This window comes from Megachile rotundata, chromosome 2 (genome assembly GCF_050947335.1).
Source record: "Megachile rotundata isolate GNS110a chromosome 2, iyMegRotu1, whole genome shotgun sequence".
In the NCBI taxonomy this organism is placed as follows: domain Eukaryota; kingdom Metazoa; phylum Arthropoda; class Insecta; order Hymenoptera; family Megachilidae; genus Megachile; species Megachile rotundata.
Window position 1 is genome coordinate 4,013,828 of NC_134984.1, and position 72,089 is coordinate 4,085,916.

Below are 72,089 nucleotides of genomic sequence, written 5' to 3' on the forward strand. Positions count from 1 at the left end.
CATCGTTTCTCCTTCCTTTTGTTTTAGCTGACGAAACACGTGCCTTTCATACGCCATATTTAATTTCGGCTTGAAATGCGCTGTTAGCGCGTCCCTTGCTTTTTCATACGCGTTTTCTTCTTCTGCGACTGTATCCGCGTCCGGTAATGTATAGAAAACGTCTTGCAATTCAAGTCCCCCATGGTGCAATAACATTGCTTTCTTTCTGTTCACGTCCACCACATTTTTACTTATCGCGAATAACTCAAAGGCTCGAAGCCACCGTTTCCACGCCGCGAATACGTTTCCGTCACTCTCGTTCGGGTTAAATGTAGGCAAAGTTTCTCCACTCATTTTGCACTTTCCAGTTCTAATCCTCGTCGCCAATGTAATAGGTTTGGGGTTATTAATAAAGACCAGCTTAATGCCAAAACAAGAACTTTATGTCCGCTCTAGGCAGCTATGCAGCGGCAACTGCCGTTCCGACGTTCACACCTCCCACTCCTTTGTTTCTCACATACGTGCCCCACTCTTATGCATATTACATACACTACAATATTCAAAATAATCTTTTAATTTTGCGCCGCCTCCAAAAAGGTTGAAATGTATTTAATATACTACCTAACGAGTAAATAGGTTTCATTCATATCTGTTACGTAATTGTATGATTGAATGAAATAGAAATTACTTCATTAGGAAATAGAAATTATTTTATACTTTTTAGTGCATTTCGAAGTCGGTGTATTTTTTTTCTAAAAATTATTTTATCATTTAGGTGATCGATTATAGGCCGCAATTTATGAAGCCTATCATGATTAGGATTTTCACGTGGCAGGTGTTTACTATTATCGTTGAAATGCAGGAACTGCTTTATTTTTTCAAATCTGTTCAGTGTCATTAAATTTCGCAGAAAATCAATGCCAATGTCATGTGCCCAATACATTCGCGTATTTGGCAGACGAACAATTGACATTTAAATAAGAATACTGACATACTTTTTTAGTTCATTGGTACTCAAACCTAAAGGTTTATTTATGTCAGTTTGTTGTGCATATAAATTCGATTCGTATACAATATTTTCTAGAAATTCTTTAGTAAAAAAGAATTGGAAACATTCGTACGGTGTAGTTTTTTCCAAAATTTGAACAGGAAGCTTGTCGTTTCCATGGAAAGACATTTGTGTTTCATTTAGCTCCAAATTCTCTTTTTTTTCCAAGTCACAATCAATTTTTTTTTACGTTTTATCTGCTTTGTATAATTTTTCTTCCTTCTATTTTCTGTTCTTCATCTTGTTCTTCCATGTATTCCTCTTCTACCAATGGTTCTTCTATTTCTAGTTCTTCAGTATGTGGCTGGTACTCTTCTACACTGTCATCATCAGAAAATTCAGGAACATCGCTTATTTCGCTTAAATGCTCCACGAAATATTCCAATTCCTCTTGTGTTAATCTTTTCTTAGCCATGTCTTACAAATATATATAGATTAAAAAATATTCGAAAATATAAAAGTAAACCAAAAATTAATAAATGCATGATGTTGCAGAAATACACAGTTAAAAAAAAGAATCACCACATTATGTAGCATTTCTGCAACATTTGTATTTTAGGGCATAATTTCAAAAAATACACTTGCACTTTCTAACCAATATAAAAATTGTGTTCTACATATTTACTTTATTCTCCCAGAAACTAATTTATAACGGCAGTCGAAATACTCAAACACTATTATAAAAATTTGCAAACTTCAACGACATGAGTATGTCTGTGGAGTGAAGTTATCAACTAACAAAATACCTTGAAAGCGGTTGATTTATGTTAAAACGAACAGATGACGCTATTGTGTATTTGATTGGTACGTGGCATATCTGCAACACTACTCATTGCAGGTTTCCTACATTTTGTATATAATCTATAAGATTAAAACTGGTATGTTGCATTTATACAACTATATGCATTTAAGGGTTAATATAATCAATAGAAAACAGTTTTTTAAAACTGTAATAAAATTGCACTGGTGTAGGATTAAATGAATTTCCACTTTGTTTACGTATGGTTCCAAAAAAGATTTCCAAACTGTCTTGATTTAGTCGCCTAGTTAATGAATACTGAATAGGAACTAATAATTGTTGTAAATAATTGCATAATTCTAGTATGGAATCAATTGTAATAATCCAACATTTTATTGATTTAAGGGGGGCAATACCTTTAGAATCTTAAAAAATTACAAAACTTTTTTTTTCTTTAAAATGTTAGTGTAACATCTTAAGAATATTGTCTCAAAATTTTAAAGTGAAATACAAAGCCCTTTTAAAGTTATGGCCGATTAGCGCCGCGGGTATACACGTGTTCAGTGCGGAGGACTGAAACTTTAAACGCGTTTTTCTCAAAACTACGTTCTTAAAATTGGTGTGGCTGATAACTCAAAAACTAGTTTATCAATCGCGCTCAAATTTTTTGCACATATCCATGACAATACTATCTAACATATGAATCTAAATGTATGAAATAAATTGAACATTAAAGTCCTTTTTATTCCAAAACATTGCAAAAATTTTCAATAAAATTCAAAGTTTTTCTTTAAAAGCGCGCCATTTCTTCAATTTTACATATTTTGCACATTTCTGAGGTTCATCTACTAACTGTGAATGTTAGTTTTCTAAACATTGTCTGCAAACTTGCTTCAGACTAACATATCTAAAGCTAGAACCCACACCGATTCGAGAGACACGCCAAAGCACTTCCAGAAAGAATTGTCATAATTCCGGCATTTTGAAATATTTTGCAAAACAGAAAATATTCTGTAATAGGCAATGGTTATAATAAATTATACTTGAAATTTCGAAAATGCAATACAAAGGTGTCCTATACAAAAAAAATTCACAAATATCAGCTTATTTTCATCTGTCTAAAGGTATTGCCCCCCTTAATAGAATTTGTTGTATCTTTTCCAAATTACTAATTACTTTTATGCTTTGCAAAAACTTTATTGTTTTATTTAGATAAGTAACTTGCTGCTGTAAATTTTAAATTTTTCTATAAAATCTGCTGTAAAAGTAGCTGCTGCAGGTATAGAATCTAAACTAACATATATATTTATACCAGCTGAAACAGAATGGCTTAATACCTGTGTTGCGTACTTCACTTTCATGTTTTCAAAATTATTTGGGTTGATATGGCTATCTGTCAATCTAGGAGCCGCTCTAAATTGTGCCTTTTTATCTATGGTATAAAAGTCTTTTATATGTTTCCAAGAAGCAATTTTATCACCATATATGTAATTGTGTTGAAGTAAGTTATTCCTAGTTGCTCTTAACAGATGAGGTGTATCAAAAATTTAATATATTTTCTCCCCATCTATTGTAAAATATGATTTTCTATCGTGCTTTCTTATACTATGGCACTGTGGTGAGTAAGCCATCTGGTAAATATCTCGAGCGAAGTTCGACACTGTGGGGTGATAAGGGGACTTCACGCGTCACCGAAGCTCAAGCACCGCAGGACAGGGAGGAAGTCTCACGCTCAGAACATTCCTGCGTTATCTTCAAGTGCTGGTGACGCCAGACAGGAGGGCGGCCAGCCCCATACCGGAGCGCGCCGGCTCTCACGCTCGCGCTACCCCCACTGCGCGCCACACATCACGCGCTTTGCTCAGCGGCAGCGACCACTCATTTCGTCGCGTTCCTTGACACAGTTCGGACATTTCCGCGTTAGCTTCAGTGTAGTACTCTTGACGGAATAGGTGCTTCGACTCGGCGAGTGGTTAGGAGCGCTTAAGCAAGCGAACCCGACTAATCGTTTTGACGAGTATTAATCGTTTCGTACGAATTAATAATTTTTATAACGGTGACAGTTTTCTCGATCTTTCTGTCGCTGCCTGGCTGACGGAACCTGTAAAGTTACGCGAATTAGCGCTATAATTGCTGGTATTGGCGTGATATTTGCAGGAATGGCAGTAGGACGTTAAAACCGGTTGCATTTATTTTACTTTTGCGAATAAATTTTTCTAAATTATTTTCTTTTTAAATAAAGACCAAACGGAAGCGTGGCTGTCGCGCGGGGAAGCGTGTGAAGGCAAAACGAGTTCGTGTGTAAAAGAAATCATACCTGCAACGAGTGCTCGCGCCGGAAATAATAAATATCGACTGTGATTCGGACAAAGAAAATAGTGAACCGTGAGTGGACTTAAGTTACGATATTGTGGACAGGAATAGTGGGACCAAAGTATCCGTCCATCGCGCGTTACCGGACAAATTGCTAAGCGATTTCGAAAGTGCGAAAACGTATAGAATGTTTGTCCGTTGTTGCTGAACTATTAAGTTACACTCTAAACGAAGCGGACAAAATAGTGCCTGCGTTCGACGGGACTTCGCGGGCATGTAGCAGTCTCCATCGAAGACGAACAAATCGACAGCACGACGGAGCTCTGCAATCGACTCAAAGACAATACGTATATGAAATATGGTGAGCACATTCTTGATTTCATAAGCCGCATTAACACTATTTCTATCATGATTTTGTGTATACCTATTTCGACCAAAAGGTGTCTTCTGACACCTTTAATAATTTCCGAAACTGTTGGGATTTCAAATTATCAGTTAAATGTGGATAATTTGAGTCTAAATGTCGGTTACAAATTTTAAGGCGAAAAAATGATGAATAAATATTCTTGGGTGTTTGTAGAAAAGATTTCGTGAAAACAAAATTTTATTTGCTTCAGGATTAACAAAAATATATAATCAGAACATTTGAATGTAAGAAATCGTCGCATAGAAAGTATTTGTACAGTTATGAATAATGAAAAATAAACTATTAAAGAACAATATATTTTTTATATTTTAATAATTTGTAGGATTGTCTTTGGATTTTACAATAGTATCGAGTCTTCTTGACATGGAATTTACTAAGTTGGATGCTGCAGCCGGTTCTATCTTGTTCCACTCCTCTAACAAAGCGATTTTTAAACTTTCTTTTGATGAAATGTTATGGTTACATATTTTTTTCTCGAGATAATCCCATAGATGTTCTGTGGGATTGATATCTGGTGATTGAGGAGGCGTTTGTAAATATTTTGGTGTGTTGTATAATACCCATTGTCTTGTATTATATGCAGAATGCTTTGGATCATTATTGTGGATGAATATAAAATTGTTTTTAAGACCCATTTTATTTGCACTAGCATGAAGATGATCTTTTAAAATATCAATGTAAACTGTATGGTTCATAATATCGTCAATAAAATGTAGGGTTCTCACTCCATTTGCACTCATACAACCCCAGATTAATACAGATTCTCCTCCATGTTTTACTGTCGGTTGCAAATTTTCTTTTCTGAATTGTGTATTTTTCTTCCTCCACACTGTAAATCTTTTTTTAGAGCTAAATATTTTGAATTTGCTTTCGTCAGTAAAAATTACTTTATTCCAATATTCGATTGGTGTATTAATGTGTTGCTTCGCGAACTCTAATTTTTTCTTACGGTTATTTCGTTTACAAAATACTTTTTTTGATCTATTCAACCATAATATTCGTTACTTCTTGAATAGTCACGCACAGTACTAGCTGACACATCTGTGCCAGTGTTGTTTTTAAGTTCCGTTGCAATTTGTTGGGCAGTTATACGTGAATTTTGTTTCACTTTATGAATAATTAGTCGTCGATCATATTGTTTATCTTACGTGGACGTTCACTTCTTCCTTTATTTGAAACAGTTTTTCGTTCTCCGAATCTATCAATTATACTCTGAATGGTAGATCTTTCTCTATTCACTATGGAAGAAATTTCACTAAGTGATAAATTGATTGTGAAATCGAATAATAATTGTTCGCTCTTCTTCCGTCGTTTCGCAACTTTTACGACCCATATTGAAGTATATTATAAATTTCTAACTCATTTCTATTAGCACTCTGTACAAACTAATAACTTCTGTTTTTATTCGCCACATTCCCGAAGGTCATATTATGTTTACATCTCAAGTAAGCGAAGAAGTGGATGTGTACGAATACTTTCTGTGCGTCTATTTCTTACATTCAACTGTTCTTATTGTATATTTTTGCTAATTCTGAAGAAAATAAAATTTAGTTTTTACGAAATCTTTTCTACAAACACCCAAAAATATTTATTCATCATTTTTCCTCTTCAAATTTGTAAAATTGACATTTATGCACGACCTTTTATTTAAAATTGGTTGCTGTACGAATACACTGCTGGACAAAATTATAAGACACTCTGAAATTTATAGGTTTAGGCATTTAATATTATAGTTATGTAAAAATACATTTCATCAAATGAAAACTGTTTATTTTTTAATCACATCTTCAAAAATATTGAAAAGAATAATAACAAATTCCTAATTTATTCAAGGATATTACAATTTCGTTTGGACATAATTATAAGACACTGCATAAGAAAGAAACAAATTTTTTAAATTTCAGACAATATAAAATGTTAATAATGGATAGTGCCTTCCTTGTTTTGAACAACTTCGATCATTCGTTTCGGAAGACTTTTATATAATTTTTTTATATACTTTTGATCTATGTCAGCCCAACTTTTCAGAATTGCTGCCTTTAAATCAGAAAGGTTATTGTATTGTTTGCCACTTTCGTATATTGTTCTACTGACAAAGTTGACCCCACACATTTTCTATAATATTGAGATCCGGAGACCGTGCTGGCCAATCTAAAATTGGAATATTTTCTGTTTGAAAATAATTCTGTACGACTTTGGCTGTATGAACAGGTGCATTGTCCTGCTGAAATATAAAATTTTCCCCAGCAACTCTGCGAGCATGATTTCTAATTTGCTGTTTTATCAGTTTTATGTAACCACTATTTTTGAGTCTAGTATTAATGAACTTAAGGGGGAACACCACTGTGACCTACCACTTTCAAGTGCTTAGTTTGGTATGTTTTTTTGAGGAATGGGTTGGGTTTAGACATAAAAAAACTTTTAGACTATATTTGGCATATATTGCAGTAAACAAAAAAATTTTTTTGTGTAATAAAAGATACAAAATGGCGGCGCAAGAGTAGCTTGAGTACTAGTGATTTTCACCCGAGTCGCTCCACTGCACGCAGTAGAAGTGTCCTGAATTTGATCCTGGAACAAAAAATAAAAGTTTTTCATAAAATTGTAAGACGTGTGGAAATTTCCTGCGACGAAACCGACAGGACTACAGGCAGGGTATGGACAGCGTCAGTTGTCACCCCCACCCACGTCTGTAGGACTAAGACGTACGCTGCAGGGCTAGCGGAACAGGACGGGCCCTCAGAGTCATTAGAACGTCCCAAACGGTCACACGCGTCAATAAATTGCATTTTCCATTGGAAATATATTGTATACAGTTTATTCAAACCTTAGTGTAATAATTCCTTAGCGCATCCTTTTCGATACGTATTTTTCCCTGTTTCTAACATATCAGAAGTGGGATTACCACGTGTTCGGTGTTGCGTGTGTGGGTAACACGTGTGACAGGAATATACCTGGCGAACAAAGTGCGAGACTGTGAAAGCCGTACGTGCTGTTATATATATATATATATATACAGTTCCAGATAGTGTGTGTAGTGAGCATGAGTGAGCTGAGGGAACATAGAAGCCGTACGCGGTATGATTCGTGTGTAACGGAACGTGAACGTTCGAGGGAGAGATCCCAGCGTGTGCGCTCGAGGGACGATTCGCGCGATTCGGGACGTGCACGCTCAGGAGAAAACTCGGGACGAGTGCGGGGAGATTCGCGTGAATCTTCGCAAGATTCGCGTGAGTCTTCGCGAGATTCGCGGGGACGTTCGAAAAAACGGTCGCGAAAAGGAAAGGAGACGAAGAATCATGGCAGAGCGGATCGCCGTCGTTCAGAGAGGCGATCGCGGGATCGATCCTCCCGAAGGGAGAGGGGGGGACGTTCGCGAGAATCGTCGCGAGTTAGGTCGCGATCACCATCGGTGTCGCGGAGGTCTTCCACGAGGGAGAGTGCGACGGTGGAAGCACTGCTTCAGACCGTCCAAAAATTACAAGAAGAACTGTGTAATGCGCGGTATAGGCCGGCCGCGCAGGAGCATTTAGTGCCTTTATTTGATCCGGCGGACGATAAAGCAGACATAGAAGTATGGGTGCGTGACGTGGACAGGATTGCGAGGCGCGGGGGTTGGCGCGATGAAGATATAACGTGTTATATTGCACGCCAATTGCGGGGGCACGCGCGGCAGTTTTTCGATGAAGAGCAACGGCGTGATCCCACTTGGGAGATGCTGAAAACAGCGCTCGTCGCTCGCTTTAAAAAATCCCTGCCCTTCAACCGGCTGTTCAGAGATGCTGCTAATTACACAGCTCAGCCAGGGCAGAAGCTGGGGGACTATTGTTTCAACAAATTGGCCAAGCTGAGGGCGTTAAAGGTGGACATTCCGGATGAATTTCTAAGGGATGCAGTAATTGGCAGCATCGGAGACGAGACGATCGAAAGGACAATACGATCGAATAAATATATGAGTGCCGACGAATTGTATGCGGCCATGCGGGAGATGGGCACGATGCCGAAGTCGGACGGAGTGTCAGTAGCAAAGATGTCGCGGATTTCTGATCGGGCGCCGATATCTGTAGCAGGGCCGTCGGGGGTGCGGGCCGCAAACAGAAAGAAGCAGCCAGGTGATCAGTCAAAACACACGACTAAGTTCGTGTGTTACAACTGCGGAGAAGAGGGGCACGCTGCGAGGACCTGCTCGAAGCCGCGGCGGAGGTGTGCGAGATGTCAAAAAGATGGGCACCTGGAGCGGTTCTGCTACGGAGCGAAGGTAGCGGTTAATGTAGTACAGGTGAGTCCCGATAATAATAGTTGGGTGATGCACGCCCGAATTAATGGAAAAAGGGTCCAGTGTCTGTTGGACACCGGCAGTGCGAGGACTCTTATTTCCAAGGCGGTTGCATTTCGGTTGGGTATCAAGATGGTCGAGGGACCTTTGATACAATTGCGGGGTTATGGGAGTTTAGGATCCTGTAATCGTTTGAGGGCGGAAGTGACGATACAAGTCATGGAAGCGATCGCCGATGTCACTGCTATTATTGTCGAGACAGAGGCAATGATTTATCAAGTAATTGTGGGGCAAGATTTCATTGGTCAGGACCATGTAATTTTGGTCAAAATGCGGGACCGGATCATTGTCAAGGAATTATCGAGCGTTGGGGTTGCGCCACAATTGATAATAGATGCGTATGCGACGGAAGCGGTAATTGATTTGAGTGCGTTAGACTGCGGCGAGATGTCGGAAGAAGACCGAATCGGTTGTATAAAAGTCATTGAGGAATATAGCGATCGGGTGACGACATCGATGCGGTCGTTGGGTAAAACAAGTTTAGTTAAAATGGATATAAAATGCACGACAGATGTACCGGTCGTTTATCGTCCATATCGAATGGCTGAAGTAGAGCGTGTAGCAGCGCGGGAAATCGTAGAGGAGTTGTTAGAAAATGGAATAATTCAGGAGTCTACTTCACCATACGCGAGTCCTATTACGCTTGTAAAGAAGAAAACGGGCGAGTATCGACTCTGCGTGGATTATCGGCGGTTGAACGCGGTTACCATTAGGGATCAGTATCCTCTCCCGTTAATTGAAGACCAGATAGATCGATTGGGAGGGTATCGGTATTTTACAGCAATTGATTTGGCTTCGGGGTATTACCAGGTAGCGATGGGCGAAGAAGCTATACCGAAAACAGCTTTTGTTACTCCCGATGGGCATTATGAATTTCTACGAATGCCGTTTGGGTTGACGAATGCGCCAGCTGTTTTTCAGAGACTCATAAATACCGTGTTAGGGCCGTTACGAAACTCAATTGCTTACCCGTATATTGATGATATAATTATCCCGTCGAAGACTGTGAAAGAGGGCCTGGAGCGTCTTCGTTTGGTATTAGGTCGACTGCGTGAAGCGAATCTTACGATTAAACTTAGTAAGTGTTCGTTTTTGCAAACAAAAATAACATATTTGGGACGGGAAATTAGTGCGGATGGTGTAAGGCCTGGAGAATATAAAATCACTGCCGTTCTCAAGATGCCGGACCCTAAAACCGTTAAGGAGGTACGTCAGTTCTTGGGTCTAGCCGGGTACTTCCGAAAATTTATTAGGGGTTATGCAGGTCTGGTTGCTCCATTAACCGTGCTTACGAAGAAGAATACACCGTGGACTTGGGGTGAACAGCAGAAGGCGGTTGTCCGTACTGTAAAGGAAATCTTGACGACGAGACCGATTTTAGCTATCTTCGACAGCGCAAAACGGACGGAATTGCATACAGATGCGAGTTCGTTAGGACTAGGGGCAATATTGTTTCAGTATGCAGCTGATGGTAAGCGGCAGGTAGTTGCATACTTTAGCAAGCAAACGACAGTTGATCAGCAAAAATACCATTCGTACGAGTTGGAAACTATGGCTGTTGTACTTGCGTTGCGGTATTTTCGGGTGTATTTGCTTGGTATACATTTTACAGTTATCACTGACTGTAATGCATTGCGTACCACGTTTACTAAGAAGGATTTGATTCCGAGAATTGGACGGTGGTGGCTGGAAGTCCAAGATTATAAGTTTGATATTGAGTATCGGCCAGGTTCAGCGATGCAACACGTTGACGCATTGAGTAGGAACCCAGTGCAAACGGTTGATGTACATCCTGTGGATATCACCGAGGCTGATTGGATTACGGCGGCTCAGATGCAGGACGAACAACTTGGACGGATTCGGGAAATTCTAATAGACAATATTCGTGAGGGCGAAACGAGGCAGTATTTTGCGGATTATGTAATAAAGAAAGGGAAACTTTGCAGGCGGTTGAAGGACGGACGAACACCATGGGTGGTACCACGTGCGGCGCGTTTTCAAATTTGTAGACTGTGTCATGATGATGCGGGGCATTTAGGGCTTGAAAAGACGCTTCGGCGTATTCGTGAAAACTATTGGTTTGCGGGCATGAATGTTTTCGTGGAAAAGTATGTGAATGCATGTTTGAATTGCGCGTACTATAAGCGGACTGGGGCCCGGAGACAGGGAGAGTTACATCCCATAGAGAAAACGCCGGTACCTTTTCATACTTTGCACGTGGATCATGTTGGGCCGTTCGAGAGAAGCAGGAAGGGAAATCGGTATTTGCTGGTTATCGTGGACGGATTTACGAAGTTTACGGTGATAGAACCAGTGAAGGACACGAAGGCAAAACGGGCAGCAAAGATACTCTTGGACATGGTGCATCTTTTTGGAGTGCCTCATCGTATAATTAGCGATAGAGGGACAGCTTTTACGGCTCGAGCGTTTCAGGTTTTCTGCAGGGAGTATGGCATTCGACATGTGTTGAATGCTGTAGCTACGCCTCGAGCAAATGGTCAGTGCGAGAGGTATAACCGAACAATAGTTGCTTCGTTGGCTGCTACGATGGCAGGGAAAAGTCCTGAGCAATGGGACCAAGAAGTAAAAATAATTCAGTGCGTTCTGAATACGACGCATAATAAAGGTATCGGAATGACGCCAATGGAGGCGTTAATTGGATGCAAGGTGCGTTATCCGGCAGAGGGATGGATTTTGGAAGAGGTGCAGGACGGAATTGAGCGTATGGATTTGAATGCGCTTCGGGGGAAAATATCGGAACACATTACGGAAGATCAACGTAAGCAGAAAGAGCGTTATGATCGGCAACGGCGAGCGGCAAGGAAGTTCCAAAAAGGAGATGTTGTACTGATTGAAATTACCGCTGATCAGCCGACGGGAGACAGTCGGAAGCTTCATGCGCGTTTTAAGGGGCCGTTTCGGGTTGTTACGGTATTGTATAATGATCGCTATGAAGTGGAAGATCTGAGAGAAGGGGGTCGCCGAGCGAAAACGGTTGTGGCTGTCGATCGAATGAAACCGTGGGTAGCGGCTGTAGAATAATAGAATTATAGAATAGTTAGTTTTGTTGGTCAACCCCAGCGTGCGTGTATAGTCAGGTAGGAAAAGAGGATTATTTACTGAAAGATTTGGAGGGTTCCAGGGCACTACAGCAGGTAGGCGGCTAAAGGTTGGTCGAGGTCTGTTACGAAAGGGGTGTACTTGGAATAATTAGCATTGAGTTTATATGTTGTTGTGGTTGTGATGGAGGTCACAACATGACAAAGGAGTTGGTTGTTGTGTTTGTGATGGAGGTCACAACATGGCAAAAAAGTTGGTTGTTGTGTTTGTGATGGAGGTCACAACATGGCAAAGAACTGGCTGTTGTGTTATGATGGAGGTCATAACATGACAAGAAGCTGGTTGTTACAGTTGTGATGGAGGTCACAACTGGGTGGAACTCGGTCGTCGTGGTTGTGGTGGAGGTCACAACCCGATGGACAATTGGGTGTTGTGTCTGTGATGGAGGTCACGGCATAACATGATACATGCGGTCATCACTGAGAGGACAGCGGGTCAGAACAACTTCAGTGGACATCGCTGCGTCGAAAGATAATGGACTAAGGAAAACAGACAAGAGGTTGAATCCGGACTGAGAGATGAGCGGAGTTCTTGCTTGGTGGGAAGACTCAATCCATAGGCGTAGCGGGTCGTGGAGTCATAGACATCACATTCAGGCGGGAAGGCTGCGTCTTTCTGCTGTCCAACTGTGATATGACTAAATGGACATGAGTGCCATAAATTTTATTTAATTATTGTTAAGAAGGGTTTTACTACTTGAGAATTAAGTTATTTGAAAGATTTGTATGTCAATGGGGCGTGTTTCTGTTTATGTTCTAGAAACCGAAATAGATTATTTGCTCAGGGATGAGCAAGTGGGGCAGGTTGGCCGAATGTAAGACGTGTGGAAATTTCCTGCGACGAAACCGACAGGACTACAGGCAGGGTATGGACAGCGTCAGTTGTCACCCCCACCCACGTCTGTAGGACTAAGACGTACGCTGCAGGGCTAGCGGAACAGGACGGGCCCTCAGAGTCATTAGAACGTCCCAAACGGTCACACGCGTCAATAAATTGCATTTTCCATTGGAAATATATTGTATACAGTTTATTCAAACCTTAGTGTAATAATTCCTTAGCGCATCCTTTTCGATACGTATTTTTCCCTGTTTCTAACAAAATATATTAGTTTTTGGATCGAAGTACCTGGGGAAATAAAAAAAATTAAAAAAAAAAAAAATAGAGAAGTTTGAAAAAAAAGTTATATTTTTTTACCATAATTTTCGTATAAAAAGTTAAATATCTTTTTTAATTTTTAATGAATCAAAAAAAACTCAGGTACTTCGACGTTAAATCTATATAAGAAGCTACAGTTAAAATTTCAAGTCGATTGAACAAAAATTGATTGAGTTCTACTGCGTGCAGATTTCAAAAACACGGTTTCGAGAAAAACGCGTTTAAAGTTTTTGGTATCAATAACTTCTCAATAACTTTAGACATTTTTTACATACCACTAATCAGCAATGCCAGCCCCATACAGTTGCCCTTCTGTGTTGATATACGCTTTGTTTCTGGTGTCACGTCCTGGCGTGATACAGATTATGCGGAATAAATCTTGTGGGATTAGAAACGAATTTTTGCAGGCTTTTGGTCACGCGGCACTTTCGTCCGTCGTTCCGACCAGGACTCCGGGGAAGAAAATTTATTTAACGGAAAATTTTGCGCCGCTGTGAGCGTTTTCACACGATAACAATTGTATCTGGGGTCCACTGGAGGAATATTTTCTAACGGCGGATATGTCGCCTTGAAATCGATGCGATGAAGATTCCAGGAATCGACAGACTCTGTGACGACTGTCGAAGAAATTTGTTTATGTTCCGTAGCGACCACGTTGGAGAGCGTCGACGAGCGGAGCGATAACGCAGGGTTCGATTTCGCCTGACGCGGCTTGTTGTCCGGACGAATGAATCTGATATTATTTACTTCGCGCAGCTGCGTCTCGCTGATTATTTTAGGTGTATTCGAAGTACCGAGAATTTCTATCTCTCCCGCGGCTGAATTTATAATTAATTTGAATCACCGGAAAGAAAACCGTACTCGTACAAAATGTAAAATAGGATAAAATAAGTTGTAATCCACTATTGCTCAATCGACTAACAAATCCTATTACTGGGTCGACCGCGTAACCCGCGTTTATGACCCTCAGGTAGTTGAGAGGACAAGGGCAATGTGCGGCGCGTCCAGTCACCAGAGCCCTTGTTTGGGTGCAAGGATAGAAGCGTGCGGCTCGTCCAGACACCACTTCGGATATTTTAGGAAACAATGGAAAGTCGTCGGCGTGCGGCGCGTCCAGACACCACCGAGACGTTTGTCAAGGAGAGGATTGATCTATGAAAACAGAGCCGAGAGTCGCAAACACGTATTTGGTTCTCCGCGTTCCTGGTTTAACAAGCTTGACTCTATCTAATTATTCACCTTATTTTACCCTTTAAGATGAGCAATGATTCGCGAACCGAATTGCAGAAAACTCGAAATGAATGCAACTAGACAAAACCATTTGACGGAAGATTTAGAAAACCGTAATGGCTAAAACGCGAGATGAAGGATGTGAAATAAGTAGGAGAAATTCCAATTTACAATATATATATCGGAAAAATAATACAAGTACACAAAATCAACTAAATCTAAGGTCGCACGGTAACGCAATGATAGTTCTAAGTACAAAAATGAATATCGGAAAATAATTCTGAGTTCGAAGTCGGAGAACAGAAAATATTTCAAAGTGTCGCTTTATAAATTCGGAAAAATATCTAAGTTCGAATCGGAATTAATCGGAATAATTCTAAGTTCGAAATGAAATAGATCGGAATATTTCTAAGTCCGAAGTGAAATAAATCGGAATGATTCTAAGTTCGTATTGGAATAAATCGGAATAATTCTAAGTCCGTATTGGAATAAATCAGAATAATTCTAAGTTCGAATTGGAATAAAATGGATTGAGACTAAGTTCTGATCGTCGGAAAATAAAATGAGACTAAGTCCTAACTCGTCGAAAAATAAAATAGACTAAGTCCTAACTCGCCGAAAAATAAAATAGACTAAGTCCTAATCGCCGGAAAATAAAATGGACTAAGTCAGAAATGCCGGAGATGTGACCCTTTGCGCGGGTCCGGAGATGTGACCTGTCCGGAGGTCGGAATTGAAGTCCACTGACTGAGAGTGAGCTCTCTCGCGAGTCACCGTGGTTTCTCAATTGAATCGCGGTGGGAGTAGTCTCCCGAGTGGGGAGCGTTGCGCGCGGCGCGGTGACTAGATTTCCGCGGCTGGTCGCTGCCTGGTGGGGCGAATCATGCGCCGCCCATTGAAATTAGATTTTCTCTCTCTCGCGTACTTGGGATTTATCTGCAATAATAGGACTTCCTTATCCGCGGAAAGCGCGACTCTACTGGTCTTTACGCTCACGGACATTTTTGGAAGTATAACGCTCGGATTCGCATTCTTTAATTTTTCGCCGGGAATATATGTGTGACATTTTCACTCCTACCCTAAGGTGGATTATCACACGACACATCGAAATCGCAGATCCCGAGGAGAGAGACGTGAAAGAATATAATTTGATTGAATGAATGAATTTATAGAGGTTGAACAAACCACGCTGCACTTTTCTAATTTTAAACTTGACTCGAACTTTTTAGAGACTCTGGAATTTCTGACATCGCATTTCACGCATTTTATAAAGATTCCGCCGAAATACAAGATATTGAATTAAACGACTAATGACTCTATATAATAAGGAAAAATACTGTAACATAAATAAACAAAATATTATCTTAAAACTAACTCAAGACGATTCGCAGATCGTCACACTGGCCTTACAAGCTGCCAAATTGCCCCTTCGAGCCTCTTTTGCCGCATTTGTCATCGAGCACTCTGCGAGAGAAATTCTTGTGGCATCACTTTCAACGCAGAAATTGTAACAATTAGGCCCGATTTTCACACCAATTGTTTCCAAAACTTGAGCAAGGGATAGCAGACCGTCGTTAAATGTCATTTTAGCAATATCAGCTGCAATATCGACCAACATTTTACCGCCAGAACTACTTTTTGGAGCGATCGCCCACACTACACTGTTGAAGCTCTCATTTCTGTTTTGAGTATATCCACCCAAACAGCGCTCAAGCAGATCATCTCTGCTAAGATCTTGATAAATCGGCAAGACTGCTTTATAAACTTGATCACATATAGCTGGTTTGTGATTGTAATTTTTTAGGTCATTTTGAGCTTTCGAGCGTTGCCAAGAGCACCAAGATTCTTCTCCGATGCTGGGGCTTGTCATTTGTCGAAATCTTATGCTTTAATGTTGCCCAAATTTCTTTTCTCATTTTTTCTACAGAATCGACATTTCTGCGAATCGCAAGGCCATAAAAAATTGTTAACTCGTCGATTAACTTTCCAGTTAACTTGCCTTTACCTCCGAGGCCTTTCGTTTTTTTTTTTTTTCATTTATCGCAATCGTGAACCCATTCTTTTTTGAACGTGGTCGACACACTCCTTTTTTTTACTCTAAAATTTGCGTATGGTTGACTTTCCACGATTCCTTTGAAGGTTTTACTGTCGCCATCGCCCACATAATTAGAATATTTAAGGCCATAAAGCTCTTTGTTACGTGCGGGAAGCGCGCGTATAAAACCTCGAAGATATGTTTGCCCTAACAAAATTAATTGTTAACGGGACTTTATGTTTTTGTGGATCCGGAGACACGCTAGTCCCTTTCACAAGATCGCAATGTTTAGAGGAAATGACGGAGGCAATTAAAGAAATGTAAATCAAAATAATTAAAATATACAAAAGATTATATTTTGTATAATAAAATATGAAATGGTTAGAATGGTAGCGTATATGATATAATGTGAATTACAATGAATTAAACAAAAATATTGTAAATATCCGAGACGCGCAATTCGAAGATTTGAAGGAGAAGCAATTACCCAAATACAAAATAAAATTATAATCCAGTGAGGGAAATCCCAAAGTTAAATAATTAACTACTGATTTACTTGCAGAAGAATTCATAAAATAGCTGGAAGAACAAAGGAAACAACTCACCCAAAATATCTGTACTTGTATGAATTTATATTAGATATTTTTTTTTTTTTTTTTTATTTACCTCAAAAAACCAGCCAGTACAAGATTCAATATCACATAATAACGCAAATCGCTTTCGCAATAAACTAATTTTCTATCAACAAACATTTATCCACATTTCAATATTATCAGTAAATATTAAAAACCTTGTGTGAGATATCTAACACACGTATATCCATTACAGAAGAGGACTGAACTGAACTAAGCGCAAGACGACAAAAGGAAAAGAAAGAACGCAACGCAAACGCACGCCTATGTTCACACTATATAAACGCCCGCCACGTTTAATTTTACTATTTTACTAACAATTTAGAATAAATCAACCTCTTGTAAAATGTTTAATACCAACTGCGTCTGGTTTCTGGAGGAAGAACACACACACATGTAAGCGTTCCACCAATGAGAATTTTGAAAATGACCAATTGTTGAATTCAAATAAACTATAAAATAAAATTATACTTTAAAAATTAAAAAGAATAAACTTGAATATAATTGAATGGAAAAATAAAATAATAAATTGAATTAAAATTTAATGTGATTATTAACGTGATTATTTAACGCGAAAGTTTTACGTGAAGATAGAGTCTTTGTCTGAATTTTGCACTTTAACAAATTCAAGAACAAACTCGTCTCTAAACCACTTCACGGACCCTCGACACGCACCTCGCGATTATACACCGAAGAGTGTCGCAACTTGCACCTCTCGGAGAAGACCAGAGTGGGCCTAGTCTGAAATTGTTTATGTTGCATTGATATGCGCCTAACGAATTAGGCTGCGAGGCCAATGCGTAAGAGACCGTGATTCGCTAATTAGGTGGCGATGGTGGATGCATGTGTTCCTCCCTTGTCCAGCTCTTATCTTTCTCTCTTCCTATATAGTTCTTTCCTTTACTCTTGAGCTATGGATTGTTAATTAGCTATTGAATAATTTTACATACATAATCAATACAGTATAAAATGTTAATCTGTACACATTATAAAAATTTAGAATGAAACATTATCTATTTCGGTTTACAATTATTAAAGTCAAATTGCGCCCGGTACTGCGACTATTGTACGACTGATTGACGTATGCGTATTTATAATAGCGGTATAGTGAAATACTATGGGCAACTTATATAATATTGTAATGTTACAAAGATAATTTCTATTACAATTCTATATTGCGTCGCGGGCCCTTGAGAAACATTCCAGAACGCTTGGCGTTATCGGACCACACGAGTGTGACTTCCGTTTATATTTGGCAATTCGGAGAAGTAGAATGATCTAAGATTTTGGCCGTGGGACCACGTTGATTTCAAGGAAGGAATGTGGTATATTAACAATCTTAGTTTAGTCGCCAAAAAATAGTCTATCTAATAACATAAAAGACCGTTACTGCGTTCGATCAGGGTGTTCCCAGAATGCAATACGCATTATCGATACACATCCGGTCGGTCAAAACTATAAAGGAAATTTTGAAAAATATTCCTGTTCGGAACGTAACATCTTGCGAACGCGCGAACATTTCAACAGCTCCATCAACTTCCATCTTGCCAGAGGAGCCTTCGTGATTGGTTTGGCATTCGTTAGCATGACTCAATGACCACTCGTCGAATTCAGCAGTACCTTCTTTTGATGCCCATGTTTCGCAAGCTTTACAATACTTCGACTTTACTATTATATCAAGTACTTTACCAGTGTACCAGCCAATCAATGAAACGATACCGTACAAAGATGAAAATCCTCGCTTGCGCCAAGAACCGTCACCAGACACAGTGACACCTTCGGTTTCGCCCTTCTCAATCGACATATTTTTTTCTTGAATTGCAGCTTTTTTGCAAGAAATTTCACGAACAGCCGATGTAGCAACAACGAGACTTCTCAAAACTCTGTCATAAAAAGATTGAAATATGGGGCGAGGTAAGTCCATGAATACGCAAAACTTGATAATGCCATTCAAGCCGACACCAATAAGTTTAATAGCAAATATCACTCTTCAATTTATTTCGTAGGCATTGTTTATTAATGGGCACGAATTAATTGATTGCTGAGCACAATTTTCACAATTAACAACAACTTTTAATCCTAAGCCACGTGTACTTGACTCTGTGAAATGAACGTCCCCGCCACATGTTTTACACTGCACCAACGTTGAAATGGTATTTAAAACCATTGATAAACACACAATCCGATAAGAAAAAGTACTATCAACACTTACATCATAAGCATCTTTTAACAGTTTAAGTTTTTTTGCAGAGCTGCTAACAAAATTGTCATTTTTCTCAATCTCACTGGGGTTAGGAGGCTTACGATTAGTTATCTTGCTTCTTAGTCTTGATCTATAAGTACCCCGATCACCTTTTTTATTATCGTACACTTTTGGTAGAGACATGACTTAAACAAGTAAAAAATAACACTGTTATTCGTGAAAAAACAATAAATTTATACACGAACAGACGCACGCTCCGAAAATGCGAGGGAAGCAGCGGCGTCTTCTCAACGGTTTTACAGACGCTACATCTGATGGAATTTTTTTTTTTTTCAGCGCACCTATATGATAGAAAGAGAACTAATTTCAGTCGGTAACTTAATTTCAAAGAATAATAAAATTAAATGAGGAAGAAACTAAAAATAACAGAGTTGTGTTACCGACAGCGTTTTTCGGCTTTTAGGGAGCTCTTAGAAAAACGCTTAAAAACCTTCTAAAAAAAAATTTTTTAGCTGTAAACGAATTGGTATTATATTTTTGAGGGTCTAAAGGATTTTTTAAAGCCAAACAAAAATTCGATTTTTTGAAAGTGTCACAGTGGTGTTCCCCTTTAATTTCAGTCTTCCCGTTATACCCAACGCCTGGCCACAACATCACAGATCCTCCACCACACTGACGGCGACTTAAAATTCTTTTTTCCTTTCGTATATCGTGAAAATAATATTTCCAACCGTCAGGTCCATCTAAATTCATTTTCTTTTCATCAGTAAATAACACTTTTCGCCACTTTTTCTTCCACTGCAGATGATTAACAGCAAAATCCAGTCGACGCTGTTTGTGTATTACCGATAAAGGTGGTTTAACAGCAAATTTCTTCCGTTTCAAGTGCTGTGCCTTTTGTATAACTCATTGTACAGTCTTTACAGATACGTTCAAACGACATTCTGCTAAAATTTGTCTAGGTGTAAGAGCTGAATTTGATGCGCACGTTAAAATTGCTCTTTTATCTCTCGATGTAAGGGATGATCGTCTTCTAATTTTTTGGATTATTTAAAAAATTACGAATTACACATCTACTTCTTTTCATTTTTAGTGAAATTTGTTTTAAATTCTCTCCCTCTGCTCTTCTTTGAAGAATTTCTATTTTTTCCTCCTCAGATAAACGATTACCACGTGGCATTCTTTAAGTTTAAATGTTTTTACTAACGTTTCCTATGTTTTTATGTTTTATAATAAAGAAATCACTACAGCAGAGAATTTACAGTACGAAACACATGAACGCATTTAGATACAACAACTGTCTGTAGTTAACTAACCATTAGTGTCTTATAATTTTGTCCTACCCGAAAATCTTAACACTACATTTCTTGGTAGTACTTCGACGCTTTGTGATTGTTTATAAAGTTGTTAACATCTGAACAACTTGTTGAAAAATTTGTTGAAAAGGTAAGGAAATAATAGAAATAACAAATAGAATTGGGATTAATTAAATTATTTATTTACGAAAACAAAAAGTATACAATTCGTAATACAGTAACGACGACGATAATTGACGAGAATAATCGACGATATATAATACACAATAATATAATAAATATATAATAGATAATAACAATGAATACACGATATATAATAAACACAATAAGTAACGATATTGTATAATTGTTACGTGCGGGAAGCGCGCGTATAAAGCCTCGAAGGTTTGTTTGCCCTAACAAAATTAATTGTTAACGGGACTTAATGTTTTTGTGGATCCGGAGACACGCTAGTCCCATACGGGCCCTTTCACAAGATCGCAATGTTTAGAGGAAATGACGGAGGCAATTAAAGAAATGTAATTCAAACTAATTAAAATATTCAAAGATTATATTTTATAAAATATGAAACGATTAAAATGGTAGCGTATATAATATAATGTGAATTACAATGAACTGAACAGAAATATTGTAAATATCCGAGACGCGCAATTTGAAGGAGATTTGAAGGAGAAACAATTACTTAAATACAAAATAAAATTATAATCCAGTGAGGGAAATCCCAAAGTTAAATAATTAATTACTGATTTACTTGGCGAAAAATTCATAAAATAGCTGCAAGAATAAAGGAAACAACTCACCGAAATATCTGTACTTGTATGAATTTAGAATAAATCAACCTCTTGTAAAATGTGAAATGACGGCTGCGCCTGATTCCTAGGAAGAACACACACACACACACACACATATAAGCGCTCCACCAATGAGAATTTTGAAATTTACCAATTGCTGAATTCAAATAAACTATAAAATAAAATTATACTTTAAAAATTAAAAAGAATGAAGTTGAATATAATTGAATGGAAAAATAAAATAATATATTGAATTAAAAATTTAACGTGATTATTAACGTGAAAGCTTTACGTGAAGATAGATTCCTTGTCTGAATTTTGCACTTTAACCACTTGACATACAAATAAAATGCGCGTCGACGCGTCCGTAGAATACCAATTAATTTGGCCATTTAGGAACACTCATATACAAGCTCAGAAACAGGACGTTTTATTTTGAAATTTACATGCTTTATAACATTTAATAAGGTTGATAATTAATTAATACCATAAAATAATAATTTAATAGTTTTTTAACGTGTGATACTTCTCAAAGCATTGAGGAATATGTAGTGGAACGAGGCATGTTTTACACTGCCAAATCGTTTCACTCCTTATATTGTGTTTCATACACACATGGCATCTTTTTGCAGGATGTTGCTTTTTATTTGTCGCAGGTATGCGTTCAGGAAAATGTGCCCAATGTTTTGCTTGTAACCGAGTCGGGCTTTCACTTTGTGTCGGTCTGCCGCGTGTAGAATAGTTCGGAAGTGACAAATTACAGAGCATATCTTCTGCAAGATTCAATCGGAAATTTACAATCGATTGCTTTTGTGACGTAGGCAACTTGGAATATAATACATAAGCATTATAGATAGCAATATCAAACATATAAAAAAATATTTTTCTGTATCCTTTCAAACACTTTCGCATGAGAGGGAAACATGCAAGACGTTGGTCTTGCTTGTCGACACCTCCCATTCCACGATTGTACTCCAAAACACAGGTCGGTTTCAATACGGTTTCTTCTTCACCTCCCTTTTTTCTTCTTATTTTCCCCGTATCAACCATTCCTGCTCTAGAGTGTTTCGTGCTTATTACGTATATGTCATGCCAGCGTAAGGCCAGGATACCTCTACAAGACAGTGTTCTTACTTCTCCTTTTTTTAGCTTGTACGATGCCAGCTCCTTTGGCATATTTTTCCGATTTTTTCTTACAGTTCCAACAACATTCGTATTCTTTGCTTGCAAGATTTTGTATAAATTAGGAGAGGAATACCAATTGTCTAGGAACAAGGTATATCCTTTCCCTAAAATGGGTTCGGCTAGTTGAATGACAATACTCTCTGATACAGGTTCATTACTTCTTTGAAGTGCGTCTTGTCCTGTGTATATTTTAAAACGATAGCAATATCCAGAATTGGATTCGCATAATTTATAAAATTTGATTCCAAATCTCACTCGTTTGGGTGTTATGTATTGGACGTAATTTAGTCGTCCTCTGAATTTCATCAGGGATTCGTTTATGACTATATTTTCTTCCGGTGTGTATAACTCTTGGAACCTGGCATTCAAGAAATCCACCACGGGTCGAACCTTTCGTATTCTGTCTTCTGCAGAAATCGTCGTATTAGCCACGAAATGTAGGTAGTGCGATATAGCCAAAAAACGTTTACGAGGCATAACTTGCGAAAATATGGGTGTTTCTATTATTTTCCTTTTCGACCAATACATGTCTATTTTAGATTTTTTTGTTTGCGACATGATAATACATAACGCAAAATATGCAGTAAGTTCATCCTTTGTTACTGGATACCACTCTTCCTTCATTTTCGAATCCTCCTCCATTCTCGTTTGTGCTGCATATTTATTCGTTTCTCTAACTATTATTTGAAAAAAATCATCGCATAATACTTCTTTGAAAACACACAGAGTTGTTCCATTTATACCCAATCTTTGTAGAACTGAACAACTGATACCGGAAGTTGCTGTAAATTGTTTTATACTGACAATATTTTCCTCTTTTTTCCAATTCCATTCACCCTCTGCGTCAGAATCTTCACTGCTCGAAATAGGTCGTGCACGTTTACGCACTCTTTGTTGAATAGAAGTAGATTCACTTGAATTTGAAGCATCACTTGAATACCCAACAGTATGAACACTTTGATGACCATTTTCAATTTCACTATCACCAGTAGAGCAGCCTAATAGATTTTCATCGTCACTTTCATATAATGCATTCAACTCAAACATGTTGGGATAACTATTTCTGATTTTTACAAAATTCAGATACGTGCTATTACAAAATTCAGATGCGTGCGAGCTCACTGCTATACTGATTACCATTTTCATTGCGATTTTTTATATTGACCTACTTGCCGATGCGATTTTGTTATCGGTACTGATGAGAGGGGGAATGTATCTTCAACAATCTAAACAAAACAGCATCGATGCACGAACGAAACATCTAATTCAATAATATACTGTCCGGTTTTAGCCAAAAACAGTTCTTGACGTCTCGGAGACGTCAGAGTCTACAATGGCACATGAAATGGATGACGTCTCAGAGACGTCATTGTATGTCAAGTAGTTAACAAATTCAAGAACAAAGTCGTCTCTAAACCACTTCACGGACCCTCGACACGCACCTCACGATTATACACCGAAGAGTGTCGCAACTTGCACCTCTCGGAGAAGACCAGAGTGGGCCCACTCCGAAATTGTTTATGTTGCATTGATATGCGCCTAACGAATTAGGCTGCGAGGCCAATGCGTAAGAGACCGTGATTCGTTAATTAGGTGGCGATGGTGGATGCATGTGTTCCTCCCTTGTCCAGCTCTTATCTTTCTCTCTTCCTATATAGTTCTTTCCTTTACTCTTGAGCTATGGATTGTTAATTAGCTATTGAATAATTTTACATACATAATCAATACAGTATAAAATGTTAATCTGTACACATTATAAAAATTTAGAATGAAACATTATCTATTTCGGTATACAATTATTAACCCTTAACTAGGCGCATTAAAAAAATCACCAATTAGGCGCATGGGGTCTTGAGGGACCCTAAAAAAACATTGGGAAAGGAGTGTCAAAAAGAAATAAAACTTAATGTATTTTATAGTAATTAATATAGTTCTTTAATATAATAAACTTTAAGAAACGAAAACATAACTGGAACATTATATGTAATAAAAAAATATAAAATATATATCCTCTCTTTAAACTCATTTTTTTTGGCATGGCCGAGATCAACTTAAAAAAAATAATTAATCAGTCTCATCAGCGGATTCTTCTGTTCTGCACCCGACGCAGTAAACCCTCGAGTGTTGCTGACAAATAAATTTATGACATTTGAAGCATTTTGTTGGCACTTTTTTGTCGTCCTTTCTAGGACATGATGAACAGCGCTCGCGCTTAGCTGTCGATTGTTGTACCGTCTCGTCCACATCATGAACTTCGCGGAGCCGTTTCTTTGTTGTCGTTGGTACAGCACGTAGTTGTATGCGACGTTTTTGGTGATCTTCCACAAGTGCTGCTGCTAATTTTTTCAAAAAAATCCGTCTTGTATGTGTGATACTCTTATCAGTATTCGCTTTGTGTATGACAAATGCGTTGATGCCAGATAAGTTTATAAGATGAAAAAATACAGCCAGTGGCCATCTCTTTGTTCTTCTTCCAACATTATAATTGCTGCAAAGTTGGTCATTACAATCCACACCACCTTTGGTGCTATTGTAATAAGTAATTATTTCTGGCTTTTGAGCTCTGGCTGTTGTTTCGTCAATGGCGTTATCATTGTGCATGGTGGAAAGTAAAACAACAGCTTTCCTTGGCTTAGGAACATATGAGACTATAGTCATTTGATTATGAAATCCGAAAACTGAACTACATGTTGGTCTATTTTTGTTTGGCAAAAATTCAGTTGGGATATCAGGCTTCCTTTTATTCAATGTACCAACAAGAGTCAATTTATATTCAGGCGTTAGCAACTCCTTAGCCAGTTTTGTACTTGTGTACCAATTGTCAGTTGTTATGTTTCGACCGCTGCGTTTTATTGGTTCAACTAGACGTTTTACAATCTCATCTGGAGAATTGGATATCTGATATTCTCCATCTGGTTGTTTTCCAGAATAAACTTCAAACTTGCACAAGTAATATGTTTTCGAGTCCACCATTGCTTGAACTTTTATTCCGTACTTGTTTGGTTTATTAGGCATGTAAACCTTCCCTCTAAAGCGACCACGAAAACCAACCAACTGTTCATCGATAGTTACATTCTCGCCGGGGCAATAAGCAGATAAAAACTTACTCTCTATAATTTGACACAAATATCTTATCGCTGCCATATTATCAATTTTTAGTCTTTCCGCTCGATCTGACGTATTATCAAATCGCAGACATCTCAACAAAAATAGAAAACGTTTATAAGACATTGTTAGCCGAAACATTTCTACGCCTGATCCATCTTGTGCCCATAAATCAATAAAATTCAAGTGCGACCCTTTTAGGACTCCAGCCATAATCAGTAAGCCCAAAAATGCATTAATTTCCGTATCATCAGTAGAGGTTGCATCACGATCTCTTCCGAACTTTTCCTTTATTTTATCAATATATAAATTGGTATTTGTGACCAAAAGTTCAATAGCATCACTGTCAAAGAACAATTGGAAGCATTCAAGGGGAGATTTGGCGTTTCTTGCATACGCTTTGACTCCCGGTAAGTGAAGAATAATATTTTGTGCTCGGGTCCTTACTGCTTTCGATAATGGTACTTTAGACCATTTCACTTTCAGGCCATTTCTCTGAGTATGTCGAGATAAAAAATAGTTACCTTCCGATGGTTCAGGGATGTCTTGAATATTTTCGGACTCTTCAATTTCGCTTTCTGAATCATGAGCACTATCAATAGCGGTATCGTTTACCGTTTCGTCTTCCGAATCCGAACCAGCTACATCTTGCTCTTCATCGGACACTACCTCCAGCCATTGCAATATTTGTCTTTCGTTAGACATTACAAATCAGTAAAAAACTGAAAAAAGGTAAAAGGATCAAAATAAACTCAAAAATACATAAAGCAATTACGCAGTATAGAAATACACACATACAAAGAAAAATAATACACAATATCCTAATATAAACTAAAAGAAAACACAAAAGTAAAAATTAACATCCGCCAAAAAATGTAACGTAACTGGTCGCATGGGGTCAGCGCTCTAGAGAGCAGCGATACGTGCGCACGTGTTGATGTTCTGGACGCGACTAATTTGCGTACCCCGCGGGGAGTGAGGAAGCTAGAAAAAGCGTGAGCGCGCGGTAAGCACTGTAAAACATTTTTTTTTCAATTTAAAGTGGCCCTGACCCCATGCGCCTAATTAAGGGTTAAAGTCAAATTGCGCCCGGTACTGTGACTATTGTACGACTGATTGACGTGTGCGTATTTATAATAACGGTATAATGAAATACTATGGGCAATTTATATAATATTGTAATGTTACAAAGACAATTTCTATTACAATTTTATATTGCGTCGCGAGCTCTTGAGGAACATTCCAGAACGCTTGGCGTTATCGGACCACACGAGTGTGACTTCCGTTTATATTTGGCGGTTCGGAGAAATGAAATGATCTAAGATTTTGGCCGTGGGACCACGTTGATTTCAAGGAAGGAATGTGTCATATTAACAATCTTAGTTTAGTCGCCAGAAGATAGTCTATCTAATAACAGTAACAAAGACCGTTACTGCGTTCGATCAGGGTGTTCCAGAATGCAATACGCATTATCGATACACATCCGGTCGGTGAGAACTACAAAAGAAATTTTGAAAAATATTCCTGTTCGGAACGTAACATAATAAATAAACAATATATAATAAATATAACGAACGCTAACAAAACGATTTTCAATAATATAGATATTAAATAATACGAAATAACACTGTACAACAGCCAACTGATTTCGTAACGGCTACTATGAAATTGTAACGACTCTGGCACCTAGATTCAGATAATTACTAGCGCTAGTAAGGTAAAGAGCGGCTTTTACCAACTGAACGATTCGTTTTGGAAAATAACTAAATTATAAAGATTGTGGGATTCGTGTGGTGTGCGGTTAAGGAGTGAAATCCACAGGTCAATATCTTTCAACAATAAGGTTTATTCAATAAAATAACAAAGATGATGAATTTAACAAATAACAAGTAACAAATAACAACAAAATATGAAAAGTATACTGGTTTGATCAAAAGAAACTAAATAGACTTTGATATAATATTGATAATAGAAATAATAGAACTTGGTAAATTAAACAATATGTAATAGATAATTGTGAATCTAACTAAATCTGATTCTCGCTAGTTAATACTTTATTTTATTTCGTACCTAAGTCTGACTTCGCTTTTATATAATTAACTGAATTCGGTTTTCTATAAGATTTGATTCTTGGTTTCGAACGCTATCGCAATTACAAAGTTTATCTTGATTGATACGTTTGTAGTTTATATAATGAGTATTCTTTACGGAATTATTAATATTAGCGCGTGATAGTCTACCGCAGCGAGGAACACGACTTAAGTGTGATTCTCTAAGTGTACCTAAATACGCTTTCGCAAAGTTAGACAGATTAATGATTTTATCTGATATCTAACGCGGTGTAGTCGACTACTGAGATTACGCTAATGACAGAACAATATTCTTTTACTAATTCAAGTTCAAAATTTATTTGAATCTAAATGAATTAATTACTCGGAACAGTTACTCTTTCTTAATTTGTCTTGACAACTAATTGTCCATGACCCTTTTCGTCAAAACGAACACTGACAGCCAAAACCAGATCGCTTAATTGGGGAGCCTGTTGTTCACTGGCTGCTAGAACGACCCAACGATACAGGAAAAGGGTGAACAGTATAAGTTCAACAGGGTAGCAAATCAATTGATTCTAATATAAAATCGTGATTGCTGAACTGCCACCCAAAAGACACGGGTTTCAGAGACCAAGCCGCTCAAATGGGAAGCCTGCGTTAGCTGGCTACGAAACTACCCAGAGCGAACTCCGAGAATCTGACGGCGCGTTAGCAATCCGACGAAAAATCAAATTTGAGTAGCTGAGGGCTATCGTTTCGATATCTTAGCCTTTCTTGGCGCTAAGTATAGCACTCTCCTAAAGGAGTTTCAGATACGAGACTGTTTGAATGGGGAGCCTGTTGTTCACTGGCTACTAGAACGACCCACGACCAAGTATCCAAATGGCGTATACCCGCTTTACCAGTCAAGTATTAAGAATCGTTGCGGCTCTTCACAGCGAAAACTGTTCCGGTTATACTTATCCAGGAGAGTTCTAGCTGGCTCGACTTCGAAAACTGTTCTGCGATTTTAGCGAACTCCGCTCGGCCTTTTATACTCGCCAGCCTGGCGAATTCTCGGAAAACCCCCATAACGTCGAAATATATAATTATCGTATAAATTCGTAATTAGACATTAATTGTACAAACGAACGATTTAATTACATTATTAATATCACATTCTACATAATGGTTTATATTCCTGACATAAAAATAGTAATTTAATAGAGTTTTAATGAAATTGCATTTTCTATCTCTTTCTATGTACTACGCACGACTTCTATACGGATCGGAGCTAAATGTATAAGCATAGGATGCTTCTAGAACATTCCATTGAATAATATTATAATTTACAATATACTCTGATTAACTGATTTGCATTAACTGATTTGTTCAACTAATATTTTTTGATAATTAATAATATCGAAATTATAAAATGTATTTCTATCCTTCTCTAAGCTTTGCTAGGATTCCAGGAAATTCGGGGCTAGCTTCGCAGCACGTAGGCACATAGCATTGCGGAATACATTTATTACAATAGCCTATAAAATAATACATTAACTTGTTTTAAATAAATTAACTTAACATTTGATTAATTTAATGAAACATATTACTCTTGTTGGATTGTGTGGATCAATAAACAACACTGAGGTTAATATTAATAATGAATATATTTATATGTAAGTGGTATAAGCCATAGTCGGTAGTGCGTCCGCTCACCTTGGAGTCTTACAGGCAAGAAAAAGTGTAGAGTACAGTACAGCATAGTCTGACTCCACGAAGTATAGTATGTGCTTAGAGTATATACGCGAGGCATGCGGCACTATGCTCGCGTTCGCTCGAGTTTGTCTCGTTGTACGAAATCGTCGACAACCAGTAGATGGCGCGACGAGTACCATTTTGTGTATTACGACTATTGTAAATTCACATATTACAACAACTCTTTTTAAATTAGAAACATAAAATAATGATTAAAATTAAGAATATTGATATATATATATATATATCTAATGATTACCGACTGTCAAAGCTAAATACACAGGATAACTGATATATGTATAATGTACCGTCGGTAACAGTTTATTATTGTCGGTAACTAAACTATTGGTGGGTAATTGAATTGAGCACAGAACTGCCATGTTGGTGATGAAAAGTAAAAAAACTCTGCCAGGGATGTTACACCTTCCCCCTTATGAAGGTCTCTGGTCCTCCAGAGACTGTTGTTTGGCGAATTTGTCAATTATGCATTTCGTACAGCGACAGTTGTCCTTGCTGTTCCTTGGTGATACAGCTCCTCGCCCGAACAGCCATAGCGATTTCCAGTATTTTCGCCTTGGGTCCTGAGGATTGTCTATTTGTTTATATTCTTTGAACGGGGGATCGGGTATTTCAATTTCGATCAGTTTCCACTTATTAGTGGATTCTTCCTGAATTATATGAAAATTATGATCTGTTTAATTATATATGTGTATATTTTAATATATTTTGATTTACCTGGCTTAAATTCTTCTTCATTTTAGCTTTAAGATTTCTTAATAAGACTTTCTTGCCTGCTCTTCTCGACATTTCGACAATACTAATATGGCGTCGTTTTGTTCATTGAAGCATTGTTAATAAAATGTATATATTATTTATGTCCTTTCCCTTTTTTTTTTCGTGTTATTAATTTAATTATACGGGTAATAAATTTGTACACCGTTATTTATCAGAAATAATCAACAAAATGAATTTATTTATATAATACAAAAAAAATAAATTAAAATTTCTCTTCTTTCTTCTTTTTTTTTTTTATTTTTTACAAAATATAGTTAAAAATATATATATCTTCTTAATGAATATTGTAGTGAATTTGGGGCCCAATGTTCTCTATTTCCACGATCGGATATATGTCTTGTATATTTAGCTCCCGGATATTCCTGATGCACTGCATGTGGAGACCCCGCGGCATAGCTGCCCTGGCGATGAGGCACTCCTGTGCTGAATAGTTCCAGTCAGCCTTCTTCGGGAATGCTGGCTGTAGCCCGGTGTGTTTTCCCATTATTGATATTGTCACGAGTAAAGCTAGCAAGAACACTGCGATGCTGCGGGTATACTGTCTGATGCTCGAATGCCATGATTCTGCTCTGATCACGCTTATATTACCAGGGTTTGTTATGGTTATAGATGGGGGTGTTTCGACTGGGGATGTTTTAGTTACGATATGAACCGCCGCGGTGGATGTCTTTTCAAACATTCTCACACAATCCGTTCGTATCGCTCTCGTCTTTCCACTCACGCTTGTCTTAATGACATCACTCGATGACACTTCTACGACCTCGTAGGGTTCCACGTGTTTTCTCTCATGTCCTGAAGTACTTAAAACTATGACGCGATCGTCTACCTTAAAGCTCGCTACGTGTGTCTGAGTGTCTCGATACTGACGAGCCCTCGTGTTACGGCCAGGGGTGTCCAGTGAAATAATATGCTATTTCACTCGCCTCGCTGACTGTATCCTTTAATTATTTTTGCTCAGCTTTCGGGTTAGCGTAGCTCGCCGGCTTACGTCGTGGCCCTGGGTCCCGTGGAAGCAGCTGTTGTTGGAGACGTTGAAGTATTTCTATGTCCTCGTCGTAGCTGTTAGCCTCGTCTTGCGTGATTTATCACGGAAGCTCGGAGGTTGCGATAGTATAGTTCAAGTCGTGCAGGTATTAAAGATTGAAGACAACAGTATAATTATATAATTGTATATTCTCCAATAATAAACCCTCAATTGTATATAGGTAGATATGTGCATTGCTCCTTTATAATATATTCTTATGCTTACTCGCTCGACGAAATGGGTAAGTCGTTTACGACTCCCTAGGAATCAGGCTGGGCTGATGTGATACTGGATGACTGGACGGGCCTCAGGCAGGATTACCTAGCACTGAGGTTACCGGTATGCAGACTAGGGCGGACTGGCGCCAACTGACTCTGGGTGGTAAGGAATGAGCTGGGTTTTATAGTGGTTGAGGACAAAGGAAATCATTCTAGAAGGTTCTGGCTGATGTAAGAGGATGTTATGGCTAGGTGTCGATAAGGATATTCTGATTAGTCTATCTTGAAGGATGTTTGTAAGACGAGATGTAGGAGTTGTCGTGAGAGGATGTTATGGTCTGTTGTCGATAAGGGTATCATGATTAATTTGGTTAGAGGATGTTTATGAGTTGGATTATCGGGAGGATGTTTATGGGATTGAGTTCGAGGAAAGGACTTATCTTGTGGGAAAGGAATGTCGAGCGGTTCCTACGCTACTTGCTTACATATTGTTCCCTATCTCTATATGATTAACTATGGTTAAACATGGCGTGAATAATGTCTTACGGCTAAGGTTACATACATGTCTTACACTCTATGGTTACATACGTATCTTATATTCTATGTCAACGTCGGAGGCCCGACGTCACACTCGTTCGTGCTCTCGCCATGTTTTCTCGTGCGCCTACTATCGTGTGAGAAATCTTTGTATCTAAGTTTTCTAGAAATTCATTGTATGCCTCGTCCGTGGTTGTTGCTAGAGTTTCACCTGCTGCAGGGGCCCGGGCAGGTTTCCCGAAAACTAATTCGTGAGGAGCGTATTGAGTTCCCTCGTGAACATTGATATTAAACCCAAACATCGCCAAGTTCAACCACTTATCTCAGTTTTCTTTTTGTACAAATGGTTTCAGATACTCCGCCAGCGCCACGTGTGATCGTTCGATAGATCCATTCCCTTAGGGAAGGAAGATGGTAGTTTGGAAGTGGGCTATTTTGAACTTCTTCGCGATTGCTTTTACTAATGCGTTGAAATTTGCGCTTTGATCGGTCAAGATCGCCTTGGGTGCCCCGAAGCGGCAGATGAAGTGATTTACGAACGTGTCGGCTGTCTCAGCCGCCGACGCTTCTCGGAGAGGAATGGCGAGTGAATACTTTGTAAGAAGATCCTGAATGATTAAAATGTGCCTATTTCCCATGTTCGTACGAGGGAGAAGACCGATTGTGTCAAACGAAACCTTGTCAAAGGCTTTACCCGCTGTGTCAGTCAATACAAGTGATTGCCGATTTCCCATTCGTGTTAGTTTCTGTAGTTGGCAACTAGCACACGTGTTTAACAACATCCGGATGTCATTCCTCAAAGTCGGCCAATTATATTTTCCCCTAATTTTGCGATATGTTTCCTCGAATCCCTTATGTTCTCTTGAGGGCGAAACGTGAATTTCAGTGAGTAGCTCCTGTCGTCTGTCTTGTGCGGGTATACGAATTCCATTAGAACACGCGAATATTGTTGTCCCCGTTCCCTCGAACAAGTCTACGATTGCCAGTGCTGTGTAGGTCCAAGGGACCGTTGCGAAGTTTGTACGCGATATGCTGATGGATGTTAATTTCAATTCGTCCGAAACGCTATTCAATGATTGGATGCACGCCAGGATGCCATCAGGAGATGGTTCCTGGGCTGCGCTCAAGGTTACCGGCAATAGGATGAGGTTATGTGCGCCGTATTTAATGACGCGGGGAGTGATGCACCCCAAATCGCTAGGTATTCGGAGTTTGTTTTCGTTTACTAAATCTATGCTTCCTTGGTCCAACGGATGTTGATCTACCGTGACAAACACGGCTAAATTATCTTGTCTCATAATTAGTCGGTCCCGGACGTTCATTATCGTTGGGATTATTTGTCTGACGCGGTTATCGCTGTCGTCGTCGTCCAAGTCCGATGTCTCGGTGTCGATTTCGTCCATCTCGTTATTTGAGGTCGGTGCAGGTGGCCGCGATGGCGGCTGCTCAACTTGGATTAGATGGATTAGAATGAATAGGGAGGACCGGTACTGGGTTTCGCGATAGCGCGTATGCATTTACGTTATATTTCCCCGCTTTGTATATGACTGTAATCGTACTCGTCTAGTTTTAGCCGCCAGCGAAGGAGTCTCGACGTTGGATCCTTCACTGTCCTCATCCACACCAACGGTCTATGGTCTGTAACGAGGTTGAACTTCCGTCCGTATACATAGGGTCTGAAATGTCGAACGGCGTAGACGATTGCCAGGCATTCCTTTTCGATCGTGGAATAGTTTATTTCCGCCCCCTACAATAATTGTGACATATACGCTATCGGCTGATCTTGACCGATTTCTCCCTGACTTAAAATCGCACCTATCGCGTGCCTGGACGCGTCCGTTGTTATATGGAACGGTTGGCTGAAATCGGGATATCGAAGCACCGGTTAAGTGGCTAATCCTTCCTTAAGGGGTAACGCCACTCTAGAATTTTGAAAAAGTCGATTTTTCTTTTTTTTTTGCTTAAATGATGCTTTATTATGTGTAGAATATGAGAAAAAAGTTTTAAGTGGGGGGCAGGTCGGAAACACGAATTTTTTTAAGTGGACAGCAACCACTCTGTGGTTGGCTCAGCGTAACTTGTGGATACGCGCACAATAACACTGTTTAACACGAATTTTGTTTTCTAATACCCATTGGGTGATCGTTGTAGAGTTTCTCGTCCTGAACAAGAATCCGAAAACCGAATTGCTCTGTTACCCTCAGTTTTTGAAAAACACGAGCTTTTGTAAAAACACGTGTTTTGGGTAGAAAATGCGATATTGCGAGAAAACTAAAAAAGCTAGGACATTCAAATTAATTTTAAAAGATAGACGAGAGTGTCCCGAATAAATTGGAATATATAGTTGTTATATTGCATAATTCTAAATAGGTGTAAATATTGATGAAAGTCTAAAAAACGGCCGTTGTACGCATTTCCTATGTATTATTTTTGCATTTTTAGAAAAAGTTATTTATGTAGTGCGAATTCGCTATACAGTATCGAATTCTATAGATATTTCTGATGAAGAAACTATGCGGGGTAAGTGTTGTAGCTGTATGCAATTCCAGTAAATCGAAAAAATATCTGCCGGGAGCACGGACGCGGCGTTTTGCCGCCAGACGGCCATAGCTCGCTCTCCTCGCCAAGTCAGTACCGTAGTTACGCGCAATCAACATCAATGATGGGGCTTAATATACATATTATATATTTCTTTTTCTTTTTTTTTTTTTTTAACGTGGGGGAAATCTTCGAAAGATACCCCGGGCCCTGGGGGAGGGCGCGGGGTTATGCCGGATTCTTACCGGCTAAAACCCCCACGGTAGTCCTATGAAATCTGTTTATAATATAGAAAAAATAAAATGTATACGATAGAAACTTACCTGCAGCGAGTGAATTTAGGAATGTTTTCGTCTTGCCTGACGTTTGTATCCCGCATCTTTGTTGTCCTGCATTAGAGTCCAGCAATAATCCGCTAACATTGCACACGATTGTTTTCCTTGATAACGTTTTTCCATTTTGTAAATGTCTTGATGAAAACGTTCTCCATGCTCATCACTCACGTCACCGAGATTTTGCGGAAAAAAGTTCAAATGTGAATGTAAAAAATGCATCTTTAGTGACATGTTGCAGCCAAGTTTTTTGCATGATTTTAAAAGTTTATTGACTAATGAAACATAATTTTCTGCTCTGTAATTTCCGAAAAAGTTTTCTATGGTTTTTTTTAAAGGCAAGCCACACTGCCTTTTCGAAGTTATTCAGTTTTGCAGTGAAATTGTCATCATTCACGAGGTCTCTAATCTGAAGACCAATGAATATTCCCTCTTTTATTTTTCCCTCGGATATTGATGGAAACTTTTCTTTCAAATATTTAAAGCCGGGTCCTGATTTGTCCATTGCCTTGACGAAATTTTTCATTATACCTAGTTTGATGTGCAGTGGTGGTAGACAAACGTTTTCCGGATTAATGAGGTTGTTGTGTTGTATATTCTTCTTGCCAGGGATGTGTTCTTTTCGTGGTGGCTAATCTTTTTTAATATAATGTTGCTCTCTTGCTGTCCCACTCGCAAAGGAAACAACAATGTTTCGTATAGCCGAATTGCAGGCCAAGTAATAATCCTATTACTTTTAAATCTCCACAGACCTTCCAATTATATCTTACATATTTTATATGGGATATTAATTTTTTGAGAGTGTCATAACTTTCTGTCCTATGTGTGGAGTACGCGATTGGAATAGAAGGATATTTATTTCCAATATGTAATAGCACGGCTTTTAAGCTGAGCTTTGATGAATCTATAAACAATCGCCATTCATTCGGGTCATGTTCAAAACCTAATGCTCTTATTAATGCATTAATATCGGTACAAAAGTGTAATTCGTCCTCTGTTTTAAGATGTTCTACTAAGACATTATTTCTGGACCTGTAATGCGTTACTTTCGTTGTGTGTTCCAATAAATTCCACTGTTGTAATCTTGATCCTAAGAGTTCTGCCTGCTCCTTCGATAACTGCAAATCGCGTACCAAGTCGTTGAGATCACACTGCGTTATGAGATGTGGCTTTTCTGAGGGAGAGGGAGTGTTTCTGTCCGATTCTTTCGATTCTCCAATTTCTATTTCCATATCTTCATCCAAGTCTGGTATGGTTGATGGTGGAACTGGTACAGGTAAATCTTCGCAATGTGGAACAGGCCGAACAGCAGAAGGCACATTTGGATAAACGATTTTCTTTTTGCGCTTTTTATTGATGCCAGAAATCTGACATAAGCAAAAGTAGTGGATTTCCTCCATACCATTGGAATCGCGAATGGCATAGATTTTCGTTTACCCCTTACCCAAGCCAGAAGGGTCGTTGCACAACGTTGGCAACAAACGTGTGGAGCCCACTGCTTATCCTGATCACTAAGAGCACATCGAAAATAATGTTCATACGCGAACTTTATCAGAGGTGTTACACTTCTACACTGAGATCGTAGAACTACCTCCCCACAAATATAACAAAAAGAGTCTGGCGAATTTAAACACGATCGCGACATTATTACTTTACACAAAAAACATTATAAAAAACACTATAACTTACAAATATTTGTAAGATTATAATAACTATAAAAATAACTATAACTATAACTATAATGTTACGTACGGGTACGGTTGGAATGAGCGAGAAAGAAGGAACGCTCGGAAGTGTTAAAAAGTACCTTTATTCTATAGGGTTATATATCTGATACATTTGTTCGCACCATTCATATAGCTCGAGCGGTGCTGAACCGCCCCATATTTCGTCGTGGTGTTTTATAAACGTTTTTAAAATGGGGACTGGTATTTCGTTATGCTGCGCGACTTTGATAGCTGTTGCAGTGTCTAAGATCTCTGGAGGAGGAGAGGGGGTCTTCCTTTCCTCCTCGTCGCTAGAGATTATTATAATTTCGGGCTCGCGGTCCTGAATTGAAATAGTCGCGGCTATTGAATGAGGGGGACAGGGAGGTTCCGGCTCGACGGGGGGCTGTAGTTGGGGACGCGAGGTCTTCTCACGTCTTTTCCGCCTTTCACGTCGGAGTCTCTCCCTTACTCCTCCTTGACGTTGCTTCTTATTGGGTCTCTTAGTGCGAGTGCGGTTGGGGTATTTCGAGGTCTATATGGAAATGAACTTTTAGATACAATCCAGAATTAATCGTAACGACGAAGCTAAGACTGATGGTTCACCTTAATTTGTTCCATGTTGGATCAACTGCGCTGCCTTACGCTCAAGCCTCAAGCTGCTGCCTCGAATCGGTAGCCTGGAAGCACCTACCAGATGCAGGTAGCCGTCCGGGAGCCTCGGTAGCTCACCAGGACTGACGAACCTGACAATCGGGTGCTCTTGGGGCTAACCAGTATTTAAGGCAGACACTGGGGGGCGTTGGGGCGGCCCTGTATCCAAGGAAAAGATTAAGTATGGTTTACTGACGCGTACCGTATATCAATTGACGGTAGTGACTATGAGGATTGTTCGCGCTATACCACAACCGCACTTGGTAAATCCCCGTAAAGCGACTTCGATATACCGACTTCCGACGTCCGAGCGTCAATCGAGGATAAGGGGAGGCAAGTGGAAAGAAAACCGAATGGACAAAACAATTATTTAAAGACTTACGTGTAGTTATGATCTGCTGCGAACGACTGACTAACTGACTGTACTGCTGTTGATTGTAACTGATTGAATTCTTGTTGACTGTGACTGATGGCGACTGACTGACTCTTGGGCCCGTATATTAATGCGCGCTTATCGCCTCAGGATGCGCGATTGGCGCTGGCGCTGCGTGGGACCAGGTGCCCGACGCTTTTTTGTTGACACCGTATGCAACTGAATATCGTTGCGGATTAAGCATCTATGCAACCGTTGGGCGACGGATGGTAAAATATCGTATATCGGCTGGAGCGAGCTTATCGGGCACGTACAATTGGTCGTATATCTAATTGCCTAAATGCTTGAGCAGCGTCTTTAGTTCGTTGATCACGCATTACATATTGTGTTGCTCTATGTTATAAAGTGCTGATGATGTGTCAGCGTTTATAAAAGAATAAGCGCTGATGCGGCCTTATTATCCGCGTGGACTTAATGCATAACTGTCGTTCGCAGCGGACTTGGGATTTTACCCAAGTTGTAATATTAGTGTGCGTATATGCGAGAAAAAGAAAAAATATGGGTAGTGGGGAGGAGGTGGAACGTAATAATAATAACTATAATAATAACTATGATAACTATAATTACAATAACTATAATAAGACAAAAACACGCTATTCACTATAATTAATCACAATGTATGCACTAAAGTGTTTGTACGATCGAAACTCAACCAAAGACTCTTAATGTGTTCCATTCACACTGTTCGTTAAAGTTGGAAACTAAGATCGTTTTAATGTTTCGCCGCCGAAATCTCGGATACGAATGTTTTACTGTTTGACTGTTGTTACAAAAATTTTCCTGTTAGAGTTAAGAAACGTGGTACATACAAGTAAACTCGTGTGGGTGTGTTTGAAGGGGGTAGTTTTCTGTGATTCGTTTAAAAAATTCGTGGTGAGGGTTATTAAGTGACCGCCTACATGTGACGTCATGAAATTCGGGAAAAACCCTGAAATGGTCATGTCGATAGTTTGGTTTATTGTCTGAACCCTTGACCTTAGCAAGCAATAAAATTAGGATGCGCCTAGACGTTGAGAAAACATGTTTTTAGAGACAGCGAAAAGCTAAAGAACTATTACCGGTAATAAACGCAGGCAAACGGTAACTTTAAAGAAACTCGCAGGGTTCGTAAAGGCTTCATGAGTTTATTGCTGCCCTAGAGGGTTCAGAATTCGTAAAAACGACAGTTATACTGTTTAATGGTTTTTTACAAATATTAAAACATTGTATTCTTTATGGAAATTAACGGACGCGGTATCTGAGAATCGTTAAATAACTCAACGCTATTTCAAACTGTGAACAATATGGTTTATTTAGCAGGCAACTTTCTATTGTATACATTGTATTTTTTCTATATTATAAACAGATTTCAAAACTGTCCTCAATCATTTGATTTTTAAATTTTGAGTTATAATATTTTATAATTGTATCGTTGGTAGCTAAAAATAATAACGAATAATAACAAAATATGAATAATAATAATTATGAAATAATAATATTAAAAAAAATTAAACATTGTAATTGTAAAAAGTGGATGTATATTAAGCCCCATCATTGATGTTGATTGCGCGTAGCTACGGCACTGACTTGGCGAGGAGAGCGAGCTATGGCCGCCTGGCGGCAAAACGCCGCGTCCGTGCTCCCGGCAGATATTTTTTCGATTTACTGGAATTGCATACAGCTACAACGCTTACCCCGCATAGTTTCTTCATCAGAAATGTCTATAGAATTCGATACTGTATAGCGAATTTGCACTACATAAATAACTTTTTCTAAAAATGCAAAAATAATACATAGGAAATGCGTACAACGGCCGTTTTTTAGACTTTCATCAATATTTACACCTATTTAGAATTATGCAATATAACAACTATATATTCCAATTTATTCGGGACACTCTCGTCTATCTTTTAAAATTAATTTGAATGTCCTAGCTTTTTTAGTTTTCTCGCAATATCACATTTTCTACCCAAAACACGTGTTTTTACAAAAGCTCGTGTTTTTCAAAAACTGAGGGTAACAGAGCAATTCGGTTTTCGGATTCTTGTTCAGGACGAGAATCTCTACAACGATCACCCAATGGGTATTGCAAAACATAAAAAAGTTTAAATTTGTTGGACAGTGTAATCAGCGTAGAGAACGGACCTGGGTAAAGGTAAAAGGCCCGATTCAGCTAGGTTAATAAACAATGACCCCCCATTTGAAAAAATAGACAAAGTTTTTTGAAGGAAATGGAAATTTGTTAGGAAAACTCATTGATGAATTGAATATTTATTATGGTTTAGACAACACCGTTAACACCATGAATCCGTCGAAAAAATGTCTGCTTGCATATTCAAAGATGGACTATTCACTATAATGGAACTAATAAAAGCCTTGGATATGTCTGTCGGAGAAAATTGTTACAATATTTGCCTACAAGCCGACGCCCAATGCATAGAGTTTTCAGAACGATTCTTGAATGAAGCTTCAAAAATGTCGAGATTGAATCTTAGATCCTGTAAGAAGGAAAAGGACGTGGAGTATGTTAATATAGAAAGCCAAATATATGGTGCAGGCATCGCTGATTAAAGTTATATAACAAATTTCTTATGCCGAATGGCAATCAAAACTTTAAACGCGTTTTTCTCGAAATCACTTTATTTGAACTGGCCGGACAAATAACTCAAAAAGTTTTTAACTAATCGACTTGAAATTTCGTGGAGGGGTGCAAAATAGTATAACGCAGTGAACATCGTTCGGATTTTTTGATTAATTAACTACTTAACTTTTTATTAACAATTTAATGCTGAATTTTCTGCCGTTTTTCGAAACTTTTTGTTCATGTCTACACTAAATTAACAATTATTAATATTTTTTAATTTCCGTACGATGTTCCATAGATTTTGGTATATAATATGAGAAATTTTTGGATTTTTTGAAGAAATAGTGTTGTTGCTTGCTAGCACCTACAGCCGCCATTTTTAGTGCAAATTGTTTATAAAAATTTACCAACCATCTTCAAAACACATCTAATAAAGCCTTTTTTATTCTGACTTTATAACTTGTACGGTTATTACTTTAAAAATTCCCGAAAATCACATTTTTTTCTGACTTCTAGAGTGGCGTTACCCCTTAAGGGTGTCGAATGCCTATACCTGTTCGGGTCCCCACACAAACTTACTAGTTTTCTTTAATAAAACCGTAAGAGGCTTTGCAATTTGCGAGAACCTATTGATGAATCGACGGTAGTATCCCGCGAGACCCAAAAATTCCCTTACATTCTTGGCCGATGTAGGCGTCGGAAAATTTCGGACCGCTATTACCTTTTCCTGACAGGACTTAACCCCATCCTTGCCAATCACGTGTCCCAAATACGCAACCTCCTGACGCAGAAAATTACATTTCGTGGGCTCTAATTTTAAGTTTGCCTGTCGAAGTCGTTTGACTAATTTATTAAATTTGTCGCGGTGCTCTTGCAGCGAGCTGGCATAGTTTACGATATCGTCTACATACACGAACAATTCGGATCCCTAATCCCTGGAGTCCCGTGAGTACCACGTTCATAAGTCGTTGGAAGGTTACGGGTGCGTTTTTCAACCCGAAAGGCATGCGGGAGAACTCGTAATGACCGAAAGGCGTGGAGAAAGCTGTCTTGTCTGCGTCCTCTTTCGCCATTCCTACCTGATGGAACCCACTCTTAAGTTGAAAACGCTGAAGTATTTGGCACTCCCTAACTGGTCCAGAATTTCCACTATGTTTGGGATAGGGTGCACATCGGCTATGGATTTTTCGTTCAACGCCTTAAAGTCGATGACCATTCGTCAACGTTTTTTTCCCTGTGCATCAGGCTTCTTCGGGACTATCCATAATGGTGAGTTGTATGGAGACGTCGAGGGCCGTACTATATCATTGGCCAGGAGTTCGCGCATTTCCTTGTCTATTTCCTGCTTATGAACCGGGGGATAGCTATATTGCTTAACGTGCACGGGGACATTATCCGTGGTGGGAATTCGGTGCTTGAGTACGTGCGTTTTCCCTAAGTATTCTCCCGGGAGGTGAAAGATATCGTGATGTTCATGAATCAAACTCTCGACGTGTTCTATCTCTTCCGCATTCAGGTGTGATAAGTCGATTAATTCCAGGATTTTATTTACGCGCTCGCGACTCGAATTCCCTTGGGTCGTGATAGTATTGACAACCGCGTTGGGCCCTCAGTATGTCGGGATTTGCAAAATCACCTCGACGTCCTCTACCTGCAAGAGTGGTTCCTCCAGCTCAATCTCTTCATCCGAGAAGTTCGCGACCCTTACGATCGCCCTTCCCCGATTTACCTTTACCAACGCGTCACCCATTATTACGTTCGGCGCCAATTCCCGCCGAGCAGCATACCCTGTGTCGGGTATAACTCTTCCCGTATCAAATGGTACTATCACGTCTCTCCACCTGATGCATTGATCAAATCCGCTGTCTGGCCGGGAATTTCGCGGCGGAGCGGGAGATGTTGACCGCCACGAGTCTCGACGCGGTGGACTACTTAACCTGCGTTCGCGTCATTCCGGTGTTTGATCGCGTCTTTCAAAATTTACGCGGCGCGTTTCAGTACGACCCTGCCTTGATTTTTCTAATTCGAGCCGTTTGAACCCGAGATCGCTTCCGTAAACACGCATTTCAATGGCTAGGACGCGAACTGTTTCACCTCCATACGCAACGATGACATTAACACGTTAATGAAACAATTTTTTACGAAACTATTAATCTCGTCCACGTCTGGCATGCATCGGTCGCAGTCGAGAATCGCGTCGCGGAGATCTTTCACACGGTTTATGAAGTCTAATATGTGCTCACCGCTCTTCATATATGTGTTCGCTAGCTTGCCGCGATAGTGGTCGATGGTTCGCTGAGGTCCGAAAATGTCTTTAACCCATTGACTGCCAGCTACGAGATATCTCGTAGTAAGCGTGTGTATCAAAACTGCCAGCTACGAGATATCTCGTAGTGCGTGCTGCAATTTTAGATTAATTACAAATGGCCATTTCAGTTAAAAATATTTTAAAAAGGTGAATGAAAAATTCTATTTATTACTGTAAATGCTATTACAATATTATATCAGTAACTTAATATAATTATATTTTGTAAAATTTCATGTATTCTTCAAAATAAAACCTTGGCACCCAGGGCAAGACGCTCTAAATATGTCTGGCAGTCAATGGGTTAAACAGGTTACACAATTCCGCCGCGGTGTCCGCTTCCTCGTCTTCCACGGCAGCAGCTGCATGCCCACTCAGACGTCCGACGATCAACTTGACTAGCGTTCCCTCGGCGCACAGTGGCGAAAAACGGTGAAAATGTGGACAAAACTAATATCTTCGATTCTGAGATAAATTATTCAAATGTTTTTTGATAAGGTGATTATATTAGTGTTATAAATTAATTTTTTAATACATTAGAATACATTAGAATACATTAGAATACATTATAATACATTAGAAATTCATTTCAAAATAAAAGACATAATTTTGAAAATTATAAAAAGACTATAATTTCAGTGTTACTATATATCTTACAATCATAAAGCAATTCTTGATCAACAGATGTAATTCCTTTAATTGCACGTATTCTACATCATTATGAAGATATTATACTTCGCACAAGTACAATTTACGCGTTAAGATCCTCCGTGCGTCGAATACTGCCACCAGTACGCGCCCATAATGCGGATCAAATGCGATATCTGACTCAAACGGCATATTTTTATACAGGCACCTTTGGACCTTCAAATTCTTTTTTTAAATATGTTAGTGTAAAAAATGTAATATAATACAATTTCCAGAATATTACGTATAAAAATCAATTGTGCACCGAACGGAAGGTATAAAATGTACGTATAACTTCAACGACAATAATATTTTTTCCACAAGCGAAATTAAAAATTTCAATTTATCCGTATTTTGTCTTTTGACCTATAGTTTACATGTGTAAAATTTGATCAAAATAGTACAAAGTTTTATTTAAAAAATTTGCAAAATAATGTTAATTTTTAACATATTTTTTAAACAAATAAATTTTTCAAAAATCCACTTAGGCCATATTATTGGCCTTCTAAAACAGAAAAATTTGCACTTTTAATTTTTTGTCTAGGCCTAATAGTTCCTGAGATATTCGAGAAAATATGTTTTGCAACCCCAACTTTGGGGGCCATTTTCACCCCTTCAGCATGAACGATGGCCGATAAAAAAAAATACGTGTGAAATATTTTTTTGCGTTCTATATCATACTCAAAGCGCATCAAGATCGACGATTGGCCATTGGGTAATGTCCCTTATAAGGCGCGCAGTGAACAAAAATGTGAATAACTTAGAAGACCGCAAATTACCGCAAGATATCGTTACAGATTCTTATTTAGGAAGCTTCCAGCTTTCATTTAAGCCTACTTGGTAGGTGAACCGAGATGGAATTCACAACTTTTACATTACATAAACATTAAGTACGTTTATAGTTTATATCTCCATTGTCAGTTTATATCAGTGTTAAAGATAAACATTTTGATGTGGAACCTACATAATTATTAGACTAAAATATCATCAAAAATGCCAATAAACCTGGATAAATATAATAGTTAAATAATAATTAAGAAGTATTATGTTAAACTTCATCGACCGTGGAGCATCCGGAATTGCTGTTGAAGCACGCGCTAATAGGGTGCGCGTATGCACAAAAATGTAAATAACTCAGAAGACCGCAAATTACCGCAAGATATTATTACAGATCCTTGTTCGGGAAGCTTCCAGCTTTCATTTAAATCTATTTGGTAGATGAACCGAGGTGAAGATCACAACTTTTTCCTTACATAAACATTAAATATGTCTATGGTTTATATCTCTTTCTATATCAGTGTTAAAAATAAACATTTTGTTGTGTAATTTGCACTATTATAATACTAAAGTATCATATAAAAAGCCGATATTAGTGAATAAACATAATATTTGAAAAATGATGAACAGCATTAAGTTAAACTTTACCCGGAGAAAATTGATTTTAAAAAATGTTCAACTTTGGTGGCTCATATCTTCGAAACGATAATAATAAAATCATTAAAACTGTGAAAACAGTATGCACAGATTCCTGATAAACTAGTTCCACTAAATAGATTTCAAGAATTACGATTTTCATTTTTTGAGTTTTGTCCACGTTTTCGTCGTTTTTCGCCACTGTGCGGCGTGTGCAGGAATTAGCTGTCGAGCTCATTTGCACGCTCAGGTGAACGTGAGTAACGTCGGTGTTGTACCGTTGAATGCTGGCACCATCTTCACGGCCTCATTTAACGTATAATTGACAGATTCACCTCCGATATCGGCGCTCGGTACTTCCATTCTTGCGGGTGGATCCTCGGGGATGTCCGTTTTCCTTGGAATCGCGCCCCGGTCTTTCTCCGTGCCCTGGATTTTCGCCAACAGGGCCTCATTTCGTAGACGAGCCTGCTCCAATTTGCGCCTCTCGTCGTCGAGTCTCCTAGCCTCCTCCCGGAGGCGTTTCTCCTTCTCCATCTGTTGCCTCCGGACGATGACAACTTCATCCTCGCTCATCTGCTCTGTCTGCCTGGGCCGAAGCTCCATCGTGGTTGTCTTCTGGTTGCCACCCGGTTGAGAAGGCATGCTGTTCGCAAAACTCACTTACTTGTGGCGGACACAACTACTGGTCCTCGCGAAATGCTCGGTAAAAGTCACACAGCACCTCGTCGGGAATTTCTCGGTGGTTAAACACTTTAATGGCACTATCTGTGTCCAGCACGTCGTATTTCAGTAACGGCACTGCGCGCGATATCGTCTCTGTGTCCGTTTTACTGTCTTTGTCACCACTTCCGGCCCGAACACTTGCTCGAGGAATTTTTCTTCCAGGAGTTGCAGCTTTTTCGCCTACACTTTTCTGCCCGCGCGGCAGCCACGCTTCCGTTTGCCCTAAATTCCAGACGATTTTATAAAAAATTTTAACACGTATATAAGAAAAAGAAAAATTTTCTGTACCCAGCATGATGATAAGCGCAGATTGTAAAGAGTCATTAATTCGTCGATCGGAAGCTCTTCCAGAACACGAAGACTTTTGTAATTGTAGTATTGCTTGCGATTGATGTGGTTTATACAGACCCTTTTTATCAATGTGTCTTGACTCATTAGGAGTTCAAAGGCAAGAGAGCGAACTTTCGATCCGCGCCCCATATGTAGGTTCGGTGTTCGTGGTAACGATTGGGGGGGAGTCCGTTCGCGCTTGCGCTTGTCTTACTTCAAAATTGGTGGGGCCCACTCCGCCGTGCCCTTTTTACTATGTGACTGTGTCACGTCGTGGCGTGCAAGGAATCGAAAAATTAAAATTTTTGCGGAATAAAAGGATTTTAGCAGGCTTTTGGCCACGTGGCGCTTCCGTCCGTCGTTAAGGCCGGGACTCCCTCGGTTGGTTTAATCAGAATGTACTTTTTAGATTCCCGTTTTAGATGCTTAAGACGGTAATGTTCGTATCTAGGATCGGTGGACGAAATATTTTCCAAAGACGGTAGGGAATTCTTGTATATAACGGTGCGAGGAGTCCAAGGGTTGACAGGTTCAGCGGCGACACTTGGCGCGGTTTGTTTAGATTCGGGCGCGACTGCGGCGGCGGATGTTGACGCGTGACGAGATAGCGCGGAGTTAGGTTTCGGGGCGCGCGACTTGGTGACCAGACGGACTGTTTGGATATTTATTCCGCGTACTGATATTATATTCACGTTGTGCAGCTGTGTCTCGTCAACGATCTATGGTATAGCCGGTGTTCGCAAGATATTATTTACTTCCGCGGCAGAATTTAAAAAATTGACTGACGATTTTGCGGAGTTGAAACTTTCTACCTCCACGTCGCGTTTTACCCATTCCTCGGAGTACTCATAGGCAGGTGAATTTAATACAATGGTTAAACTTGAATGAAATAGAATAAAGCGGTAATACTCTACTGCCCAAACGGCTAATAAATCCTAATACTATGGTCCGTTGCGTGTAACCCGCGTTTATGGCCCTCAGGTATCAAAGGACAAGGACAATGTGCGGCGCGTCCAGACACCAGAGTCCTTATTTTAGGTAAGAGGAATGAAGTGTGCGGAGCGTCCAGACATCACTTCGGAATTAATTTGAAATGAAGGAAATCTACGGCGTGCGGCGCGTCCAGACACCACCGAGATTTTTAAAAGAAGGATTAGCTTGGAAATAAAGAGCCGAGAGCCTCAAACTCTTATTCGGTTCTCACGAACTAAATTTAACAAGCGTGATTTTACTTCTAAGTCCTGCTTTATTTTATTTAAGTAGGCAACGATTGAAAGTTATTCAACCGAAGGTTTAATCTAAATGCGAAAGTTAAAAATAAGAAAGGAATAATGGAATAATATAGAAGAATATTTCCAAATCACAACGATATATTGAAAATATGATAATACAAGAATCGATAATATTTCTAAGTTCGCAAATGGTAACGCAAGAATAATTCTAAGTACAAGAATAGTATGCACAACTTTGCAATTTAAACCATCCCTTTAGCTCTACTGGTTACCGAGATATTCCACAAAACGTGATTCTCACCCCCCACTTTGAGGGCTATTTTCACCCCCTTAACATGAATGATGGCAGCTAAAAAAAATACGTGTCGAATATTTTTTCGAGAACTACATTATATCCAAGTTTCATCAGAATCAGAAATTATCACTTTGGGATGGTCCCTTGTGAGAAGGACGCCCGGAGCGTTCCTCGTCTTCTAAACAGAAATTACCACCTCTAAAACGTTGGAACCACTTCCTACGGGTGGGAGATGAAAGGGCATTTTCTCCGTACACAGCACATATGTTTTTCGTAGCAATTGTTACAGAACTTCCTTTCCGAAATTCATATAACATGATATGTCGAAAATGGACACGCATTTCACTCATGATTTTTTCCTCTTAAAAGTCACTAGCTTCACTATACTACGATCTTATACCCACGAAAATTTGCTCTAGACTGTTCTCGAACAGCTAAGCTCAAGTGCACTGGTCCCTAAACGCCGTGTGTTTATACATCGACACTTGAAATGTATACACGAAAGTCGGTACGAACTTATGGGATGACCTAATATATCAGAATGACCAAAACATTTCCAGAGACCTGCTAGTTCAAGTCACATAAGGACTTGATTTGTTGTACAAATGCGAGCAGTTGCTTTCTTGACAAAAGGGTGTCTGAACATCAGCAGGAAGAGACAATACCACCTTAAGAATATTATAGGCATGTTTTCCCTTTTCTGTAACCAATTGTGAGCCTAAATTTAGTGTTGATACAACTTCTTGGAGGAATTGTAAGGTGGATACTTGTCTCTGCAGACATAACTATAAAGAAGAATATCAAACCATGAGTTGCATATATCACGTACTGCTACAAGAGAATGGGTGATAATGAAAACACCAGTCGATTTGATAAAGACGAGATGTAGATTTCCATGAGTCTCAAAAAACACACAACCAATTTTATACTTGCAAGAAAATTCTGTTGAGTATGCGATTTTTGTCATTGTGTTGTCAAAGTTGGTTTTTATTTTGTAAAGTAAGGTCAAGAGGTGTGTAAGGATTACACTAACTATCTTTTCTTCTTGGCAATAGTCTCTTGTGGAAATTCGCAAGGCTTGTTGTGCTATAAGGAGACATGTTGACAGTTCATTTAGAGGTGCATCTGTGCGAGAGTAAAGTTCTTTGTTTTTTAAGTTCCAAGGGATGAAGTCTTCAGAGAGCTTTTTAGGAAGGTCTACTTCTACTAGTGTTTTGAGAAGACTTCTGTGTTCCTTTTTCAATCCTTGAGGATTGTCTGTTCTTCAGTAGGAAGTCTATTTCTGAACTAATTAAAGCTGATGATAGATGTCTGTCCTTTCAGAATATCGGGTCTCTTCTGTATGCTCTTTCAAGATTGAGTTCTTCTTCTAATAGTTCTTCCATTTTGTTTGTTCGAATAACTCGCGCCACTGAATGTCTTTTTCTTCCTGTTCCCTCCGAGAATCGTCTGTGCGTTCAGATCCCACTTCTAATATCGGGGAATAGGCAGAAGGAGGGTTCGACATTTTTAATTAGGAACACTTTATTTTATTTCTTTTTCTTTATTACAAATAGCAGTGATTTTCCAGGACACGTCTTTCGCGTTTGAGAGGTAAACCTCGAATGACCCTCCGTGTCTTCGTCCTACTTTTCGCTCGCTCCTCGCTTATCGCCTATAATCCGGCGTGAATAATCCTTATCTGTTGTTATTATTCTCGGGCGCGCCAACGCTCCGTTCCCTTGGCGCGCTCTGTTTCCGACATATATACAGTGAGGAGCAAAAGTGAACACACATACGATATTTTTACAAAAATGAAATTTTATTCAATGTTTCCATATAGAATAAAAAAAAAAAAATACATAGTATTAAGTACAATGTTTTAGATTTCCAAAAAAGTTTTACCCGTTATGATGTCATTAATATTTTGATAAATACAAATGTTTTCCGTGTAGTCGGTTTTGCACCACAATTCATTTTCAACGAAACATTTCATATTTTTGTACATTTAATATTTTGTCCACAAGCCTTTGGTCTTCATAGTGGCATGAATGCGTTTAGGCATACTTGAAATTATATTTTCGCAGTATTCTGGAGTAATAGAATACCACTGATGCTGCACTCTTTGCCACAAATCATTTATTGTTGTTGGGGGAGCACTGTATTCATTTGCTAGCTTCATTTTTAAATATGCCCAGACATTTTCGATAGGATTTAAATCCGGACTTTGAGCAGGCCACACCATCATTTGAAATTGTTAAGCCTCGAGCCAATTTTTTATGCTTTTCGCAGAATGTGCAGGGGCGTTATCGTGTTGGAAAACAACATCACATTCTGGTACCGGCATATTATCGACAACGTCCAACAAATTTTGTTCTAAAATGTGTTTGTAAGTGTATTGGTTTACCGAGCTCTCAATTCGATACAATGGACCTACACCATACGCCGAAATGCAACCCCATGTCATGAGTGAACCACCGCCAAATTTAATTGTCTGTTTGACATGACGGGGCAAAAGCGGTTCACCTTTCCGTTTCCAGCACCAAGAACGTCCATCCGATAAAATTCGATTTATTTTGGACTCATCTGAAAAAATTACGCTCTTCCATTGTTCGGCATTCCAATTTATATACTTTTTGACAAAACACAAACGAGCTTTAATATTTTTCTTTGAAAGAGCAGGTTTCTTCTTCTTCTCCATTGATGTAAAATTAGCTTCTTTTAATGCTCTTCGAGCGGTCCATTTGCTTATTTTCTTTCCAACATCGCTTTCTAACAATTTTGAAGCCATTGACGCCGTCGTCGCGACTTCCGAAGTTATGTATTTTGTTAATCGCCGCTTGTCCTGACAAGACAATAATTTTGGACGTCCTCCGAAAGATGTAGGAACTTCACTACAATTCCGTTTTCTTATTTTATGTACCACAGCTTGACTGACTGCAAGCCTTTTGGCAACTTTTCGCGTTGATAAGCCAGATTTTAATAGAGAAATAATACTATCTTTCACAGTTTTAGATAATGTTTTCATGACAGTATGTTAATGTGTGTTACTGCACGAACAACAACAGTGCAACTACTAGAGAATTCCCGATTTCAGACAACACTGGTCTTTGTTTACAAAGCTATCTTTAGGTTTCTCAACCACAAATTTTCTGATGCGGTGCAAAACCGACTACACAGAAAACATTTGTATCTATCAAAATATTAATGACATCATAACGGGTAAAACTTTTTTGGAAATCTAAAACATTCTACTTAATACTATGTATTTTTTTTTTTTTATTCTATATGGAAACATTGAATAAAATTTCATTTTTGTAAAAATATCGTATGTGTGTTCACTTTTGCTCCTCACTGTATATGTATATATATATAAAATAATCAAATATAAAATATGTAGAAAGAAAATATTAGTAGACGTTGAAAGTTATCTGTCCATCCTGGAGCTCAATGTCTCCCAATTCTGTTATGGGGTAGATGTTTTCCTTGTTCATTAACACCCCGGCATTGTATGCTTCATTTTCCTCTTCATCTAGATTGAGTATTCTTTCCCTACAATCCGTACAAGCCATGGCTGGCATCGTGTCTGTCAGCCTCATTCTGCATCTCATGCAGTGGGTTTTGCGCAATGCAGAGTCCTGTTTTATAAAATGATGTGTCCCTGTATACACATATAAATATATTATATATAAATTAGATTATATTATTTTTGTTAAAATATAATGGAAGCTTGATTCTTTGCTTGACAATTTAAGCAAAGTCGTCCCAAATTTTGATTGTATTTATACGAAAAAGCCAATCGTTTATCTCTGATGCAAATACCCGCCAGAATCTGTTGGCTTGTTTGCCCCAGGTTGTCCATTTTTCAAAATATCGTCGAAATTCTTGCAAGACATTTTTGATACTTCCACTCTCTTAGACGGCAGCTTTTCGATTGCTTCGCTTTCTGACGCTATTCGTTCAGCTACACTCTTACATGCCAGTTCTAATGTGTTGTAAAATTTGCAATTGCAAAATTACAAAGCGCGGTAAATTTGAATTATCTCACCTTTGTTCGCGCAAGAGCTCATCTTTCGATCGATTCTCGATCTTTCATTGGTAGATGGGCCCGCTTGACGCGATCCTTATGAACGATTCTTCTTTTGTTTCTGCCACCTACTTGCCATTCTATATTGTTTTCTTCTATGGTCCTTGTAATTTTGTAGGGACCTGAGTACTCCTTCTCTAATTTATTCTTCCGTGGCGGATTGAGAAGAAATACGTCTTCACCTGTTTCGTATTGCGTGGGTCGAATCTTTTTGTCATAATAATATTTTTTACGATATTTTGCCCTTTCGGTGTTTCGAAAATTATGTAGTTTTGTAATAAACCTGTCAACGTAATCCGGGTATGTGCATATGGTTTCTTCTATTGGAAAATTTGATGGCTGTCGCGTTTTCCTTCCGAATATTAATTCATGAGGAGTGAATCTAGTACCTTCGTGTATACTGGTATTGTAAGAAAACATTGCTTGTGGTAGCCATTCATCCCATTGTTTCTCTTGTGTAATAAAATGTTTTAGATATTCAATTAATATTTGATGACTTCTTTCTAGTTGGTGAAAGATTCAACTAATTTCATCACAACAAATTCGCTGAGTGGTATTGACGTCGGTCTGGTTTCACCACGTCCTAAGTAAGGCAAATCGTTTACAAGGTTTTTACATCAGACGCTAACCAAAACTTTATACCAAATTTGTCGGGTTTGTTTAGCATGTATTGCTTAAATTTGCTTCAACGACAAGAGCGAGTAATACGGCATGGGAAGAGGGAGCTTGGGTGCAAGATAAGACCACAATAGAAAATATAAGAAATAAATAACAATTTAATAACTCACATGTATAAACGCTGGAAGTATGATGAAGAAACATAGTTGCAACGAGCCTCTTATTGTGTCGAATGTCGAGAGTTAGCACTTGATAACTTTTATAATATAAATTTAGAAATGGACAAGCGTATTAAAAGAGAACTGTGTACAATTTCGAAATAGAACTGAACTGAGTAAAATTCAGAGTGGTACTTGTGAAACGAAAAATGGAACTGGAACTGACTGAAAAGTCTCTGGATAATATTATTTGTAGCGAGCGATGTCTAACATGCGTTTAACTTGCATGGAATGTAGTTATCGGGGAGACGATTTCGCTCTTGGCGATCCCAGGTGTAATCAGATATATGCTTATCTGACACTGGTCAAGAACATTGAAGTTATTTTATAAACTAAGATAAATCTCTTGCAAAGAGCTCGCCTGAATATTCTCCTTTTTGCAACAGTGTTTCTTATACAATATGATTGTTAAGAATTAATAAAATGTTGATTATTACAATATTGGCGTAGTAGAATACCGGAGATCTAAATAGCAGTCTTTGAAATATTTATAGTAATTAGCAATTATTAATTATTAATATATTTGTTTAATTAGAAATAAATGAAAAGAAATGAATATAATGTAGATTTTATTCAAAATGGGAGTAGAGCTACGATTGGCTTCCGGTGTACAATTTAAGCTTAAAAGGTGGTCGAAACGGTATTTAATCATCGAGAGAAAAAAGATTATACGTAAAATAAAAGAGTTTTTTACGCGGAGCCGGGTGCAGGAATATAACACTAGGAGATTGTCTGATGTCGAGTCTCCATCTTATCGCTCCAGCGTAAACAGTCTCACCCCTCATCGGCGTAAAATGTGTAAAATGTCACAACCAAACCGGTTTCTAAATTCTTTTGCAACGAAATTAGATCATTTACAATCAAATTAGATCATTTATAGGTCATTTATAAATTTATTTTGAGATAAAGCTTTCTCGCAACGCGAAGAATAAGGCGCTATTATACACGAAGCGATATATCGTTGTTGACACTTTGGCAATTGTAGCGAACGACGATATATCGTCATCCGGCACTAAAGGGGTTAATGATTAAACGCGTAAACAAGGTAGGTACTGGAATAGAGTTGGAATTGGGAATAGAAGTTAGAATGATCTAACTTGTCGGGGCTTGAACCCGTGGTTTCGAGTTAGAATCGAGGCTTGAACCCGTGGCTTGAATAAGAACATGGTGGCGATTATGTCCGGCAAAAGGCTCGGAGCAGAATGCACCTCCAAAATGTGATTTCCAAGGCCTTTTTATAGTGCTCCTAGGCACAGTGGGGAGTTGGGTCAATGGATTATCTATTGTTTTGTCTCGAGAGGAGGTTTATGTGGTATGATATTTAGGACTCAGGGTTTTCGTGCTATAGGATATAGATGAAAGGGAGTTGAATGTTGGCAGTATTGAGTCGGCGATGAATGGAAGCATATTTTCGTTATATTATTGCAATGTTGCATAACTTACGTGTAATATTACAATGACGCAAGATTATAACGGTGAGAAGCGATAAGTGTTAATGACCAATAATAATATAAGAAGCGGATGTATATATGATAAACACAAGAGTATATACATTACCGTTCAAAAGTATCCGGACACGAGCGAAATACATATGTATTCGCGTTGCATACGAGTTATTTATGTATCTGCAACAGTAATTAAAATCGATTTTTTTTCTGCAAGGGTTAGAATACTAGAACGTTTTTCAATTGATAATTCTTGTTTGGAACTCATGTTTCGATGGAAAAGAAGCTACAGACGAACTAAACCGAAACTGTCGAGTGCATAGCATTACCTCTATTCTTATCTCCATTGAGGGAACCTAAACGTCTATCAACAGTTTATAAACACTTGAAACATATAGAAGAACTCTCTGAAGTCGTCCTGCATCATAGAAATGAAACAAAGTAGAAACTAAGATTTTTTTTAGCATCGAAAGCGTTCCATTAGATTTTACTTTTGCACTCTCATTGTATAATTTATATTTAAAAATTAATTCTATTACGTTATGATACCTCAAAAAAGATAATTATAATTATTGCAAATGACATAATAGCCCTAAATACCTTTCGTACAAAGTTCAACTGTTTTATGTAACGAAAGCAAGTGTCCAGACCCTTCTGAACGGTAGTGCATGTAATGAAAGGATATCTGTGTGAGAACGCAAATGCATATGATTATGTGTAACGAGAATATACCTTATATCCATGAATACAATGTTTCTTACTAGCTGTCTCCAACGTCGGATAACGAAACACGAACCTAGTAGTTAAATGCGGTGACGAATTATCTCGTCGCATGCGGATTTTGGAGTAGCTCGCAGATAGCAAGTTTAAGGAATACCGCATGAAACTACTGAAAATGAGTTTTCTTAATGTACAAAGGTTATTGAGTATTAAATAATGCGTTGGCGGCGTTGGATAATATTTGCAAGGAGATCAGATAATGGAATTAGTGGTCAGGATAGAGTTGTCATTGATGAGATATGGATTCGGAGTATAGATTAGGCTGAAGTGTTGGGAATAGATGTCGGTAGCATAAGGAGGTAGAAAGCTGTTCGAAATGTGAGTGATGTACCGTGGTAACGGCGCAGAGTATGGAAATAGTGCAAAAATGCAAAAATATACATATTAGGGGTACCGAAAAGTGATCAAAATTTCTTCGATGACTTTAAAGTTTTTCTATGAAAAGGACTCTTTTAAAAAAGGAATCAAACAATTGCCTTTACGCTGACAAAAGGCGTTAGAAAATGATGGAAGTTATTTTGTTAATTAGCATTTAAGATTTCTTTAATAAATAAATGTTTCTTGCCAGCAAAATTTTGATTACTTTTCGGTACCCCTAATATATAAGCGCGTGTATGAACAATAACAATTAGAGTATATATGTATATGTGTGTGTGTAAATATAATATGTACGTATGCCTTAATCCTAGTTTAGCAACTAGATCCAACGGAGGTCACACAAGTTTCTATTTTCTGGAATTCTTGACTCAATTTATCTGTCCGTTGGCGGTATCTCGTACGGAGTGCTCTGCAGCCGTCAGAGAACATTGCTGTATTCTTAGTCTTATCGGGTAGCACGCTACTGAGGCGGCTACCGTGACCGCCCGAAAGGACAATGTTTGAGGACGACGCGTCTTTCGCATCACTATTCCGCGTACTATCTACAAGCTAGCGGAGTGCTCTGGCGCCACTACCCCAGGGGTATCTAGTCCGCATTCTAGAGTCCCTTCTAACCCTCCAAATCATTGCAACTGCAAAACTATTGAAGCGCCGCCGTGATCGTTAAATCGCCGTAATCGGTAAACTGCCACCAATCCGCTGCGTCCGCGAATCTGTTGCGATCGAGAACAGCTGTTAGGGTTAAGCGCGTCTAGTTTCTAAGCCATCGCGGCCGTCATAACCGCCGTGTCCGCAAATCTATTGTGACCTGGAAACCGTTGTTAGAGTTAAGAGAAGTTTGTTTGTAAGTTGCTGTAAATATCGCGTAGTATTACACAATTAACAAGACAATGAAATCCGACTCACTCTTGTTGCCCGAGTCGGTGTACTGACAAAGACTGCGTGATATTGCGCCCGAACAGGGACTAGTTGGTAATCACGAATGAGTCGAAAGTCGGTCGAACGAGCCACCGCTTGGGGATTGGAGGCCAGCAGCGGCATTGATGACCTCCGAGCCCGTCTGATGCAGCATTTCAAGGCTATGTTCAACCCTGACAAAAATAGTTCTTTGTGGCAAAAACCTACCCGAAAAGAGGACAACCAGCCGCTCGATATACCGGACTTACCTGTAATGGACTACCTCCGAAAGAGCAGAATTAGATTTGACAAGTACGTTGGCAATTTCCTGGGTCGGCTTGATGGTCTCTGCCAAGTACTGGCCTGATCAAGGATTCAAATTTGCGCTGCCTGCCGGCGCTATTCTGGAGAGGGGAGGCACTTTCAACTGGTATTTAAACCGACAGCACACCTGACTAAGGTGTCTGACAAATTGTGATCTGCGAAAGTGATCGAGGAAATCATTCACTGCGAGCAACGCTCTGATGAGACAGTCCAGGCTTATATCACCGAACTGGAAACGCTGAATACGTGAAATGTTGACGCCCCAGCTGACTGTTCTACAGTTACTGCGGCATTTCAGATTGTCGGTCACTAGACTGTTCGTGCCACTCATCATCGGGGAACGCAGTACAACATCACCGCGTTCACCGGAAAAGTAAAAAAAAATATGGCTGGATCTACTTTCTATTCACTGTCTATGGTAGGAACTACCGGGTCCTAGTGGACATTAAGGTCACCTTGCTTGTATGTGCGGAGTAACCTCGCTGAGCTGTGTTACCATCTGGGCGCTGCCTGGTACTTTAGCCAGCAGGCCCATCTATGACGAGCCTAGTATTAATGATAAGGAACAGCTCTATGCAATTGTTGCCAATCAGCCTGTTACACACCACCTCGCCGTGTTATCAACCTTCAGCTAGGCGGTATTGCTGGGGATGGACATCCTGGAGTGCATGGGGATCATCGTCAAGATTGGCCACCACTGCTAATAATGCCCTGAATTCGCCAACTTTCTGGAACCGACCATACTGGCTGAATGGATTTCTGAATAAAACTAGGCTCTCTAGGAACTACTGGGAAAAGAGCTCCCCAAATTGCAGCATCCTCTGTCGGTCAGCATGTTCTACTGCCAGATCAACCGTTTGACAGAGAAGAACGTATATCCACTGTCCCAGGTTCAGGTCCCTCTCGACAAGCTCCGAAAAGTGCGGTTCATCTCGACGCTGGATCTGGTGAATGGATAATAGCAGGTATCCACGGAACCCTTCAGCGGGCCTAATACCGCTTTTATGATTCCGAGAAAAGGCCTCTACCAGTTTTGGATCATGTCCTTCGGCCTTCACTTAACCCGCAGCACGTCCATCTGGAGGTGCTTCGGAGGCTACATGGAGGCCTGATGCATCCCACGCGAGTAAAGAGACCAAATCCTGCAACAGAGTCTTGACGCCTCAACCTCCGGACACTTGAGTATTTGGAATATAAGCGTGCGGCTAGCCCCTCCAATAAGCCACAGGCTCAGCGGTCACCCAGGCATTCTGCAAGAAGGTGATCTTCCGACATGGACATTCATGTTATGTCACTTCGGACAGCGGAAAACAGTTCGAAAGAAAGGAGTACATTTGCTCCGCAATCCAACTGTGTCGTCAAAACCATGCTCGCTCAGCACACACAAGGGAATCACCGCATTTGGGATTTATGGATAATGGAACTCACCATTGTATGCAACACCGCACGGCACGACTCGACGAGGTGTACTCTGGTCTACCTCAATTACGTGCGTGAACTCCTTCTGACCGAAAAATCAGCTGCAAACGAGCTACTGACGTTCACTCAATCCCGCCAGAAGGTCATTGAGCATTTCTGGGACTCCATTAAACTAGCCAGACTAAGCATAGCCAAAGCTCACGTTTTGTCAAAGCAAACACTATAATTATCGATGACGTAACTGCCACCATTCACCTTGGTGCAATCTCCGCCGCCGCCGCCACCGACCTACTAGAGCAGGGCTGGCAACCGCAAGCACTGCCCTGACTGCCGGTACCATATAATATAATCAAACTACTGGAGGTCACTCTTGACCCGGCGGCCCTCATGCGATGGCGGCCACTATCTATTAGCTTACCGGGAGGTCATACTATTGTCAAGTTGCTGAGACAAAAGAAACTACTACTGCAGATAATTCTAGTATATAAGTCTGTAAATAGCCCGCGAATTTGTAAGTCGAGTATATAAGTCTGTAAATAATCCGCAAATTTGTAAGTTTAGTATGTAAGTTTATGAATAGTCCGTGAGTATGTAATATCTAGTACGTAATATATGTATAGTACGTAATAAATAGTCCACGACCACAAGGTCCAGAAATAAAGAAGAGACTTTTGCGGCCTAGAAAGGAAGGGGAGATGTAATGCCTGTAAAACCGCAATCGTTTCTTATCAATGTCTAGCAAATTGTGATATCGCGGCTGCCAGAAGGCAAAATATGCGATCGCTACTAAACTATATAAGGCAACGACGAAACGTAATCGGAGACCAGGTCCTCGTTTTGTGCATCCGATTCCATCAACCCGATAGGTGGCAAGTAAGCCTGCACCTATTTTTGAGAGTCGTTGACTCAAGTTTCCTGTCTACCGACAATGTCTAGTACAGAGTGCTCTACTGCCTCGCACGAACAAAATCATCGTATCTTCAGCCCTACCTGATAGTGTGTTATCGAGACGGCTATGCTGTCCGTCGGAAAACACCGGTCCTTTTATTATCCGGAAACTAGCGGAGTCAGTATTAAAGCCAAATTGTAATAGCCTGTATTAGAACGCAGAACTCAGTTATTGAAATAGTTCCAACGAAAAATTCATTATCGAGATTTTGACTTGGATTTTTTAATTTGGGATCACTGTGCGACGATCACAATGTTTCCAATAACATTAATTTTAATAAAATAGTTTAATTTTGAAAAATAATAAGTTTAGGATAGCCGATTACATAACATCGAAATACGACACTATCAGGGTTGGTGCAACCGTCCTCTGCCCAACGGATTTTAAGTTACTTAAAGATTGGCATCTCTGCTAACTATGCGAAGTTTTTACCCTTGTATTTGTTGGCGTACTTTTAAATCTGCGGTTTAGTCTTACTGTTAATGCTCTGACTGGGGCATACTGTTAATGCTTCAATCGGATTTGTCGCGTTGTGCTTTTTTTAATTGTATTTATCTTAGCTTCGCGGAGATACGTACAATCTCTCCTGCACAGCATAATGTAAAAACTATTATATAAAATATATAAATGTTGTCAACGCTTGTAATTATATAAATAAATTTTGTAATATAAATACTTTGGGTTCCATAAATCAGTCTTAACACTTTGCCGGCCGCTGTCACGTATACGTGACTTTCTTGTGCCAACCGTTTTCGGCCGCTATCACGTACGCGTGACTTTTTTTTCTCCAGCGGTAATGCTTAATTTCCATGTTTGTGTAGGGAGATACATTGTTGCAGAATAATGTTTGACGAATAGAGAACTGTGGTTTCAACTGTTTTACACTCCCAATTTACCATATTGTGTTTTACTGAAATATTTAAATATTCTGCCAGCCGCATCGAAGCGGGAGCTTGTTCGGTTAGTTTGACACTGTCCGTCACTGCCTTCGAATATCGGAAGCTTACGTTAAATTTATTAAAAATTATAAAATCTCTTTCGAAATGTCATACACCGAGGAAATATATGCTGTTCCGTTACCAGACGTGGAGAATAGTTCTGATAGAGATATCGATAGTGATTTAGACAGTGGAAGTGATATCGTTGTGAGACAATTCGAAATTTAAAGAATAGAGAATAGAGAATAAAGAATAGAGATCCTAAAGGTTACATTTTTTAAGTAAAATGTTTAAATATTAATTAAAAAATGTAAGATTATGCAATAAAAATGGCGTAACAGTTACCTCAATGCCTTTTTTAATAATAATTATATTGCAACAACTTGCGTGAATCTCGCCGGCGGCAGCGCGACGGCGATTCGAGAACTGTGCGGCCGGCAAAGTGTTAACGCTTTACTATCCATTTATTTCCCCACTTTTTTCGCATCATATCGACGAACTGTTACTTTACCACTCGAATCATTCCACTCATAATACTTTCAGTTTATTCCTTCTTCTCATTCTCAGTCTCCCGTACGTTCCCGCACGCTCTTAATCAAATATTTTTGCCGTTTTTTTTTTTAAGAATCTGATCATCGTATTGCCCGTATTTGGGTTGTTCTTCCTGACCAGATATAAATAGTTCACCGTTCCTCACCAGCTCCTGCAGCGGAGCTTCTCCAGGAGGATTCTTCCTGTTTTGCCGTTTTGTCTTCGTTTTGGCGCCAGATGCTCACCTCGGGTCTTTCACCAGGTGTTTTTCGTTATGGAATGGAATTATCGTTTATTTTGACTTCTATACAGTGAAGGGGATTCTTCGCGAGAATTATTCTTTTTAGTTTTATTATGGACAGGAAGCGGAAGGATTATGAGGCGATTCTCTATTCACCGCAGGAATCGACGATAGGTCACATGAAAGACTAAGGGACAAGTATTTTTTTATTTGCAGAAAAACACATTTAAGACATGAAACGTCCACCTAAAATGGTGGAGGCGAAGGGCGGACTCGAAAAATCGCGATACCTCTGAGACCAGTGAAGCAATTTTGATGATTTTTTATATGAAAGTATCTTTCGATAGAAGACGAAAATCCGCATGTTAAAGGGGGGGGGGGGGGGGGGGGGGGGGGGGAATTGGATGGTGATGTACTCCTAAGAGACTAATGTCTTGTTGCAAAAATTCAGTTTTGATCTCACCGAAGTACAATCTATTCAAATTGCAAGAGAAAAGCTAATTAAGAAATACGTATCTTTTTTTCCTATAAATATTTGAGTGTAAACAACTAAATTGTCATGCTCGCTTGGCATTACGCATGAAATACCTTGCGAAACTGTATTTTTTCACTGTTTGATTTTTTTAATATATCGGTTTTTTAAGTTGCTGGTTCCAGATTTGAAATCCAAATTCAATATGACGGATCCAACATGGCGGTCGATAACTCGAAAATCTACTTGAATAGACAGTAATTCGACATGCGACTTTCAATTTCCGTTTCATAAGCCGGCTTAACCCGATCTATTGCTACTTTTGTTAGAACTATGGATTTATTAATATTATAAAATGCGCTTTTCATGTTGCAATCATAGCGTCAAAGCAGGAATTACAATGGACGATTGGCAAAATAGCACACAAATGATTTTCATGCGCGCGCGAATTGTTAAATACGAATCTCCAACAACTTTAATATCTGTACGCATCACTTGAATGCTGAAGTGTTTATCACTCCGCTCAATCACTGAGTGCGGATCTCAATAGGATAGCTGCACTGGTTTCATAACACTACTTTAAGGAATACATGTGTTGCTGTTGCTAAATCCTCCAAAATAAATATTTTTCCTGCATCGTGCCATACGGAATCGACTGGCCTTATCTGGTTGATCTTCTCCTTTAACTAATGTAAGAACTGCGACGCTTTCGTCTCCGCACTCCGTACCATAAATTCCCCAGGTGAGCGAATTGTTTCCCCGTACACCAATACCGCTGGTGACGCTTTTAGATCTTCTTTGAACGCTGCTCGGATATCTAATACAATTAATGGCAAAGCCTCAACACAATGTTCGTTTTCCCAACACTTAACCAGTTAAGGGGTAACACCACTCTAGGATTTTCAGAAAGTCGATGTTTTCTTCTTTGCTAAAACAATACTTTAGAGTCTTAAGAACAGAATGCCGTTTGATTTATAGTGGAAAACAAATTTTAAATGGTTCAATTATCAATTTTGCCGCAGCGCCTCAGAGCGCGCACTGAGTACTCGCGCGGTATGTTGCTATTCATCGCTTTCGTATTATTGTTATCATTTAAAATAATAAGTTTACTTGTTTCTTACAAAACAAATAAAAGTATCCAAAAAGCTAGAGAAGGTAGCAAACACCGATCTGGATAGCCAAATGTATAGTACAGGCATTGCAGATTAGCGGTGAACAGAGAATTTAAGGATCAAAATGTTCATAAAACTTCAAACGCGTTTTTCTCGAAACCAGTTTCTTCATACTGGGAGGACGGATTTCTCGGTGACTACTGCATGGATTGAATTGAAATTTTTACAGTAGCTGCACAACAATATTGTCCTTGGAAGTACGTAGCCGTTTTTTGATTGAATGTAAACTTTTTTTTTCTAAACAATTTAATGCTCATTTTTCATGCAAAAAGTCGATTAATTCCTTAAAAAACGCATAACACCTACAAAAATTGATTAATCAAAAAACCCCCACGTACTTCCAAAGCCAATGGTATATAGATTATAAATTCTTTTGATTTTTTATCCCACGACTCATACATAACGAGAAATCCGTTCTCCCGTAGGAGTGTTTTTACAAAAGCTGTTTCCGCCGATCGGCTCTGTCACCTCCATTTTGTACGAAAATGACAATAAAAAATTATTTTGTCGTAATTCAACATGTGTTAAATAAACCCTCTGAAAAGAGATTCTTTTCCGTTTATCGTTCTTCCAAAAAAAATTGTCAAAATTAGGCCTCTTTTTCGGGCTCTAGAGTGGTGTTACCCCTTAAGTATGACGATCTCTCTGCAGTGTGCGTACCAATATGTGTTGCGACAATCAAGCGATGACGGTTATATCCGTGAAAGATAAACGCATGTTAGACATCGCTCGCTACAAGTAATATTATATAGGTTTTAATGTAAATTTAATGTAAGTGTAGTACAAGTTTGATATGATATTCGAACGTCTTAACGTCGCGGCGTCTTGCAAAACTCTGTGCCGGGCACGCGTGTAGGTTTGCACACGTCGAATAAAACAAACGACAATCGCTTCGTCGAAAAATTCCGTTGAACCTCGCAAAATACGTTGTATACTACTTCACGAATTATGTTACTTTACCTACAATACATTGTATGTTTCTTCACAAATTATGTTACATTCCCTACAATTATATGACGCTTACTATGCACCGGCAAGTACAACTGTTCGCTCGATGCTAAGTCAGCAATCAGCATTACGTGCCAGATAGCGCATTTCAAGCGATACTGAACCGTTTAAATACCGGGTCCAGAGACTCTTCAAGACGTTCTATTCTGAAATTAACCTTTCAGCTACGGCTGAATTCTGCGTGTGACTATTTCCCTAGACGGCAGAGTCTGACGTGAACGATGTATAAATGATGTATAAACAACACTGCAAAGTGTGACGGGCAATGCCGTTCTGTGCATTAGTACATTCAAATGAAGTATTTGGTGATTAAATCATAATTTAAAAAAAATGTATATTACACATACTGTAATTTTAACAATCCACTTTAATAATAATTAATAATATAATTGAATGTGATATATTTTGAAACATGTGTAACGATTCTGGAACTAGGCTCAGATGTTAACAGCGCTCGGGAGGTAAAGAACGGCTTTTACCCACTGAACGATTCGTTTTCCGCTAATAACTAAATCTAAAGAATGTGGGATTCGTGTGGTGTGCGGTTAAGGAGTGAAATCCACAGGTCAATATCTTTCAACAATTGGATTTATTCAATAAAATGATAAGAAATTAAACTAACAAATAACAATAACAACAACATAAAAAAATATATAGATTATAAATGATTAATCAGAATAAAGAATTAAATAACTTTTGAAATAATAGTAATAATAGAATTCTCTTTCGGCTGTATACCGTGCTGTTTTTCCGCAGATATCACAAGATTGATAGCAAATGTTATGCATGCGTTCGAAGTATCAGTACTGGGCTCATCCACAGATTGACTTACATTTATCGAGAAATCTCTGTCAATTCCTGTACTCAATTTGAATTTCGAGATATTAAATGTTTTTAAAACGAATTGTTTCAAATCGTTACGATCATTATTAATAATGGTGTGAACATGTTTTGGCGTTATCACAAAACCATTATCTAGCATCAATTTCGAAATGACTATAAACCTCGTGGGAAGGTGGAAGCACGCGGCCTGTATCAGTAAGAGCGCAGCATTCTGGTTTTGTTAAAATCTGTTGTAAGCTTGTTTTATTGTAACCCGACCTACCTTTCATTTTGGAATTTATCTTTTTTTCGCTTACAACTGTCTGTGCGTGACTGAGTGACTGTGATGCGTTTGAATGAGTATTATAAAGTAAATATACAAATACTTATTTTATATAATACTTGTATGTAATACTTTAATAGTAAATTAATTGTAGTAAAAAATTATTAATAGTAAGAAAATAATAAAGAAAAGAAAAGAATAGACAAAATGTAAGAGGAAGTAAAACAGTGTGAGATGCTTGTTCAACTTAAGCGAATAAATCGAAATACGCTGCGAGTCGTAATTGCATGTGCCTAGCTGGAGCTCGTGGCTACGCTAACAAACTTTTCTGATCCGTTGCTGCCGCTGCGCTGCCTCCGTGAAAGCCGGATGGTGGGGTTATAACGCATATTCGCATGTCACTCGGCTGAGTGGGCGGAGGGCGTAGTCTCCTTACCACCCGGCTTTCGCGGAGACGGCACCAGCAACGGTTCGAATTAAATAAGTTTGTTAGTTTTCAAAAACTTTAAATACTGCGATTTTAACACGTTGACTGCCGCGCGCATTTTACGTGGTTTGCCCATGGCGCCGCCATGAATTTTTAACCGACTTCGAAAAAGGAGGAGGTTACTCAATTCGATCAGTATTTTTTTTTCTTTTTTTTTTTTTTTCTATGTATGTTCGCCGATTACGCCTAGCTGGATGGACCGATCGGAATGAAACCTTTTGCATCTGGTAGGTTCTGACTCCCCATTGGTACCATTATAAAAAAATTTTTTATTTTTTAATTGCAAAGTGTTGTTATTGCAAAAAAAAACAGCAACTTTTGAAATAAACTTTTCTCGATTTTAGTGCGCTTTTAATAGCTTATTACGGATATGATTCTGAACAATTTTGTTCATATACAAATTTCGCGGAAAACTATTGTTTTCGAGATATTAGCGAAAAATTGTTATTAACTTTTGAAATCAACTTCGAACGATTTTAGTGTCCTTCGAATATGTAGTTAGGGGCGTGGTTCTGGACGACTTTTTCCTCTTGCATAATTGACGGAAAGCTTTTGTTTTCGAGATATTAGCGAAAATTGTTGTTAACTTTTGAAACCAACTTCGAACGATTTTAATGTGCTTCTAATACGTTATTAGTGGTATGATTCTGAACGAGTTTTTCCTTATGCATAATTGACGGAAAACTCTAGTTTTCGTGATATTAGCGAAAAACTATTATGATTAATATTAGTGGAACGCCCCGCGCTATGCACGGAAAAGACAAGAAAGGGCAATTACAATGCTTGTACCAAAACACTAACCTAAGCTTTACCGCTCTGACACGCGACTTATACAGCAAGATGAGTTCACGTTGACGTTGGTGTATTATTCCCATTGCTTGGTACAGTCTCCGTATCGTTCTAAAAATGCATCAATTTGATTTGTTAGAAAATTTGTTGCGCAGGATCTGCTATTATTTTACGGATACTTTGACCCTTGCGCAGTCCTAAACCGTCAGAGATACACATGCGCAGTAAATTTTTGCAAAGAAAATTAACAAAGAACAAATAGATGAAGAACCCTCAATCATGATGTAATTAGTTTGTACTTGTCCCCGAAAGAGTGTCTATTATTTTTTTTTCTATGCATGTTCGCCGGTTTTTTCCTAGGTGGGTGGTCCGATCGGAACAAAGCCTTTCGCATCTTGTAGAGTCTGACTTCCCATTGGTACCATTACCAAAAATTTTTTCATTTTTTAATTGCATAGAATTATTCTTGCAAAAAAAATTGAAAAACGAATTATCCATGTTGTCTTTTACTTAATTATGCTCATGGCATTTGCGCAGTCAAAAAAAAACCCGGAAGAACTGTCTCATTTCACTAAAAAGCGTGAAATAAAATAATTTTCAGAAAAAAAATACACCGACTTCGAAATGCACTAAAAAGTATAAAATAATTTCTATTTCCTAATGAAGTAATTTCTATTTCATTCAATCATACAATTACGTAACAGATATGAATGAAACCTATTTATTCGTTAGGTAGTATATTAAATACATTTCAACTTTTTCGGAGGCGGCGCAAAATTAAAAATACCTCAGTAAACGTTGCTGCCAATAACCAGTTGATTGTGGTATGGCGTATTGGAAATTAATAAATCCTGAGAAAGAATACGTACCATTATAGATATATCTGGTAGTATACGTAAATGTAACGACTGCATCTTCATTTCGCAACGTTTCTGATATAAATGAAATTGAATTGACTTCGTTCGTATGTGGAAGCCATGGATCTAAGAACCTATAAACGGGGCCCACGACGCGGGAATTATCAAATTTGCGGCAGATGGGCTCTATCTTTATAGTATATGCGGCGATCGAGTCTTTCCGTCGCATACTCTATGAATCTAGCCCTTTGCGGACTATCGCCGCATATATGCGTTCTGCGTAAATCATCAAATTGGTGGAAGAATTCATATATGCGTTTGGCGAAAACAATTGATTGAGCCGAGAAACGCACATATGTGTCCCACGTAAATGCGTGGGTATGGCCGAGCAACTTAACTATGCGTTCCGCGAAAACAACTGATAGAGCCGAGAAACGCGTACATGTGTGCATGCACGTAAATCTGTGCACATACATATAATATGTCCAGAATTTGACTTGGAATGCTATGAACGAAAACCGCGTTTAAGCAGAAATATGCGCTGGCAATTTTTAATGACTATCGCGGCAGGAGCTCGGCCTCATTGTACGGTTCACTTCGAACCGTCCCCTCCGTAAAGGGCTAGATAGACCATAGTTACATTCTATACGCACTAACACCTACTTCGCGGCGTGCTGTCGAGTTATATGTATAGAAAAAAAAAATAGCTATACAAGCTTTGCCTATGTTTGGCTGTCCAAAGGTTGACATGTTCAAGAAAATCTTTTAATTTTGCGCCGCCTCCGAAAAGGTTGAAATGTATTTAATATACTACCTAACGAGTAAATAGGTTTCATTCATATCTGTTACGTAATTGTATGATTGAATGAAATAGAAATTACTTCATTAGGAAATAGAAATTATTTTATACTTTTTAGTGCATTTCGAAATCGGTGTACTTTTTTTCTGAAAATTATTTTATTAGTATTATTATTTCGTAATTATTATTATTCATATTTTGTTATTATTCGTTATTATTTTTAGCTACCAACGATACAATTATAAAATATTATAACTCAAAATTTTAAAATCAAATGATTGAAGACAGTTTTGAAATCTGTTTATAATATAGAAAAAATAAAATGTATAAAATAGAAAGTTTTTTGAACTTTGTCAAGAGCGTCCCGCGCGGCAAGCTGCAATGTGTGCGCCGCACAACGCTGACCGATAATTCCTACGGATGGCTCTACTTGTAGCACGTTTTCGACCATTTCGACCATTCCTCCGCAAACGCCAAGAGAATGTTGTCCCGCGTTTCTTCGTTGGCATCGTTTGATTCAGATACCAGGATGCCTTCGATGTCCTCTTCTTCTGATTCTTGACAGTCCGCAATTGATACCTCTTTACCAAGAAGAGCGACAAATTTTACCCTGTTGCGGCCGTTGTCAGTAGTAATGCTATTTGCTGTGAATTTATGCGAAAATCAGAGAGTACAGTAAGCACTTCACTCTTCAGATTTTCTGCCGTAAGAAAAGCTCTTTTACAGCAAGATTTCGAAGGCAGATTCAATCATTCTTGCACAACTGGAATGTTACAATAATTCCAAGAAGGGAACGATCCAATCGTGTTGCGGAATCCAGCTTCAGACACAACATTCTGCCTTGGATTTCATTTTTTATTTTTTCTTTTAACTGTAGAACTTCGTAGTGGACAAAGTCCTGAATGTTGTGTCGATTAATACCCGTGTTGATGCCATGCTGTGTTCGAAGAGCGTAAAGGATGGGATTGAGGATTTTCCGTAAACCGGAATCCTCTACTACTGAATAAGGACGGCCATTAACGGTCGTCATTTTCACCAGTACATCTATGATGCGGTCTCTATCCATGGCAATGATGATAACGGACTCCTTGCTGGCCTTCCTTTTCCTATTTATGCGACCTTGATTTTCAACAACAGCATGTGGGGTTTCGACGAAGGAACTTGATGAGCTTAAACTAGATTCGGGTGTTGAAATTAATAAACTTTCTGTTCCTTCTATCTTTGCCATTGAATTAGATTTATTTTTCAGCTTCTCGATACGTTTCATGGTAATAATACTATGTTGTACTGGATGTTTGACGTATATATGTTTTTGAAGATTGGTGGTGTGTTGAAACTGTAACGGATAATAATTTATGTCATTTTATATGTTACGCATATACAGACAAGGTTAGCATATACAGATACAGTTTTTATAGCAGGACATAAAAAGACACAACCATCAATTTTACAAATTGAAATGTTAGTGTCCTTATTATAATTAAAATAAATTCTTATAAATTTATGTAGTCTGATGGCCCGTTTCATGGCAGGAGGTTCTCGTGTAACTCTTTCTAAATCACTACCCGAATCAGACATTTTTAATGGATACAAATATGACGATTGTACGATCGCGAACTCCCGTGGTGTGATAAAAACGAATCAAGTTACTACTTGATCGCTGTTAATTTGTTCTGTCTGTAGTTATGTTTTTCTCGAAAAAGGAAAACTTGTAGAGTAAGCATCTATGGTGGGATGATAGGAAAAGTAGGAAGGCACTATGCAAAAAAGAGGGAAATTTTAAGTTGTGATTGGATTAAGAGTCCTGGGAATTAACAAGGGTGGAAGCAAGAAGTGGAGGAAGAAATCTGGCAGTAGGGATGACAAGGAAAACGGTATTTTTTGGGTTTTTCCGGAAATTTTATTGTGGGTCTGTAACGGGCCACGGACTTGGATTAGGAACGATAATTTCGGTCTTGGTTTATGGTGGGATGGTAAAGTAGATTTTTATATTGCCTTTTTTGAGTCGTAATTTTTATGAGGTTACAGGTATCGTGACCCTATGTTGTACGATGTGCTGTGCCATCGTACAACGATAACAATACGAAAGCAAAAATAAATAGGTTTTTAATAGGTTTAAAGTGAACTTGTTGAATGTTAGATCGATTCTGATATTTTTTATTTGTTTGTTTTTTGCGCCAGATAAGAAATAACTACTATCGAAACAAAACGAAACCGGTAATGATAAAACTTCCAGCGGTTTCGATGCCAAAACCGCTACATGACGGTTCATTATTATAGAACCGATAATGACAAAATCAGAAGCGGTTTTGGTACCGGAACCGAACAGGCTTTTCTGAAACGGTTCTTTTTCCGTCCCTGATGGAACCGGTTCTTCCAAAAATTAAGAGATTCCGATTCTCCAATACAGAACCGATAATGACAAAGTTAGAAGTGGTTTCGGTACCGGAACCGAACAGACTTTTCCGAAACGGTTCTTTTTCCATCCCTGCTTTATGGGTTTGCTGCTATAGATCTAATTATTATAATCTGGCTTGATCTCTTGAAAAAATAGGATTAACTCAAACTAAGAATTGTCGCTGTAGATTTGAGGATCAACATCTAAATCATATTCTTTGGGATTGTCCCAGAAAACGTTAATTAGTTATATTTCTCCACCTTTCTCGCATGACTGTCATCGAGCGACGCAGCACCACTGACGGTCTGAGCGTCCGCTATGTAACCCTTTCCCTCATGGGCCACCAAAATGTCCGGCTTCCTCAAACCCTCAGATGTTCGAAGGCGAGGCTCTACTATAACCCTCATTTCACGCGACCGAAGGTGATCGACAAGCATCTTACGAAAGCAAGCACCCACGATGTGCGCAGAGGTCTCAGTGCAATCGCACCCCTCTCGGCACTTGATGTTGGCGTGCATAAGCCTTTCACCCCTGGACGTGCGCATACGTGTCGGAAGACTGTTGATGCGGATATGGTAGTACTGGATATAATTCCTACCAGGAACACTCAGGCTATCCGCATCAATCCACTTAGTGGACACTGTAGATTGGTCACAGTCTCGAAACTCCCTTCGATCAACACACTCATAGAGTCGTCGGGCCCAATACTTAGCTCGATGTTCAGAGCTATAGAGCCTCTCACCATTGATATTGAGCACTGATATTAATCAGTGTATCCCCTGCTGAATTCGCTTCCTTTAGGACACGGCTTACACCCGAAAGCCTTAACAGCCATACCTGTCTGATGCCGGGCCGTGAAAGTCTCAAGTCTACTTTATGCTTTTTCCTTTATGATTTTAAAGAAGGTTCTTAAAACTCTTGTATGCATCGAATACATCACCCTCGCGTTTTAAGAAATAGACTGTGCGTCATCTCGTGCTATCATTGATAAAGGTTACAAAAAATCTAGCACCTCCATTGGAGACAGTTCTCGTCGGACCGACCATATCTGAATGTACTATTCTTAATTTTTCGTTGCATGGGGTATTTCCCGTTGGAAAGGGGGTACTCTTCATTTTTCCCTCCATGCAGACATTATATATGGTTAACCCTTTTGCTTTCTTAATTGTATTGGTATTTAGTCCAGTTTTCTCCATTATCTTTGCCAAATCTCGGCCGTTCAGATGTCCCAATCACCTATGCCACTTGTAAGCATCAGAGCATTTCTCCGTATCGGTTAACTTTGAGCATTCAACCATCTCCCGAAAGTAATACAGATGACCTTCTCTGTTTGTTATTAGACTGTTGTTTCCTTTACGATCTGTTATAACAGCTGACTCATTCTTAACAATATTCCTACCGACACTTTGCGTATACCTATTCCTACCGCGACCGGTCTTTAGCGCAACTTATATTTTTTAATATAGAATGAAAATAACAGCCAGTTTAATAACATAAAAATGTAATTTTGTTTATTTAGAAGTATATACTATGTATTTTATTCGTAGGATCTCTCCTTTCATCTTTTCCTAAATATGGGAAGCCGTTTATTATATATTTCGTATTGACGTCAGATGCTAACTAGAATTTTATACCGAATTTATCGGGTTTATTTGGCATATACTGTGTGACTCTACATCTTGCTTTGGTCCGAAATAACTGCTCATCTATGGTAATATATGGCCTTGGTTTGTAACAATTTTGGCTGTTTTCAATAAATTTGCTCCAAACTTCCGAAATCAATTCAAATTGATCACTTCGCAATCGTTGGCTATGTTGATTTTTGTCGTCAAATCGTATAAAACGCATAATTTCTATGAAATTATTCCTGCTCATGGTATTTGCGAAAAATGCAGGGCCCCATTTTTTATTCCATAAAAGTGCTATATCTATATTCTTAGCTTCGTATGCGCCGCGTGCATACAGAAGTGCAAAAAAAGCATGTAATTTTGCACTAAATAAATCCCATTTACATCCCAATACTCGAAATGCCTCTGCTTTTGTGCACTTTCTTATATGTTCCATCATATTCTTGTCAATAATCAAAGAAAATGCTGTCCTAAGTTTAGCTTTCATAATGTTGCGTTTGCTATACCCTGTCGGACCTGACGTTTCCCTAAACATGTTATGAATTGGTGCTCTTCCAGAATTACATCTTACTTTTATTTCTTACCAAACAGTTCCGACTACAGCAGTTTCAATTTTCTCTCCCTCATTCTCACTGTCAGAACTAACTAAAAATCTTCTCTTTCATCTTCTAGGTACGTTCGATATATTCTCTTTGTCCTCATCAGTGTCCGAATCGGTCTCAAATAGATCATAATTTTTTGTTCTGTCATTTTCAATATCAAAAATTTCCTGATCATTTTCGGAACACTCTTCATCAATATCATTTATTTTTTCTAATAATGAATTTACGCTCTTCGAACTTGACATTTTGGGGATGAATATTCAACTGATAAAATAAAAACTAAAATGTATAAATATAAATCAAAATACATGGAAAAATGAATAAAAGATCAAATATGAAACTTACGGCGATGTACTAATAATTTTGTCTAGTTTTGTGGAAATGACACTTATAACACACAAAACAACACTTATAACAATGTGGGAATTGGATGGAGATTTCGATTCTTACCTAAATCTATTTAGATAACATCTAAATATTATCTAGATTTTCATCACAATAAAAAAGTCTAAGTTGCGTTCTACACAAATTTATTATATGTGTACGGATACGAAAAATGATGTTAGCTATTCAAACGACTCTGAGTGACTGATCACGTCGCTGGTCAAAACCTCCTCCTCGAAAACTGATTAATAAAAAAAAGAAACAGTTTGAAAGAGAGAAAATATAGAAAGTGGGAAAATCCAGAAAAACGGTTGAGAAGTTCGGAAAAGGAGAGGCACAGCGAAAGAGAATCATAAAATAGAAAGTGAAGAGGTTCGCAAGGGCCTAAGCGTTG

General features: G+C 38.8%; 3 protein-coding genes, 1 long non-coding RNA gene and 1 pseudogene across 4 annotated transcripts; 2 read left to right on the forward strand and 3 right to left on the reverse strand.

Annotated features, from left to right (window-relative positions):
* Positions 1-3,353: 3,353 nt before the first annotated feature.
* On the forward strand, positions 3,354-58,975 carry LOC143264014 (uncharacterized). The gene is made up of 4 exons (XR_013037353.1): positions 3,354-4,440; positions 46,645-51,664; positions 51,764-51,843; positions 51,921-58,975. It is a non-coding gene; the product is annotated as an uncharacterized LOC143264014 (long non-coding RNA).
* On the forward strand, positions 7,113-12,974 carry LOC143264013 (uncharacterized). Its single transcript, XM_076529160.1, has 2 exons — positions 7,113-8,785; positions 12,722-12,974. The coding sequence occupies exons 1-2, from the start codon at positions 7,550-7,552 to the stop codon at positions 12,731-12,733; spliced, it is 1,248 nt and encodes a 415-aa protein (XP_076385275.1). The 5' UTR covers positions 7,113-7,549; the 3' UTR covers positions 12,734-12,974.
* Positions 13,395-19,480, reverse strand: LOC105663077 (uncharacterized; annotated as a pseudogene).
* Positions 36,525-37,295, reverse strand: LOC143266610 (uncharacterized). The gene is made up of 2 exons (XM_076542027.1): positions 37,159-37,295; positions 36,525-37,087 (listed from the first exon to the last, which is right to left on the reverse strand). Exons 1-2 carry the CDS (start codon positions 37,171-37,173, stop codon positions 36,656-36,658), a joined length of 447 nt encoding a protein of 148 aa, XP_076398142.1. The 5' UTR covers positions 37,174-37,295; the 3' UTR covers positions 36,525-36,655.
* Positions 58,976-70,691: 11,716 nt separating the features above from the next.
* On the reverse strand, positions 70,692-71,704 carry LOC105663076 (uncharacterized). Its single transcript, XM_076529002.1, is given in 1 exon segment — positions 70,692-71,704. A coding segment is annotated over 1 exon segment (855 nt). The 5' UTR covers positions 71,557-71,704; the 3' UTR covers positions 70,692-70,701.
* Between the last annotated feature and the right edge of the window lie 385 nt (positions 71,705-72,089).

Coding starts and splice junctions, on each gene's coding strand:
- LOC143264013 (XM_076529160.1), top strand. CDS start 7,550: ATGAGTGAGCTGAGGGAACATAGAAGCCGTACGCGGTATGATTCGTGT.